General features: G+C 34.7%; 1 long non-coding RNA gene across 1 annotated transcript; it reads right to left on the reverse strand.

The window, feature by feature from the left end:
- Window positions 1-12781: 12781 nt before the first annotated feature.
- LOC112661208 (uncharacterized) lies at window positions 12782-38887 on the reverse strand. Its single transcript, XR_003137511.3, has 3 exons — window positions 38536-38887; window positions 17372-17422; window positions 12782-13273 (listed from the first exon to the last, which is right to left on the reverse strand). It is a non-coding gene; the product is annotated as an uncharacterized LOC112661208 (long non-coding RNA).
- Between the last annotated feature and the right edge of the window lie 33202 nt (window positions 38888-72089).

A 72089-nucleotide genomic window follows, 5' to 3' on the forward strand; every position in this document is an offset into this window, starting at 1 on the left:
ACAGAAGGGTCCATCAAAAGCTAATCTCTATGCCTGAGGTTATTTAAAGGCTCCTAAACAAAAGTTACAATCTGTATAAACTGAAATCTCAACCTGCAAACATAAGAAATGCTGATATTTTAAAGACTTCCTTTGAAAGGAATCCTTCACTAAAAATTATTGCCTTGGCAGGTATAGTCTACCCCCTAGAAAAACATCATCCAAAAAACTAGAGAGCCATCAAAACAGTATTTTCATTCATAAGTCTTCAACATACCTCTCATTCCTTTGTTCTTTTAAATTGATTCATTTCCAATAAATGAATTTAGAGTGAGCTATATACCCAAGGATATAAAGAGGAATTGGACTTGTCCATAGATATGCACATTTCAGTAGATATGTCAACAAATGACTAGAAAACTATATAATACATGCTTTAATGGGACTATGAACCAAATACCAAGGAAACGCAGAGAGTGGCTGACTGCCTACAAGAAAGCATCAGAGCAGAAATAGAATTTGAGTTGCTCCTAAGCTAGGTGTGAGCCTGGCCAGACTCCACACCTGCCATGCTACTAATTAGCAGGATTGATTTATTTGATTATCTATGGTTTAGCACTGTCTCCTTACTTTCATACATCTCCCCTCTGGAAGGTAAAAGCTTTGCCAGAGAATAACTTTCTCAAATAATGATAAATTTATACTTGTGTTTTTATATTAGAACCTACAGATATGCTGTGAATATCCACTTACAAGGAGTACCAAATGATTCCTTAGGCAAAGATGAGGCAGTAAGTCACTCTAGGCAAAGGGCAATATATATATTTCTCTAAAAATACACATAAAGGCATTAAAAGAGGTAGAAGTTTCAGAAATAGATAAAATAATTCCACTGGATTTATTAATAGAGACACTGCCACTGCTCATTATAGAAGTTAAGGGTGGAGGAGAGGAGTTGTGAGCTGTCTAGAAAAATAGGTTGTGAGGTCCTTCTGTGTGTAGAGATAATAGAGACAAACATAAAAAAAGATTTTGTTCAAGAAAGATATATAGCCAAGTTTGAGTTTTAGAAAGATAATCATCTAGACGATAAGGGAACATTGAAGATGGACTAAAATGAGAAGGAATGATAACAGGAAGATCAGGTAGGACAGTCTCACAATGAGAAAGGTGGGAGGAAGAATTATTGATCAGATAAGAGCACTTGACCTACAAAGGCAACTGGATTTGAGATTCTATGATTGGACAACAAATGATTTGGGACTGATTCCCTGATATGGGGAGATGAAGGGAGAGTGTTTCATGAACAACTTGGAGGATAGTGGTTCCATAATCCAGGATAGGGAGCAAAAGATGGAGAGCAGATTGCGATGGATGGTGGAGAAGAAATTGTTGGATATGGTAAATGTTAAGTTCCAGGGGCCAGAGTGAGACTTTGATGGTGCATAGTAGGCAACTAAAAATGTGAGTCTGGAGCTTTATGCAAAATTTGGAACTAAAAATCCAAACATAAATAGTTGCCAGTATAAATAGAGTAGTTACAGTCATGACTAAGAGAAAACAGAATTTGGAGTGAAATGCATAGTAGCCTAGGATGAATCTGGAGAACAATATTTAACTGGTGGCAGAGAAAGAAAACTCAAAGGAGGAAATTGGAGATATCTAGTTAGAGATGAAAGAAAACAAAATTCAAAATGAGTTTTCATTCATTAAGTCATTCTATAACATTTATTATATGCTTGCTACATGCCTGGTACCTCTAGAGTTGGAAATGAAAACATACACAAGGGAAACATATTTCCTGCTTGCATAGAGTTTACGTAAGAATGAAGAGATAAAAGTCATGAAATATTATAGAATTGAAAATAGTGAGATTTGCTAGTATGAAGGTCGTTGGTAACTTTAACTTTAGAGAGAATATCTATAATAAAGAGGAGGCCAAAATGCAGATTATATTGAGAGAGAGAAAAAAAGAAATGTGGCAATTGGATACAAGCACTTATTTCTATACCTTTCTGAAATGACATAACAAAAGTATAAACCCACTGGGACTGGAAGAAAAATGGGAGAATGATAGCAGTAGCATTTTTGTGGCTGAAAAGCATCCAAATGAGTAATTATGATTGAGATTGCTGAAGAGAACTGAAATCAAAGCTGATGGCTGCAGAGAGGCCAGTTACCTAGCCTCTAGATTCGACCAGATTTATAAGTTGCTCTAAATATATTGTAAAAGTCTTATCACTGGAAAAAATATAAAATAGTAAAAAGTATAGTTTCACTTGTTTATTCATATAATATTTACCAAGGACTAGGCAATATGCTTGGTAGGAAGAATACATAAAAGATACAATTTATGACAAAACATACAATCCAGAGAAATGTTTTCTTTTTTTTATAATAAATTTATTTTTTATTGGTGTTCAATTTACCAACATACAGAATAACACCCAGTGCTCATCCCGTCAAGTGCCCCCCTCAGTGCCCGTCACCCATTCACCCCCACCCCCTGCCCTCCTCCCCTTCCACCACCCCTAGTTCGTTTCCCAGAGTTAGGAGTCTTTATGTTCTGTCTCCCTTTCTGATATTTCCCACACATTTCTTCTCCCTTCCCTTATATTCCCTTTCACTATTATTTATATTCCCCAAATGAATGAGACCCTATAATATTTGTCCTTCTCCGATTGACTTACTTCACTCAGCATAATACCCTCCAGTTTCATCCACGTTGAAGCAAATGGTGGGTATTTGTCTAATGGCTGAGAAATGTTTTCTTTTTAAAATTATTATAATTAAGATGGGTCAGCCCAGGTGGCTCAGCGGTTTAGTGCCGCTTTCAGCTCAGGGCCTGATCTTGGAGACCCGGGATCAAGTCCCACATTCGGCTCCCTGCATGGAGCCTGCTTCTCCCTCTGCCTGTGTCTCTGCCTCTCTCTCTCTCTCTCTCTCTCTCTCTCTGTGTGTGTGTGTCTCTCTCATGAATAAATAAATAAAATCTTAAAAAAAGAATTCACTTTAAAAAAATTATTATAATTAAGAAATATAAGAAATCACTGAGAGTTAAACATTAAGAGATGTCACTGTAGCACATATAACTGTCTTATTCAATACAGTAGCCACTAGCCACATGTGGCCTTTGAATATTTGAATGTGGCTAGCAAATCTAAGAATGTAACTTTTAATTTAATTTAAATTTATTTATATTTAAAAACTTAATTGGCATAGAATATTTTTTGTTATACTACCTTATTATTTTGGTAGAGCTACATTTCATTTTAACTGTTGGATCATATAAGATATTACTGTTATATTATAATGCATATTTTGGAAACACTCATTAATTCTAGGATTATACATAAGTCTATCATCAATTTAGTTTGTATCTTGATTAAATCAATTTGAATATTTTTATGTATCAATGTAACACTGTAACGTATTTATTTTAATTTGAATATTTTATGAAGACAGCAAAAGTTGCAATGGTACCTGTGTAAACTGTAATTGACAATTAAGTTGAAATATTTGTTATTTTAATTATAACATAATTAAATTATTTTTAATTACAAAATACATATGGCTATTAAAATTAACTGCAGCAGAGCAAAATCTAAAGGTTGCTTCATTTGCAAAAACATTCTTAAGGATAATAAAGAGAGAACAGTGTTAAGTGGACATAATAAATTTGAAAAAAAATTTTATCTCAGTAGCCAAAAAAGAATTGAAGAAATTAGTCATTTAAAATAAAAATTAAGGTGCCCGAGAGACTCACAGTCAATTAAGCATCCAACTCTTGATTTTGGCTCAGTCACAATCTCAGGGTTATGAGATCAAGCCCCACATTGGGCTCCACACTGGGCATGGAGCCTGCTTAAAATTCTCTCTCCCTCTCTCTCATCCCTCCCCACTCTAAAAAACTGATAAAATAAAAATTAAATACTAAAAAAATTATAAATTATTTTTAACAGGTCTAAGATTATAACATTGACCGGCCATAAAACAACTTGGGTTCTTGTACACACACACACACACAAAGCTATTTTTAGATCAAGAGATGGTAAAATAAATTATTTCAGTTTTGAAAATTTACTGAGTCATGAGGAAAAGATTTTTATTTTTCAAACTTGAGAGATCTTTAGTGAAGCTACCAAACAATGGCCCATAGTACACTTTTCCAAGAACGTCAAAGATTGGTTGATTCAAAATTTGAAAAATTGCAATATCCTGTTTTTTTTGTTTGTTTTTTTGTTTTTGTTTTTTTGCTTTAGATAAGTCATGCAAAACAAAACACTATCCAATTAAATATTTGGGCTCACATACTATCCAATTAAGTATTTGGGCTCAATGGACTTTCAAATTTATAAAGCAACATTGTCAATTTGCGATCTAAAATATCCACCTTAGGGCATCTTTACCTTTGAATATTTTGCATCTTTCAAAGAAGGATTTCAGCTGAATATAAAAAATAATTTTTTTAATCACAATGAACAGTACCCTATATTAGGTCAAAAACACGGATTTATTGAGATTTTTTTTTAAATTTTAAACCACATTTTGATTTTTTTAAAGATTTTATTTACTTATTCATGAGAAACGTAGAGATAAAGGCAGAGACATAGAGGTAGAAGTAGGCTCCTTGCAAGGAGCCATAAGTGGGACTCCATCCACAGACTAAGGATCATGCCCTGAGCTGAAGGCAGATTTTTAACCAACTGAGCCACCCAGGTGCCCCAATTTATTGAGATTTTAAAACATGACATTGATATTTCCCTTATTGCTTTATCCCACTATATAACACATGTTAAAAATATTTATGCTTTGGCTTTTGAAGTAGATGATCAAAAGTGTCATAAATACATGAACCATAGCCAATTTTTGGAAAATTTAAAGATATACAGACGATACATTTAATAATCTTTAGTGCTTTGTCAATGCTCATTGGTTAAGGCATGGAAGAGATTTAAAAATTTACTGCATTATAAAATCAAAATCAGAAGTTTCTGAAAACAAGAGAAATCCTTGATATTCAAGAATCAAAGATATATATAGCAATATGAATTAGTATTTATTTCACTGCCTATGAACAAATTAATGTATTAAATGTATTAGTATATTAATATTAATACACTATTAATATTAATTATGCATGTTTAGTTTTACTTTGTTAATGTAATATTAGAAAATGTTAAAATAAATAAGTGGCTCACATATTTCTATCAGATAGTTCAGATTCAAGAACCGCATATAATTAGAACACAAATAGCAAAATGATAATCATACTAATATTTAATATCTGATACCAAAAATTAGTTAAACACCATCTATGCCTAAAAGAATATTTTCATATGAGCAGAACTAAGAGAAAATTTTTTTAAAGTAGAAGAAAGACAAGTTGTTTCAAATAGAAAATAAACAGGAATTTTGAGGAAGGCTAGAGAGCAGAAAAGAGAAAGGAGAGGGGAGGCTCAAGACTATGTTGGCAGAAACTTTGAGACACTTTACGAAACAACCAAACTAATAATGAATATTTTGTTGTCTTCAATATGAACACTAAACATGAACACACACATGCCCAACATTACAAAAAATCTTCAGTGTTGTCTTTGGGAGAAATATTTTTGTGAGTGGTGTCTTTGGGAGAAATCAAATTTAACAATTTCACATCTAGACTTCAGCAAAGCATAGTGGGAAAGAAGATAATTCTTTCTCTATTCCAGTGGATACCACAGATCAGAGCAATAATTAGCTAGGAAAAACATAAACTACTCAGGATGCATAAAGAAAACAAAAAGGATATGGAGCCTCCATTACATGTAGTCACACAATTTTGTTTGCATCAAGAAAATCTTAATAACTCAGCTGACTTCTGTTACTCATTTCCAATTTATAATACTTTTCCATGTAAGAATTTCCACTTATTCACATGTTGACCTTCGTTACCATTATTTTTACTTACAATTGGCATATTTAACCAAAAGCAGAAGGTATTCGAGAAAAATATTTTCCCTGGAAACCAACTCCAGAAAACAATTTGAGTAAGAAGTTTGTAAAAAGTGAATGAGATTAGATTTATTTACTATAATAGAGATTGTTAGTTTTCACTGTAGAATATGCTTTTGTCTTCCATAGTAATAGCAGCCCTAATTTTATACAGGTATATGGCCTTCATGATAATGAGTGTATTTCTCAACCTCCCTTAGAGTCAGCTATGGTTGCCACTAGTTCTGACCAATGGGATCTGAGCCAATGTGATGTGTGCTCTTTTGAGAGCACACTCTCTCCTTCCCTTTGTGCCCTTCCCACGGGATGGCAAGTAGTACTGAATTAGAGAAGAACCCTGGAGATCGAAGGGCAGGGGTGAGATCTGGGTGAAAGATCTAATCTAGCTCCGAACCATTTATGCACATATTGTTACCTTTTTAAAAAATTGTTTTGTTGATTAAACCATTATTATTTTCACTCTTTGTTAGAAGAGCTCATCATAATCCTGCCATCCTACATTTCAGAAACAAGTGTAAAAGTTTGTTTTCTCATATATATTTCCACAATCTTTTCAGAAATTTCATATAATCAAATTTGTACATTTCTGTTAAGAATACAAATTGGGGGGTGGGAATAATCAGAGATAAGGCACTTATTTTAATATGGCTGGCAAAATAAGTACACAAGTGACTGATGTTTTTATAAGATAGTCTGCAAGGCTCTATCTAGGAGAATTTAATCAACTTGCCTAGTGTTTCCTCTCTAAACAGAAATTTTCTGTTGTGTAATTTACTTTATTAATATTTGCTTTTATTTATACTTATAATTCTGATAACTACCGCAATCAGCACTTGGTGTCTTCCATGAAAACACTCTATGACCACCCTAATTTCACCATATATACTTTCTCTCACCTAAAACCTCTCAGAGGCTTTCCTCAGGACTTTTAGTTTCCTGATATCATGGCTTCATATCAGCATACTACACGAAGAGATGAAAGCATGCACAGGCTTATTGTTTTATGTAACATATGAACATTACAGAATTAATTACTGATTAACTTGCCATTATACTTGCTAAGAGGAGGGAAATAATTCTTTATCACTCCTGAAAAAATGTCACCATAGTTATGATGCTCAAAATGTAACTCTCATATAGTTTAGAAGACTTTCATCAATATGCTATAAGGAGAAAGAAGAGAGAAGAAGGACAAAATCAGAGAGGTGTCAACTAGAATTTAATCTTCAGTCACTCATCCATCCATCCATTTTATCATCATCCATCCATCCATCCATCCATCCATCCATTCATTCATAAATATTGGTGAACACCTAAAATGTGCAAAGAATTATTATATGGCCTCAATATTTGTATTCCTCCAAAATTCATACATTGAAACTCTAATTCCCAGTGTAATGTTGCTTGGAGATGGGATGTATGGAAGATACTTAGGTAATGAGGATGGAGCCCTTAAAAATGGGATTAGTGTTCTTTTAGAAGAGAGCTCACTTAGCCACCTCTATCATGTGAGGATACAGTTAGAAGTTGGTAGTTTGCAACCTGGAAAGGGACTTGGAAAGGGCCTCCACCAGAAAACAACCATGCTGGAACATGATCTTGGACTTCTGGCCTTAGAAACTGTGAGAAATAAATTTCTGTTGTATACAAGCTATCCATTCTGTCCTGTTCTGTTATAGCAGCCCAAATGGACTAATACAAACTGTTTAAGTGCTTGAGAAACAGCAGTGAAAAAAATAGTCTCTTCCCATATATAACTGATATTTTATCAGGGAGATATACATTTTTTAAAAAAGGACTATAAAAAGAAATGCATGATTTTATGAGAGCTTAACCATGACACTGACCAGATCTGGAGAGTTCTAAAACATTATCTAGAAAGATCAGTGTTTGAGCAGAGCTCTGAAGAAGGCAGTAAATTAGGAAAAAAATAGAAAAGGAGAGCATTTCAGGCAGAAGGAAGGTATGTATGAATGTCTGAAAATAGAAAGGACATAAAGTTTTTAAGGAACTTGAGTTGACTTTTATGACTGAAATTAGGAGAGCTAGGGAGAAGTTAGCACTAGATAAAGTTGGTAATGTAGGCAAAGGCCAGATCATACCTGGTCTTGGAGGCCATATTAATGATTTAGTATTTATTCTAAAGACAATAAAAAATATTTAAATCTTTGAGCACAGTGATGGTGGTATGTGTGTATTCACAGTGACAGAATTATATTTTGCTGTTTCAGCTTGGCTGTAGTGGGAAGAATGGATAAAAGAGAGGAGAGAAGATTTTAAGAATCAGTTAAGGACATCTGCCAGCTGAGAAATGATAGAAGTGTGAGCATGGATGTTGACAGTATAGGTGGAATAAAATGAAGAGATCCCATTTACTCAGAAGTGACAGAATTTTAGATATGGTAGAAAGGAGTGTTATAGATAACTCTGAAGTTCTTCGTTTGCATAATCACATATAAAATATGGTCATTCACTAGAAAAGAACACATTAGAAGAGGTGTGGCCTTAGTAGGAAGATAATGAATCATACTTTGAATAAATTGAGTATGAAATTCCAGTAGGACACTGATGATGTAGTTATGAAGACAGAAATATATAGAGGTCTGAACTATTCAAAGAGGTCTAAGTAGAAGGAAAGAAAGAGATAAAGAGAGAGAACACTCCATGTGTAAATGGTAAACAGAGCCATTAATTTATCCATTTCACAAATATGTACTGAGGATCTATTATGTCTCAGGAACTATTCTACACACTGAGAATACATCAGTAAACAAAACTGACAAAAATTCCTGGGCTTATTAGCTCACATTCTATTATTAGCAGACATGTACATAATTGGTAAGTGTATTATATAATATGCTAAAGGCAGTATATACAATGGAGAAAAAATGCATGGAAGCTAAGCTTCAGAGTTCTGAGAGTGGGCACTACAATATTAAGTTGTCAGGGTGGAGATAACTGAGAAGATAGCATTTGAGCAATGACTTAAAATAAATGAGGTGCATATGTATTTAGAGAGTATTACAGAGGGAGCAACCAACACAAGATCTTAAGAGAAGACAGTTCAAGGAATAAAAGTCATTGTGGCTATTGCAAAATAATGAGTAGCAGAGTTGTAGCAAAGTCAGAACAGAGAAAGCAGTGGGTCTAAGCCATTGTAAGGATATTAGCATTTATTCTGAGTGAAGTAGGGAGTCACTGAAGGATCTGAATAGAAGATTCACTTGTATTTTTAAAAGACAACTCTGGGCATGATCTGGAGAATAAATGCTAAGGTGACCATTTGTCCCAGCTTCCTGCGACTGAGGGGTGTCCTGGGACATAAGACTTACCTTAAACCCAGCTAAGTCCCAGGAAAACCAGGGTGGTTGCTCAACTTAATAGTAGATGAGAAGATGAAGAATAGAAATGGGACAATGAGTTTTAAGGCTATTGCAGTAATATCAAGCAATTGTAGTGCTTAGAACCACAACGGTAGTCATAAAGATGACAAGATATGATTATTTCATACATTTATTCTGAAATTACTGTCAACTGGATTTGCTGACAGATTGAATAGCACGATATGAGAGGAGAAAAGTCAAGGATTACTCCAACTGAATAGAATGATGCTAGAAGGAGCAGTGACATGGGTGTGAGCATGGTGGTATAAGATGTTCCTCCTTTTGTCCCTATTTATTTTTTTAACACTGAATTAGATACCCACCTATTAACAAAAGCACCTTTGTGGGTGTTATGGCCATCTAGTGCCAGATGCCAAGGGACCTGGAAGGAGTCTTACCCATCTGTGTATCCAATAATAACCAGATAGACCTCCATAAAGGCTGCAGTATCAGCAGAGCCAGCAAACACGCCACAGCTCCTCACACAGTAGTACTGAAAAAACTTGGAGAGTGCCACCTGGGCAAATTATCATGGACAAAAGAAAATTTACAGAAATAACAGTTTTCCCCAAAAAATTTCAGCACACCATTGGAGCAGTAAAACAAATGGATAAGAAAACCAAAATCAAACCAAAACAAAACAAAACAAAACAAAACCCAAAGATAAGTTTAGTCACAGTGGTAAGAGGAACTTTCCCAGGGTCACCCCACCCTCACAAGGCAACATAGCATAGAGGTGAATTGTATTATGACAGCATTTTTCTATGTATTTATTGGCCGTTTGGATGTCTTCATTGAAAAAATATCTATTTTGTTCCTCTAGCCACTTTAAAATTAGGTTGCTTTTATTTTGGTCATTGCATTGTATGAATTCTTTATAAATTTTAGATATTAACCTCTTATCTAATATATAGTTTGCTTATATTTGCTCCCATTCCATATAGATTGCCTTTTAAAAAAAAAAATTTTTTTTTTTTTTTTGGTGCAGAAGCTTTTTATTTTGATGTAGTTTTACTTACTGATTTTTGTTTTTGTTGCTTGAACTTTTGATGCCACATCCAATAAAAAAAAATAATTGCCCAGACCAGTTTCAGCTTATCCCCAGGTTTCTCCTAGGAGTTTTATGTTATCAGGTCTTCAATGCCAGATTTCAGGTTGTACTACAAAGCTGTGGTCATCAAGACAGTGTGGTACTGGCACAAAAACAGACACATAGATCAATGGAACAGAATAGAGAACCCAGAAGTAGACCCTGAACTTTATGGTCAACTAATATTCGATAAAGGAGGACAGACTATCCACTGGAAGAAAGACAGTCTCTTCAATAAATGGTGCTGGGAAAATTGGACATCCACATGCAGAAGAATGAAACTTGACTTCTTTAATCTATGTTGTATTAATTTTTATGAGTGGTACAAAACAAGGGTCTAATTTCATTTTTCTGTGTGTGGTTATCCAGTTTTCCCAATCCCATTTGTTGAAGTAACTGTCTTTTCCTTATTGAGTGTGAATCTAAAAAAGCTGAACTTGTTAAAAACATTGAGTAGAATGGTGTTTATCAGAGGGTGAGGAGTGGGTAAATTAGAGAAATGCCTAAGGGTACAAACTTGGAAATAATAGATAGATAAGTCTTGGTGATCTAATGCATGCTATAATGATTATAAACATCAATAGTGTGCTATAAACTTCAAAGTTGCTAAAAGACTAGATCTTAAGTGTTCCCACAACAAAAAAAGAAATGCTAATTAAGTGACATGATGGAGGTGTGTGTTAATGCTATGGTCCTAATCATACTATAATATATAATATATCAAATCAACATGTGCACCTTAAACATACATAATTTTATGTGTCGATTATATCTCAGTAAAAATAAAATGTGAAAAACAATGATTGAATTGCCATTAACTGAGATGAGCAAGGCTATCAACAGAAGTGAATATTTAGAGGGAAGTATTTATTTGGGCCATGTTGAGCTTGAAATGTGCATTGGACACCACATGAAGATATTAATTAGGTAGTCAGATATATAAATATGAAGTAGAGGGGTAAGGTCTCAGCTAGAAATCTACTTTGGGGACGTAGAAGCAAGAAAACCGTGTTTAAAGTCATAAGATTAGCTGAAATCTTATAGTTAAAGAAAATAAGGACTACCAGAGATCACTGGATTTATCGACATGGTGATTATTGGTAACTTTGCAAAGTCCTTTCAGTTCAGTGCTAAGTGAATCAGACTACAGTAGCTAGAGTAGGGAGTGGGATTTAATGAAACTAGAGACGGTGATGAATCAATACTTTTCAGTAAACTTTTCATTCATTCATTCATTCATTCATTCATTCACTTAAAGTAGGCTCCACACCCAGCATGGAGCCCAACATGGGATTTGAACTCACAATCCCGAGATCAAGATCTGGATGCTTAACCAATAAAACCTTTTATTTTAGAATGTTTTTAGATTTACAGCAAAATTGCAAGATAGCAGAGTTCCAGAGTATTCCACACCTAATTTTTCTTATTGTTAACATTCTACATTAGAGAACACTGATCTCAGGCATCTCATTCTAAACAAAGAGACAATGGGTAGCCAGGCTTACATAGCTAGAGGGGAAACTGAGGTCAAAGGGTTTAGCTTTTTGAATCAATCGCTGATTCCTTTCACTGGTTTTGTCTCTCTGTCAGTTTGTTAAAGATGAAATGGACCTGATATATAAATGATTAGAATAATCCTGAAGACAGAGGATGACAAATGCTTTGAGATGTGACTTCTTAGAGTATAATTGACATTTTGATGGTTTTAGACAAACTGTTAAAAGCTATTTGGCTTAATGCACACCACATTGTCAAGATATTCTAGGGAAGTTCTAATGTGCCTTTCCTATTCTAAAAAATAAACACTGGCCTTATAACTGAAGTTATTATTACCAGCTTATGTCCACTATAATGGTACTTCTATGTACCAGGCTATACAGAGAAATTCAGTTTAAATCTTTTATCCCATATCTAAATGCTATATATTGACTGATAATCTCTTACGGCTTCCCACCAAAAGGTGACAGAACTTAAGGTGGAGGACTTCACAACTTTCTCTGATGACTTCACTTCAGCTCATCTTACTGTAGCACATTAAGAAGAGAGAAAAGTGAAATTCAGTATTTACTATAGTGACTAGAACATTTTGGCTCCTTCCAATGATGGAGAACATATCATTCAGTAACATTTGTGATTGCAAATATATGAAATGAATTAATATGTTAAAGAATTCAATTTGAATCAATATGATGTTTTAAGAAGTTTTCTCAAAGAGATTTGGAGCCAAAAAGTAAAGATTTTAAGAAAACTACCTGGGAGGAGAAATAAAAATGCACTAAAGTGCATTAGAAAAAGTTCAAACAAAAAAAAAAAAAAAAAGAAAAAGTTCAAACAAATCTAGGAGGGCAGTTCATGGTCTGAGCTTTTGAGAGCAGTTGTCAAGGACAAAAGCAGAGTGCAAAGCAGAACTTGCTCTTGCTTCCTGCCTTACTCCATTTTTTTTCACATCAGGGAGCTGGGAGCATTCTCTCCTTCAAACTAATGCATAATTTCATTTTCTTTCTCTAAAACCAAGGCTGATGTACAACACAGCCAGGTTTCCCCCAGATAGAAGAACCATAGTGTAAGAAAAGGCACACTTAGGTAGATCAGGAGACTTCACATTGTTGTAATAAACAGCTTGTAAGGTACATGAAATCGGGGCCAAGCAACCTGGCAATGTCCTTATTTTCTGCTTCACTGCTCTTCTTTGATCGAACCCTTTTCCACATGTCTTGCCTCTTCTTTTATTCACCTTGTACCTGTATTACTGAATGCTGATGAGGTCTGACTTGGGTCAGCTCCAGCCTCTCATTTTCAGGTAATTTGCTTGGGCACTAAATACTGGCTGAAATTGCAAGAAAATTTGTAGGTTAAACATCACCCCCATGGATAGAGGAAAAAGATGCTACCCATGGGTGTAGAGTAGCTCTGCAAACCCTCTCAGTTGGAAAGAGCATACCTGGAATATCCAGAGGTTAGGAATGTAATGTGAGACTGACAAACACTCAAGTCAGATGTCACAGCTTTTGTCTTTCACTAACAGAACAAACTAAATTTAGAGAATAGCATGTACACTGTAGAAAAAAGCTCATGTCAACAAAAGGCTAAAAAATAAACAAACAGGCCTGCATGTTGCCTAGAATCTTGCTAAGTTTGCTCCATGTGATTCCACTTCAGGAGCATGAGTCATTTTATCTAGAAGAGGGGAGAATATTTCAGGACACAACATGGCAATATTACTCTTTGTTATTTCATGCAATTCCAAACACTTTAAGGACACCTGCACACTGGGGATATTTTTTCGATTTGCATTTTAGTTTATTTGCATGTTATCCTCTCTGCAGCCTCAGAGCATAGTCCCATCATTGACCTGTCCCATTGTAGCAGTGTCGGGCAATAGAGAGAGCCCTGGAGCAGGAGTCTACAGACTCCTGAGCAGGACACAGATGTTCCACTTAGCAGACACATACATCTGTGCAAGGCACACAATCATAGCTTGTAAACTGGGGATGAAACATTGGAAACATAACATTTCTTATGTTATTAGAAATCACCTGTTATTTTCACTTCCATTTTGTTGAAAAGGAAGCTTCCTATAGAGATTATAATTTGTTGAAGGCTACACAAGGATGGAATGATTGGAAGAGTCTCAAAATCTGTTCCTTTTTCTTTAAAATGGGAATGATACCAGCTTCACTGGCTTCAAAAAATGTCACAGAGGAGGGATATAGGTGATAATATCTGTGAAGTATAAAACATGATACAAAAATAAGGAGGCGTTACATGTAGAGACCTGAGTGATTTTGAAAGAGGAAATGTCTCCACCAAGAAAAAGCACAAAACCTATCATTTACCCAGCTTCTCTACCCCAGGCCCCACCCCAAACTGTTCTGTCCTAGAGAGAGTTGCCTCTGTGAAGGTTAAAGCCTTCTTAGAGGCTTCCCACAACCAATGATTGATTGGTCAGTGTAGTGTATAAAGGTCTGACTCTCATCCCCAGCATGTAGAAAAAGTGAATAGCTATCTCAGTCATTTTCATCCATTAGGATGGTTAAAAATTTAATTGAGACTGCATCACAGCCCAAGCTTTCCTTATGCCCCATCTTTCCTCCTCCCCTTTCTGATCTAGGAGTATTGCTCTCAAGAGCATTCCCTAATAAATTTGCCATGCACTAACCTCTCTTCAAGTGACTGCCTGGGGAACCTGACCTGTAACACCAACATCTTTACCCAAAGACAAGGAGTATGTTTTATAAACATTGTTGCATTGGTTAAGGTGCATTTTTGTTCTGTGAATAAAACTAATTTTTATGATCCCACCATTGCAATTGGTATCTATAAAGGAGCTATGCACTCAAGGATGGTGACTAAATAGCTAAGTAGGCGAGCACCCCCTGATAAAATGTAGTTTGGAGAATGTGGCTCACTCCAGATGGTGTCAGTGTCCTTCTGCCTCCCATGTCTAAGGTCACCAGTCTAAGGTCACTGTTTCTAAGGACCTCTTGTGTCCTTCTGCCTCCCAAGTCTAAGGTCACCAGTCTAAGGTCACTGTGAAGTACACTTAAGTCTGGATTACAGGCTGGTCATAGGCTCAGGGTGCAATTCCAAATCCATTGCACTTTAATACTGTAAAAGTATCCAGATGAAACAGGACTTATTGTCCTCTCTCCCTATAATGGCCATTTTAAGAAAGAAGAAACTAAAACTTAAAAGAATTAAATAACACAAGGGCCTCCCCTTTTATTAAATAGCAGAGGTGGAACATGACTAAAGCTGTGTCTAAAATTCTTGGTGGAATATGAGTGAAATCATATGGTATTTGTCTTTCTCTGACTGATTTATTTTGTTTAGTATGGTACCCTCTAGTTCCATTCATGTTGCTGCAAATGGCAAGATTTCATTCTTTTTGATGGCTGATTAGTATTCCATTGTGTCTATATCCCAGATGTTGTATTATTGCCCAATATTTTTTTTTTACTTTGCTTTTTGTGTTTTTGTGGTCCTGAATTGTTTTTAATGTCAAACATTGTTGTATATTTTTAATAATAAATTCTGATTCTATTGCATTAAAAAAATTCTTGGTGGATATTTCAATAAATATTCATGGGAAGACTTGTGTTTGGGGGCAGGGGCCTCATGTAGATGCAAGAAAGTGACCCCTCATGGTACAATGTGAGTGACATCATAACACCTATTGAGTGAGGACAACAGCTTTGAAAAAAAGAAGATTCTGGAGGAAACAGGTATATCCTGGACTATTCCAAAAAAAAAGAAAAGGAGCATAGCTATCTTAAAAAAAAAAAAAAAAAAAAAAAAAAAAGGTTCCACTCCACCACTATCCCACCCCAGTGACCTCCTAGGTACCAGAGTAGAAAGAATTGAAGGAGGAACCGAAAAGTTTATTCAGGAAAAAAGAAAAGAAGCCCCTGTATCTTGCTGAAGTTGAGGTGAAAGGACTCAGAAATAGCAAAATAAATGGTATCCCCAGAACTGTGTTTTTCTTCAAATTGAGTGTGGGGTGGAAAAAGCTAGCTTTCTAGCTGATACCAATTGCTCTCACAATATCTTAGTCACATTTATCCATGCATCTTCAGTGAGCTGTGCCACATCAATATGCAGTCAAAAGCCCAGGACAAGGTCGGCTATGATAATAAATTGTTCTGCATAATGATGTTCCATGTCCATGCCCCCACTGACAGGACATCATATCACTGCTTTGTTAATCTGATTGCGAAGATTTTGTCAGGCTCTGCCAGGTGTGGAGAGCTGCTTCCTGAGCCTTGAGCCCTGATTAATCATATCCTGCACTGTCAGGTCTGGATCCTGAGCAGAGGAAAGACATGAATCTCTCCTTATAGGTTACAAACCCAAATGCCCAGCCTATTGTTGTTATACGGTAACACTGGCCCAGAGGCTCCAAATCTTTCAGTTTTTCAAGGAAATCCATATTGTCTGTAACCTATGGGTTGGATGCCATATGTTGGCCAAACAAAATAGATCTGCATATGGCACATAATCCTCAGATTACCTTATAATATATATAGTGCTCAGTTGTTATCAAACACTTCATTACTGTTGGTATCAGTAGAATCTTGGAAGGTAGGTAAGATAAATACCATTCCTATTTTATATGTGAGGAAAATGCGATTTATAGGAGTGAAGGGGCTTGCTTATAATTATATACCCAGGAAGAGGAAAGACTAAATGCTGGTTTGAGCCTGGACTCACGGTCTTTTCAGCAACCTGCCTTCTATATTAAATACACTGTTTCTCTATTAATGTCTTCTCCCTAGTAACTGCTTTCATTCTCTTGATCCCAGTCCCACTGATGCACTGCTTTGCTCAAATTAGTGGCTTCAATCTGTTAACATGGTGCTAGACTTACTGTTTGGCTTAACCTTCGGCTTCATTCTTGAAATCACAAGTCTTCTGGGTTTTGTCCTCTGGCCCTGTTCACTACTGCTCAAGCCTAGCCTAGCTGATGCCCAACTAAAAGTAATAGTTGATTACTGATTCTTGGTTTCAGCTCAGGTCATGATCTTGGGGTCCTGGGATTAAGCCCTGTGTGGGGCTCAGTGCAGAGTCTTCTTGTCCCTCTCCCTCTTCTCCTCCCTCTTGATTTCTCTCTCTCTAAAAATAAATAAAATCTTATTTTAAAAAGTAATATAGTGTGACACATGGCTTATTACATTGCTCATTATTTAAGTCAATGCCAGTGGAATACAGAAAAGTGAAATTTAAATGTGGGTTGACAATTCACTATTAGACAATTAAGGCTGGAATAGGGGATCAAAATTTATATATACTTTGACTCTTTACATGTTTATTTTCCTTTCCAGTTCTGATAAGCAGCCAAGTCTCACAAAGTAAATGCTAATTCTACCACTTCTGAGATGAGAAACGCTGAGCACTGCTATCAGAGAAAAATAATTTAAATGCCTACCTTGCACTTCACCTCTGTTGAAGAACCTTTATAGAAGTTTTCATGGGGTGCCTAAAGCAACAGAAGTACTATCATTAGAAATATACAAAAACCAGAAATGATATAGAAATGATTCATAATTTGTCCATCACCTATGCTTTGAAAATTGGAAGCTGAAAACTCAAAACATTCTAGTAAGTGTCAAAGCTTAACCATAAGAGGTAGATGTTGACAAACAGCTGTGGTAATAACAAAAATATCTGCCATTTTCCTGAGCTTCTACATTGTGCAAGACTCTCTACTCAGAACTATGAAGATGATACCAACAATACTTATAACAGCCCTCCAAGTTAGGTTTTAGAATTTCAACATACTATGTTTGATAGAATTGTGATCTAGAGAGACCACACAATTAGAATGTAATGAATCCAGGATTTAAGCAAGGCCAACCGAGAAGGACCACATATAGCATAGAGGCTCTAAAGATGGTAACACTCATAAAAGCCACACGTGTTAAAAAAAAAAAAAAAAAAAAAAAAAAAAAGGACTCTGCAAGGGGCTTATTGATAGCCCAAGGCAAACACAGTTTTGAGATAAGTACAGACGTTTAAAGTAAATACAAATAAAGTAAGGGCTGTATTGTATGCCTCTGAAGCCAATCTATGGCTGCACTGAGCACCATGAATCTCTCTCCACAGTCTCCCTTTCCTCCATGTTTCACATTTTCTCTATTCTTTCAGGCAAGTGATTAATTTAATTTAGTTTTTTTTTTATTTCTCATCTTTTCTTTTCCTTAACACATTCCTTTTAGAAAACAAGTTTATTTGGCCAAATTTAGTAGGGATATGTCCCCATTCTACCCAGGGAGAGTAATGAACGCAATCAGGCAGAATGGAGACAGCATCAGTTCCAGAAGGAGAGCTGATGGCCCATAGGAAGATAGACACTGAAAAGACAAAATGAGAGACAGCTATGATTAGTTAAGAACTTCCTTCTGCAATTTTATTCTCTCCTTCATTTATTGTCCTTATAAAATCCCAAAGTTTCACTCAAATGTATACTCAAGAAATATCCACCTAACCTCTCAAATTGCTTAGATTTAGGAATTCAGAGGAAAGGGAAGAACTGTGTCATCTTTCTGTTACTATACTTTGAAGAGGTCCCACTTTATGTTTTTTTATGTATCCAAAAAATGTGCAGAGAAAGAACAAGCCTTCAATAAATTGTTATTTATTCCTAAAAGACAATTCTGATTTTACCCTATCTTAAATCAAGGTAGCCTACTACTTTGAAAATCAAATGGAACACATATACCCATAGGAACTTAAGAGCAACAAAACACAGAGATTGAGCCCCAGGCTCTCCACTCCTCAGAAACTAACACTTTCAAGCATGGGGAGGGGGGTGATCAGCATTTGTGTCAGGCTGGCTCTCTGTTATACCAATGTGTATAGAAAAACATGTGGCTTTACTTCAGCAGTTTTCTTGGCCAGAGAATTATTGCTTCCTTCACTTTGTAAATTTGCTGAGTCCTCAGGAAGGACAGCTTAAAAAAAAATCAATGCCAGGTGGTTCTAGAAGAAATGCTTACAAGGATTCTGATGTCATTTTACTTTGGGAGAGAGTGCAGGGGATGTAATATCATCACTGTTTATCAACAGAAATGAAACATCCTAATATCTACTCTTCTCCTTGAGATGACAATGAGAGGTTCCAGACAGAAATTAACACATCCCCCCCCCATTAGTAGTAACTTTTGTCATGAGAAGAACTTCCCTCAGTGGCTTCCCCAAATTACTCACACAAAGCAGACAACTCTGTTGTGAAGTACAGGTTGGCAAAATGAAATATACAATATAGGGACCCTAGTCTTTTTGTTATATATAAATTTATTTTTTATTGGTGTTCAATTTGCCAACATATAGAATAACACCCAGTGCTCATCCCCTCAAGTGCCCCCCTCAGTGCCCGTCACCCAGTCACCCCCACCCCCTGCCCACCTCCCCTTCCACCAACCCTAGGTTCGTTTCCCAGAGTTAAGAGTCTCTCATGTTATGTCTCCCTTTCTGATATTTCCCACTCATTTTTTCTCCTTTCCCCTTTATTCCCTTTCACTATTTTTATATTCCCCAAATGAATGAGACCCTATAATGTTTGTCCTTCTCCAATTGACTTATTTCACTCAGCATAATACCCTCCAGTTCCATCCACGTCGAAGCAAATGGTGGGTATTTGACATTTCTAATGGCTGAGGAATATTTCATTGTATACATAAACCACATCTTCTTTATCCATTCATCTTTCGATGGACACCAAGGCTCCTTCCACAGTTTGGCTATTGTGGACATTGCTGCTATAAACATTGGGTGCAGGTGTCCTGGAGTTTCATTGCATCTGTATCTTTGGGGTAAATCCTCAGCAGTGTAATTGCTGGGTTGTAGGGCAGGTCTATTTTTAACTCTTTGAGGAACCTCCACACAGTTTTCCAGAGTGGCTGCACTCACATTCCCACCAACAGTGCAGGAGGGTTTAGGGACTCTAGTCTTGAGATGCTCCTTAATTCATCTATTACTTTATTAGACAAATATTGGGGGGGGCAATTAATATGTAATAAGCACTGTGCTACATATTGGGATTCAAGTGATCATAACAATATAAATAATGACAACTTATTTATTAAATGCTTCATAACATTCAGTAAGCCATGAACCATGCCTTAAATTCACATTCATTTTCTTATTAACTGTCTCCAAAAAAAAGTACTGAGATACAAATATTACTTTATTGCATAGATTTAAAAACCTAAAGCTTAGAATAGGTAAACATCTTGCCAAAGGTCCCAAAGATAGAACTCGATGGTATCAGGATTCAAATCCATGACCTCATCTGGAGGTTTTCAAGAGATGTGGCATATCAGTAGATTCTGAATATTGTATTTTGTTAAAAAGGGAGAGTTGATCGGGCAGTTATCTTTAAAATAAACATATTAGTAAAGGTGATCACACATTAATTCAATTTATCTTTAGTTTTACTATAAGTAAAGGGAGTTGGGATCACTCACTTATCAAGAATACTCAGTGTGGCTATTAACCTAGTACTAGAAGTCCTAGCCTCAGCAATCAGGCAACAAAAAGAAATAAAAGGCATTCAAATTGGCAAAGAAGAAGTCAAATTCTCCTTCTTCGCAGATGACATGATACTGTACATAGAAAACCCAAAGACTCCACTCCAAGTTTTCTAGAACTCATACAGCAATTCAGCAGTGTGGCAGGACACAAAATCAATGCCCAGAAATCAGTAGTATTTCTATACATTAACAATGAGACTGAAGAAAGAGAAATTAAGGAGTCAATCCCATTTACAATTGCACCCAAAACCATAATATTCCTAGGAAGAAACCTAATCAGAGTGGTAAAGGATCTATACTCTAAAAACTACAGAACACTTCTGAAAGAAATTGAGGAAGACACAAAGAGACGGAAAGATATTCCATGCTCATGGATTGGAAGAATTAATATTGTGAAAATGTCAATGCTACCCAGGGCAATTTACACATTTCATGCAATCCCTATTAAAATATCATAGACTTTCTTCAGAGAGTTGGAACAAATCATCTTAAGATTTGTGTGGAATCAGAAAAGACCCCGAATAGCCAGGGGAATATTGAAAAAGAAAACCAGATTTGGGGGCATCACAATGCCGAATTTCAGGTTGTACTACAAAGTTGTGATCATCAAGACAGTGTGGTACTGGCACAAAAACAGATACATAGATCAATGGAACAGAAGAGAGAACCCAGAAGAAGGCCCTCAACTCTATGGTCAACTAATATTCGACAAAGCAGGAAAGACTATCCACTGGAAAAAGGACAGTCTCTTCAATAAATGGTGCTGGGAAAATTGGACAGCCACATGCAGAAGAATGAAACTGGACCATTCTCTTACACCATACCCAAAGAGAAACTCAAAATGGATGAAAGATCTAAATAGGAGACAAGAATCCATCAAAATCCTAGAGGAGAACACAGGCAACACCCTTTTTGAACTTGGCCACAGCAACTTCTCACAAGATACATCTATGAAGGCAAGGGAAACAAAAGCAAAAATGAACTATTGGGACTTAAGATAAAAAGCTTCTACACAGCCAAAGAAACAGTCAACAAAACTAAAAGACGACCTACAGAATGGGAGAAGATATTTGCAAATGACATATCAGATAAAGGGCTAGTATCCAAGATCTATAAAGAACTTATTAAACTCAACAGCAAAGAAACAAACAATCCAATCATTAAATGGGCAAAATACATGAACAGAAATTTCACAGAGGAAGACATACACATGGCCAACAAGCACATGAGAAAATGCTCCGTATCACTTGCCATCAGGGAAATACAAATCAAAACCACAATGAGATACCACCTCACACCAGTGAGAATGGTGAAAATTAGCAAGACAGAAAACAACACATATTGGAGAGGATGTGAGAAAGGGGAACCCTCTTGCACTGTTGGTGGGAATGTGAACTGGTACAGCCACTCTGGAAAACTGTGTGGAGGTTCCTCAAAGAGTTAAAAAGGGAACTGCCCTACGACCCAGCAATTGCACTGGTGGGTATTACCCCAAAGATACAGATGCAGTGAAACACTGGAACACCTGCACTGCAATGTTTATAGCAGCAATGTCCACAATAGCCAAACTGTGGAAGGAGCTTCAGTATCCATCAAAAGGTGAATGGATAAAGATGTGGTCTATATATACAATGGAATATTACTCAGCCATTAGAAATGACAAATACCACCATTTGCTTCGATGTGGATGGAACTGGAGGCTATTATGGTGAGTGAAGTCAGTCAACCGGAAAAGGACAAACATTATAGGGTCTCATTCATTTGGGGAATATAAAAAATAGTGAGAGAATAAAGGGGAAAGGAGTGAAAATGAGAGGCAAATATCAGAGAGGGTGATAGAACATGAAAGACTCCTAACTCTGGGAAACGAATAAGGGATAGTGGAAAGGGAGGTGGGCGGGGGGATGGGATGACTGGGCGATGGGCACTGAGGTAGGCACTTGATGGGATGAGCTCTGGGTGTTATGCTGTATGTTGGCATATTGAACTCCAATAAAAATATATATATACAAAAAAAAGAATACTCAGTGGGAATTGCTGGTTATAGAAAAGATAGAGATTCAAAGAATAACTGATATGGAGCAGACTTAGAAATCTTCATGTCACTAGTATAGAAGTTATTATTTTTAATATAGAACAAATATATTTATTTAAATTTAGTATAGCATAAAAATGTATTTATTTCAAATAAAAATTTGATTATAAATACATGTTTTAAAAAAGCTTACAGTGAAATAATTTTCAGGTATAAAAAGAAATGAAATATGGATACATGTTACAACATGTGAAAACATTAAGCTAAATGAAAGAAGCCAATCACAAAAGACTAACAATTATGTGATTCCATTCATAAGAAATTTCCATAAAAGAAAAATCTGTAGAGAAAGAAAGTAGTTTAGTGGTTCTCTAAAACTGGGGTGACAAGTGAGGTGTTAGAGTACTAGGTAGAGAATTCAGAGTTTCTTCTAAGATGAAAATATTATAAAATTGACTGTGGTAATAGTTGCACATATCTGTGAATATGCTAAAAATCATGAAATTGTATGCTTTAAATAAATGAGTGACTTGTATATAAATTATATCTCAATAAAGCTATTTTTTTAAAAAAAAGGCCAGTGTTGAAGCATAGAGCCCCATTCCTATCCTTTCCTTCTACAATGAGACCTCTGAGTCAATTCTACAGAGCTTTATGTTAAAAACAAAACAAAACCCAAAAAATTCACAACACTATTTTAAGCAATTTTATGAAAGACAGAACAGAAACCACTTCTCAAAATTTGTGAGGTAGAGCAGGAAAAACCTTATTTCTCTTCCTTATTCACTCTAGACCTAAAGAAGATTATTGATGAGTTAGTCATGCCATTAAATTAAATATACAATGGAATATTACTCAGTCATTAGAAATGACAACATGTAAACCATGTTGCTAAAGTTTGGAGCTTTCCCACTCATGATGGAAGGCATTAAAGTTCAGAGCTGATATGGAATATTCTCTTTATCCACTGTTCCCTTCAGTCATTTGAAGAGCAAAACGGGCTTGGAATTGTTTCCACGTAGGAGGTAATCCTTTTCTAGAAAGACTTAAAACAGCTCAATTTAACTCAAAGGCCTAAGAAAAAGTATTCTCTCCCCTCCTTTTCTTGGCTTGGTGTTTCATGGAATTATTTTTTTTACCTTTAAAGTAGTATGATATCATGTTATCTCCTTTTCACTTCTCAAAGATTTTAAAGATGGGGCTATGCCAATCTCTTTCAGTAGCCTGTTTCAATGTTATGTGTAAGACAAGCAAGGAAGTCTCTACAATGGTTAGTCAAGTCATCCCTACTGTGCTTATGCCAAATTGTTCTTTTTGTCATCCCCCAAAATAGAGAAATACATCTTACCTGCTCTAAGAGATCTTTATTTTCTACATTTCATATTAGAATGAAAGTGAAAAATAGAATCTTGCTAATGGGCCATGAAGCTTCCAACCTCCAATTTTATTCTGATGAAGCATAAGTAAAAGTAAAAACTCTTGGTACACTGAAAAACAAAACTACCATATAACCAAACGTCAGACTCTTGGCTGCATCACCATTAATTTAACACTAATTAATCACTGGGGTGTTAGGAAGGTTGCTTCATGTCAAATGAAGATTTCATCTCTTGATACAATTACTGTTTTACAAAAGAGAGGTGGTAATAAGATACTTTTTGCTTCACTACTGTCCATACCTGAGCCAAATCTGCATCAATAAGAATATTAAGTAGTTGTTCCTCATCTCCGGTGATGCTGATTTTGGAAAAAGAAAAACCCACTTTAAGATGAAGGAAGCTACTGAACTTCCAGGGAGATGTGTATATCCAGTCCTTCCAGATGGAAGAATGGGGTTACACTCTCTTAGGCAGCTGACTGCCACAAAACCAGATGAGCTCTTGGATCCTATCCAGAACATACTGTCCATTGCCCACATTCTGCAACATGTATTCAAGCCTTCTGCCCACTTTTAAGTTGGTCTTTTGGGGATAGTGATGTCTGCAAATGGTGGTAAAAGAATTTTAGTGGACATTCCCTCCCAAAATAATCAATTTGAACAATTATCTGCATGAAAATGCCATTACAAAGGCTAAGAATTCCCATGAGAGATTACAACACCTAAATCAAGTACAGAAATAAGAAGACACAAAGAGGAAAGTAGGAAAAATGGATTTACAGTACTCCCATCACACTTCCACTAAGCCTGAGCAGACCTACACGTGGAGACATTCTCCCTATGGGAGAAAGAGTGAAATGAGTACCTAATTTCATCATAGACCTCCTCCCCCATGAATGCTCCAGCACCAGGCCAACTCCTGTGGTTCTAGGTAGTTCCCAGTGGATTTAGGCCTCTGGATTACCCAGTAATCTGCTGGCTCCATTGGTCCTAGGTGGCTTCCATGGCCCGAGATGACTTCTATGACACCAGGTTCCTAGTTGGTCACCATGAACTCAGGCCCTTGGCCTACCTTGGCATCATCCCTGGGTGGTTCCTGGGGCAACAAGCTCAAAATCAGCCCCTGTGGATCCAGATCCCAGCTAGGCTCACTACCATAGGCCTTTGGCCCAACCTGGCAAGTTAACAGCCTAAAATTCAGTTACATGTATGGGGTTTTTTATATAAGAATCATGGTAACCAGAATACAAAAACCTAAAATAGATACAGAAAAAATAAAGAGAAGAGAATCAAAGAATACCACTATATGAAAAGGATCAATACGTAAAGAAAAACAGCAAAAAGGAAGAAAGGAACAATGGAACTACAAAACAGCCAAAAAAATTAAGATGGCATTAGTAAGTCCTTACCTATTAATAATTACTTTAGATGTAAATGGAATACATTCTCCTATCAAAAGGCATGAAGTGGCTGAATGGATTAAACAACAAGACCCAATCATATGCCAATATGATCAACAACAATGCCAATCAACAAAAGACTTCAACTACAGGGACACACACAAATTGAAAGTGAAGAGATGGTAAAAAATATTCTGTGCAAATGGAAACTAATAGAACGCAGGGATAGCTATATGTTCAGGCAAACAGAAGACAAAAACTGTAACAAGAGACAAATAAGGTCATTATATAATGAAAATTGGGTCAATTCATCAAGAATATATAACAATTGTAAATAAATATGCATTGATTATTGGAACATCTAAAAAATATAAGAAAATACTCAAAGATCTGGAGGGAAATATAGACAACAACACAACAGTAGTTGGAAAGCTTTCAATATCTCAATTCCAGCAATGCAGAGATTAGCAAAAAATCAATAAACAAACATTGAATTTGAAGTATACTTTATGCAAAATTGATCTAGCAAATATAGAACATTTCATCTCCAAAGTATCTGAATACAATTTTTTTTTCAAGTAGACATGAAACATCCTCCAGGATATGGAGATTAAACAATATGTTATTGAATAACCAATAGATTAAAAAAAAAACAAAATTTATTTATTTATTTATTTATTTATTTATTTATTTATTTATTTAAATTTGAAAACAGTTATGTGCTTTATTTTTTTTTAATTTTTTATTGGAGTTCAATTTTCCAACATATAGCATAACAGCCAGTGCTCATCCCTCCAAGTGCCCCCCTCAGTGCCCATCACCCAGTCACCCCAACCCCCCACCCACCTCCTCTTCCACTACCCCTTGTTCATTTCCCAGAGTTAGGTGTCTCTCATGTTTTATCACCCTCACTAATATTTTCATTCATTTTCTCTCCTTTCCCTTAATTCCCTTTCACTCAAAAAATTTTTTAATCTTGAGATAAAAATGAAAACAAAGCATATAAAACATAAAAGATGCAGCAAAAGCAGTTCTAAGAGGGAATTTTTATAGTGATAAACTTCTACCTTAAGAAAATGATGAAGATCTCAAATAAGCAACCGAACATTATGCCTAAATTTAGTAACTAAACCCAAATTTAGCAGAAGGAAGGAAATAAACAAAGAGCAAAAGTAAATGAAACAGAGACCAGAAAAGTAATGGAAAAGTTCAGTGAAAATAGAGATGGTTTTGTGAAAAGATTGTTGACAAACCTTTAACTAGACTAAAAATAAAAAAGACTCAAAATCAGAAATGAAAGAGAAGACATTATAATTGACACCACAAAATCAGAGGATCATAAGAAACTGTTATTGATTATAACACAACAAATTGGATAATGGAAGGAATGGATAAATCCTTAAAAAATACCATCTACCAAGGCTGAATCATGAAAATGATCAGGCTAGTTACTAAAATGGAGATTAAATCAGTAATCAAAAATTCCCCAGGGGGAAAAAAAAATCCCAGAAGCAGATGGTTTCACTGGTAAATCTTGCTAAATATTTGAAGAAGAATTAACAGCAATCCTCCTGAAACTAACGTTTGAAGAAATGAAATTGAAAAAAAAAATTGAAGATGAAGCAATACTCCTAAACTTATTTTATGAGACCAATGTTATCCTGATGCCAAAACCAGACTAGGACACTATAAGAAAACTAAAGGCCAATATCGCTGATGATTATGCAAAAATTCTCGACAAAATACCAGCAAACCAAATTCAATAGCACATTAAAAGATCACACACCATGGTCAAGTGTGATTTATCCCTGGGTTGTAGGGATGGTTCCACATAAGCAAATCATTAAATGTGATTAAATTTAATTAATAGATTGTAAGAGAAAAATGATATGATCATCTCAATAGATGCAGAAAAAAGCAGTTGAAAAAAATTCAATATCATTTTATTATAAAAACTCAAGAATTTTGATGTAGACGAAGCACACTTAAGAATACAGTCCATGCATAACAAATCTATAGCTAACATGATACTCAACGGTGAAAGTTTGAAAGCTTTTCCTGTAATACCAGCAATAAGACAAGGATGCCACTTTCACCACTCTTATTCAATGTAGTACTCAAAGTCCTAGCTGGTATAGTCAAGATAAAGAAATAAAAGGCATCCAAATTGGAAGGGAATAATTAAAATTGTCTGTTTTCAGATGATATTATCTTTTATATAGGAAAGCCCACATACATACGTTAGTAGTAATAAATAAATTCAACAAAATTACAGGATATAAAATCAATATACAAAAATTGGTTCTGTACACTAACAATGAGCTGAGAAAAATAAAAAGACCAATTCATTTATGATAATATCACAAATAATAATATACTTAGGAATATTTTTTTTAAATATTTATTTATTTATTTTTTATGATAGTCACAGAGAGAGAGAGAGGCAGAGACACACGCAGAGGGAGAAGCAGGCTCCATGCACCGGGAGCCTGATGTGGGATTCGATCCCGGGTCTCCAGGATCACGCCCTGGGTCAAAGGCAGGCGCCAAACCGCTGCGCCACCCAGGGATCCCACTTAGGAATAAATTTAACCAAAGAAGTAAAATATCTGTATACTAAAAATAACAAGATATTGATGAAAGGAATTGAAGGAGACACAGATAATTAGAAAGATATCTCATGTTCCTAGATCAGAATAATCAGTATTATTAAAATGTCCATACCACCCAAGGTAATCTACATATTCAGTGCAATCCCTATCAAAATTCGAATGGTATTTTCACAGAAATAGAAAAAAAAACAATCCTGAAGTTTGTATAGAACCACAAAAAACCTGAATAGCCAAAGGAGTCATAAGAAGGAAGAACAAAGTTACAAGCATCTCAATTCCTTATTTCAAATTTATTGCAAAGTTATAGTGATCAAAACAGTATGGCACTGGTATAAAACCTGACATAGATCTATTAAATGGAATTCAGAGTCCAGAAGTAAACTCACAGATAAATGGTCAACAAATAAATATTTGATGAAGGTGCCAAGAATACTGAATGGGGAAAGGATAGTCTTTTCAAATAAATGGTGGTGAGAAAACTGGATATTAACATGCAAAAAAGTGAAATTAGACCTCTATCTAATACCACTCAGACAACTCAAAATTAAAGTCTTAAATGAAAAAAAAAAAAGTCTTAAATGTAAGATCCCAAACTATAACAGTATTAGATGAAAACATAGGTTAAAAAAAGCTCCTTGATAGTGGTCTTGGCAATTATTATTTGGATATGCCCCAAAACATAAGCAACATTAGTAAAAAAAAACAAAAAAAAACAAAAAACAAGTAGAACTTCATCAAATTAAAAAGCTTCAGCAAAGCAAAAGGAACAATCAGCAAAATGAAAAGGCAACCCATGAATGTAGGAAATACTGGCAAAGCATATATCTGATAAATAGTTAATATCCAACATATATAAGGAGCTCATAAAACTCAATAGCAAAACAAGAGCAACAACAACAAAACCCAATCTGATTAAAAAATAGAGGACTTGAATAGATATTTTCCCGAAGACATCTAAATGGTCACTAGGTACATGAAATATACCCAAAGTTAAATGAAATTACTATCTGGAAAAGATATCTTCACTCCCATGTTCATTGTCACATTATTCACAATAGTCAAAACATGGGAACCACCTACATGTCCACCAAAGGATGAATGTGTAAAGAAACCAGGGCATGAAACACACAGAGGATTATTACTCAGCCATTTAAATAAAGAAGGAAATCCTGCCTTTTGTAACAACATAGATGTATCTTAAGGGCATTATGGTAAGAGAAACAGTTTATATATAAACTTTATGCATACATAAAGGCCGAATTCATAGAAAAAACAGAGTAGAATGGGGGTTGTCAAGGAATAGAGGATGGGGGAAATAGAGAAATGCTGGTCAAAGAGTACAAACTTCCTATATAAGATAAATAAGTTCTGGAGATTTAATGTACAGTATAATGACTATGATTAACAATAAGTAATTATATACTTGAAAGTTGTCCGAAAGATCTTACATGCTTTTTCCACAAAAGCAATTTTAATTATGTGAACAGATGGAGGTGTTAACTAACTTTGTTGTAGTAATCGTTTTTGTAGTATATACACGTGTCTAATTATCACATTGTACACCTTAAAGTCACATTTCATATGTCAAATAGTATCTCAATAAAGCTGGAAAAATAAACATATAAGTAAAATGTCTTTTTTTTTCCTATTGATTTATAGAAGTTCTTAAATATCTAGATGCTTGGTACTTGCTTGATTTATACTTTTTCATTATTTTACTTTCAACCTTCCCATGTGTTTGTTTTATAAATGTCCCTTTTTTAAAGCATAAAGCTTGACTTTTTGTCCTCCCTTAATGTCCAGCCTATCAGCAATTCCTGTAAATTCCCCTTCATTAATATTCTTTGACTTGATCCCATTGTCTACACTCAGTGCTACAATACTTGCTCAATTTACTGTCTTGTCACTTGGACCACTATTTTTTATTTTTATTTATTTATTTATTTTTTAATTTATGACAGTCACACACACAGAGAGAGAGGCAGAGACACAGGCAGAGGGAGAAGCAGGCTCCATGCACCAGGAGCCCGACGTGGGACTCGATCCCCGGTGTCCAGGATCGCGCCCTGGGCCAAAGGCAGGCGCCAAACCGCTGCGCCACCCAGGGATCCCGGACCACTATTTTTTAATAGATCTTTTTTATTTGATATATTCTCCTTCAACCCAGTCTCCATTTTCAAGCACATCTGAGATTCTTGAAATGTAAAGCTGATTACATCACTCTTGAAGTTAAGAACTCTTTAATTATTGCTAATATAATCTCCAAATCCCAGCATGGATTACAACACCCCTCAGGATCTTAATTCTGCTAATCTCACCATCCTTACCCTATGTCATTCTTTTCATTGATCTCTATGCTGTAGCCATACATTTATTCTGTTCCTCAAATATGCCTTCTGACCTGTGAGCTTTCACATATCCTGCTTCCTGCATCTCTGATATTTTATCTAACAGATGTTAATCTTTCACATCCTAATTTAAAATTCATTTATTTAAGGAAACCTCAACTGCTCCCATCCACAAACATACATATTTCAGATAAAGTTAGCTATAACAAGCTCCAAAAATTTACTAATAACGTCTGCTTTTAATACTTTTATTTTGGTGCTTTATGAAATGTATAATATTTATAAAAAATATATACATAAATAATAATAAATAATGCATAGCCACATTTTCAATATTAAAAAGTAAACCAATCTGTACCAGTTCATACTCTGTACAAATATACAGAGTAAAAATGCAAAAATTTCTCACATAATTGCTCTATTTGTCCTTCTCCAAGAACATTATTTCTTGTCCCAGAGATAAGTATTGCTATTGATTTGATATATAGCCAATGGACCTTCATTTATATGCACTTAAGTATAGAAAGGTTTTTTATTTCATTTTCATAAAAAAGTATCGTATCTATTATTTGATGATTTTTCCCACTGGATGATATGTCTTGGAATCCTTATTTTTAAATTAAATATGTCATCATTTACCTGTTCACCTATTGAAAAACATTTGAGTGATTTCTAAATGTGAATTATTAGAAACAACGCTTCAGTAAGTTCCTCTATACAAATGTCATTTTGCGAAAGTGCTAACATTTCTATAAAATATATATCATAGAAATAGTATTGCTAAGTTATAAAATATGCACGTTTTTGTTGCTATTTTCTTTTTTTTTCAAAATATTCTTAAGTATTCTTACACTTTCCCCCTTCCATTGAACTTTACAATTTGTCAGTTCTATTAAGAAACTATGCACACAAAAGAATCCATTAAAAATGATATGCTAGAAGAATGACATTGAAAGGCATTTAGAATATATATTATTACATTTTAAAAAGTAGATAATAAAACTTTTTAAAGTGTGGTCCCATTGGAAGAGAAATAAATCTATTTATCTAGACAGTCCAAAAAATAAATAAACTAAAACATTACTAGTGATTATCACTGGTGGATAGGAACACTGATTTTTATTTTCTTATATTTTTAACTGACTCTTACATTTTACATAATGAACATTATGACATATAATATAAAACAGTATTTCTTCTCAAAACACAAAATGAAAGTCTGCTAACATGGGTATCTCTAGAAGAAGCAATGTATCTGAAAAACTCTTCAACTGAAACAAAGAAATTAGTTTAAGTACAGTCTATTTGCTTCCAGAAGGAAGAGTGGATGTGGGCTGCCTAATTTTATCGTCGAATTTTCATGTAAATAAAATCCTTTCCTCATTGCCTGAAGATATTATGTTGGGTGGCAGTAAACAAGAAAAGATGAAGTGGAAATTCAATAAAAAATTTTTATTTCGACAGAAAACCCTAATATTGTAGTACACATAAATGTGCTAGCTGGTCTCACTTTAAATTTATGACCACAAACTTCAAGTAGGCCCTCAGGGCTGCCTAGCAATCCTCCTCCATTTCCCCACCCAATTTGCTCTCCCTTCTTTGGAGCTCTTGCTACTCATTTCACAGAGAAAAAAATGCAATCAGAAAATAACTGCCATATTTTCATGCTTTTTCCAAGTTTACCAATTTGCCTCTATTGACATATATTCCACCTTCCATTTAACAGAAGGAACAGATTAATTTGTATAATCCTGAACTCATTTACCCACCTGTGTCCTGGAGCCTACATACAGCCTTTACAGTTACACCTTCTCTTCTCTCTCTCTCTATTGCATAAATACAATGAGCATAAACAACTTCTAAATAGGAAAAAAATTATAGTTATATTTAGGTTTTATTCTACATACTTTTTTCTGCATGTTCATTATGACAACAGAAAACAGAATTAACACTTGTCTTCTTAGGATCAATGAATTGTCAACATACAAGGAAGCAATATCCTCATTTTTCTCAGCCCTTGGATCTCGTCTATTAACAGGACCTCAAAGTCAAGCATCCCACTGTCTTACCTCTCACAGTTCCAACTTACTCTTTCCAGTAACATGTATCCAATGAATTTTAAGCTGACAAGAACTTTTAATCTGTGAGCTATATACATTTTTACTGCCTGTCACCCCTGTCAATCCCTTGTTCCCTTGCCTGACAGCCCTTCTTGATTGCATTATTCCCAACAGCCTTCAAACATGATGTGCTATCTCATACATTAAAAAATTATTTATTCATCACTATCCAATCACTGTCCCATTTCTCTAATCTTTTCTTTAGGCTATCTAAAAATAATTTTTTTTGCATCTTTTTCCAATATCTGTCTTCTAACTCGCTCTTGAATACTCTCTGAGAAGGCTTTCATTCCTACCTCTCTACTAAAACCATTTTGGTTCAAGTCACCAAGGACCTCACCACCAAAGTCCACATTACCCAGTTCAACAGTCACTTATCAGTCCTTTTTTTTTTTTTATCAGTCCTTTTTAAATCCAGTTTCTTAGTGGCATTTGACAAAGGTAATCATGCTTGCTTTTGAAATACTCTTTACCTGTTCCTTGAGATCCCATACTCACCTAGCTTTTCCTTCTACTTAGTTTACTATTAGGATCTTTCTTTACTTCCAAACATCTAAATATTGCAGTACCCCAGGGCTAATATCTAGGTGTGAACTTGACCAGATCTGTGGTTTTAAATATCTACATACAAATTTCTCCAAAAATATGTGAAGTTTCAACTTTTCTGAAATAAACACTCACAAATCCTACTGTCTACTGAATAGCTTCTCTTAAGTTTCAAGTAAACATCTCAAGTTTAATTTGTCCAAAATTAAAATTTTACATCCTTCCCCATTTTTTTCCCCATTTGTGTTCTCTAGCTCAATAAATTATATCACCGCTTAGGTACTAAGGCCAAAAAACTTGGAATCACCCGACTCATTGACCCTTTTATTCTTTTATACTCTGCATCCAATCTATTAGAAAATAAATTGTCTTCATCTTCAAAATAGATCCAATCTCCAAACTTGATCCATCACATCTACAACAACCAAACCCTACGATTTCTCACCTCAGCTACTGCAATGCTGTCTGAACTGTCTCTTCTCTCAGTTATACTCACTATGGTCCATTCTCTACAGTGCCATTGGAATGGAAATATAGTATATAAATTACAGCATGGTAGTGCTCTGCCTCAAACCTTCCAATGCATTCCCTCCTCAATGAGAATAAAATTCAAGGTTCTTATCCTGGCCTTGGAGCCAACAGCTTCCTCTACAACATGATCTTCTGACGCTACTCCTTACTAAGCATGCTCCATCCCTACTAGCTTGGTTGCTATTCCATAAACCTGCCAAGCATGTGGTAGCTCCAGGCTTTGGGGCACACTAAGTCTTCCAGCTACTTTTTTTTTCCAGCCGGGCCTCTAACTTTATTTAGGCTTCTTCTCAAATGTTACCTCCCCAGAAAGGACTTCCCTGACATTTGTATATAAAAACTGCAAACTCTCTACCACCCTCTCCAAAATAAATAAAATAAAAATAAAAATAGCAAACTCTCTGAATACTGCCTATTCTCATTTCCTAAGCTGATTTTCTGATTCTCCATTATATTTGTTAATACTAATTTTATATAATACATTTTCTTATTTTCTCACCAGACTGAAATGTCCATTAACAGAGGACTTTGTTTTGTGGCTATATTCTTAATGTCTAGATCAGTGCTTGATAGGTAGTTGCCACTCAATAAATATTTGTTGGATAAGTGAATGAAATAAATCATGATTTATATGCCACCTACATTTTTAATCAGCAGTTTTAAATTCACTAACCTCATTGCTAGGGCATGACTTCAAGCTTAGACATTTTATCCAAGAATTACAAAGCCATGTTAACAAGGTGTCTGGAAACTTAAGGACATTTTTAATATAAAAATCATCATAAGGATTGAGATAATATACTAATGTGTAAGAAATAAATGGCTCCTCAGGAGCCCACCCTGCTCAGTGCTTTTGGGTAGCAATGTAAAACCTCCGGTCTTTTCAGAGGAATGTCTTTCCCCAAGGCTCCTAGTCCATTGGCAGGCTGTGGTTATAATTTTGTTTGAAAAAAATCCCAGGACTTGGAATGCTGAATTCTATTCCCAGCTCTGCTAATTACTAACTGTGTGACTTTAGCCATGTGGCTCCACCTTCTCTGGGTTTCAGATTTCTCACCTGTAAAACTAAGACAATTATACTGACATTGCTTCCCAGGGATGTTATGAGGAACAGTTAATGATAATAATCATTAAAGAATTATTTCCATCTCCATTGGCTATTAATTAAGTTCCACTATGTGCAGGACTCTATTAACTCTTTAACAGGCAGAGTGGATGTGTAACATAAAACAATTCAGACATCTTTTTCTGCCTAAAGAAATATCTGCTAGAAAATATAAGAAAGCAATAGCATTATGCTGAAAAAAATAACTGCTCTCTTTATGGCCATAATTTCCTGTCATGTTTCCTCTTTACCCCAAACTTCACTCTCTCAGCTGTTAATTGGTAGGAGGATATTATGACATCATTTCACAGAATTTCAGAGCCTTGAAGACCCCAGCAGTTCTCTGCCTCTAGCTATACACTTTAACTTAGAGATAAAGTAATTGACAACTAGAGAGATTTGAGAGTTTTCCAAACTCACCAGGCTGGGTCTCTAATCTCTGATCCCCAATTCATTGTGCTTATTGATATATTAGGCTGCACTTTATTGTCCCAAACAATAACATGGTGGACAGATAATATTTCAGGCAGCATGAATGGCCAGCTCTTTTTTGATGAGAAGCCCAGTAATTTAAGGCTATTGGCTTACAGTTAGTTTTGGCCCTAAGGATGAATTCTAATAGAAAATAATGAATAAAAATTCACATTTTTTGAACTCCATAATGTTTTGTATTGAAAAATTCTACTAGCTCTTTATATCTACTATTTCAGTTCACCCTCATGATAACCATACAAGAGAGGTATTGTCATACTTAATTAACAAAGAATAATGTTTGTATATTTATTCAGTAACTGAAATTCCAGAAGTTTAAAAGAATGCATTCATTAAGCAATAGGGTTAAGATTTGAATCCAGATTTATCTAGTTCCCAAATTCTTATTTTACCATTACACAATATAGAGGAAAATTTGTTTTTTAATGGAAACTTAGACATTATCAATAGCAAGGGTCAGCATACGTTTCCTTAAAGGACCTAACAGTAAACATTTTAGTTAGGCTAGAGACCATTAGGTTGCATCTATTCAATTATGCCATTTAGCATCATAAGCAGTACATAAACAAATAGGCATGGTTGTATTCCAATAAAACTTTATTTACTAAACAGATGGTTGGCCCTCAGCTATACTTTGCCAACTCTTACTCTAGAGCTTACTTTTGAGTTATGGGACTGACTCTGTGGGAGCTATCTCACAACTAGCACTGTTACTTATAGATAACTGATAGCAGTGCTAAATAATTCATGTCTATAGACATGTACACTTTGTTTCTCAGAGGTTCATTTGACTTTCTTTTCCCACTGTAGAAGCCAATTTTTCCTTCCATTTTTACATTCATTCCAATAAGCTTCATTTACACATATGCCTGTTCTTTTGATTTGCCTTTGAACTGGCTTGATACATGCTGATCCCCTTATTTTATTAATGAATTAAATAAAATCTTTAATACACATTCAATTTATACCTGTCTGAGAGTCATTATATTGCCTTTTTTGAAAGTGATCCTTTAACAACAGTACAGTAAAAAGCATTAGCACACTCCCTCTACTACATCCTATCTTGTAAAAGTGTATCCATGTTTAAAATGACTTCATCTTTTTTTCCTCTTCTTCTTCTTAGCTTGAGGAGAAATGAGAACACAAATGTTTCTGGACCCCCGCAGAGATTTAGAGAGCTTCTCTGTGCCAGACACCCTCCATTGGCTGCAAGGTGCCATTATTTTCCTCCTCCTATGCAATATGAAGGTTGCTTCATATCAATCATGTCAGTACAAGTCATAACAGAGAACATCAACTCAATTTACTTGTCTTTTACAATCCAAAGTTGATAAGAAGGAAAAAAGTTGCCAATGTGATAAAGCAGTTTCCTCCACAGATTTGACAGAAGTATTCTCCATTTTATGCTTAGCTGGTGCACTGAAAACAAAGCACATTGATTCTGGAAATAAACATATTTCTTCACATTTACCATCTACCTCTCCCTCTCTCAGCTCCTTCTTGAAATGCACTGTTCAGTAATGGATTCACCAGGGCTAGCAAATGACAGCTATTTATTAGCAAACCTTAGAATCTCAGAGTTGGGAAGAAACCTTAAGGGTCATCTCTTTCATGACAACAACTAAAACAATAGTAATATCACAACAATAATAAGATCTAAAATCTCTTTATCATTTGTGTCAGGTAATTTCTTAAATGTTTTCTTTATAAAATTCCTATGGTAGAACACCTGTTATCTTGAAAAAATTATTTATAATCCTCTCTTCACTCTGAAAAGTAACTCAGTTTTGAAGATAAATTATATGATTACTCATTTATGTATAATATCTTATTTGACCTTCACATAATTTTATGAAGTAGGTATGATGGTGATAAATACAGAAAAGTAATATGTCTAATGTGCCTGAGTGGCTCAGTTGGTTAAGGGTCTGACTTGGAATTTCAGCTCAGGTCATGATCTCACCAGTCATGAGATTGAGCTCTGCATGGGGCACCACACTCAGTGAGTGTCTGCCTCAGATTCTCACCTTCTGCCCTTCCCCCAACTTGCGTTTGCTCTCTCGCTCTCTCCCTCTCCTTCAGATAAATAAATAAATCTTTAACAAAAGTAATGTGCCTAAGTGCATGAAACTAGTGAGTAAAATTGTGATTTGAACCTTGGAAGTCTGAGCATTCATTAACTACTATGTTTTTTTCCATTTATATACCCATCACATCTGGAACAGTATACCCAAGTGGTTGTTCACGGAGAGTGAAATCATTATCTGTGATAAGAACCAGTTCTATCTTTGGATAATGCTGTTGAAGTTCACTTGCTTATTAGGCTGAAATCTATTCTCTCATAGTTTCAGAAACCTGGGCAAAAAAAAAATTAGAACCAAATCATAAAAGGTCTTATTCCATGTGAAGAACATTATATTGTATTTGAACCTGAAAGCAAGAAGAGGCAAGAAAGTTGCATTTTCTTTTTTAAAGAATGTTAAGGTCAGAGGCATTGATTATGAATTATACAGGAGGAGAAAGAGAGTTTCACTAATCCTGAGGACAATCATTAGCATTTTTTGCTCTTTCACAGCAATTTAGAGCTTTATATTTGCTTTTACACTTAGAGCCAAAGTTCATAAAAAAATGTGGATGAACAGCTATGTTGTAGAATGATGGATGTTAAGGGCTGTTGAGATCTTTATCTTCACTAATACATAGACACAATTTAGTAGATACTAGATAGATTGCAATGATCTCCTGAACTTGACCAGCAAGTAGAAGCTCTAATATCATTAAGATAATGAAAACATACACACAAAATGTGTTTTCTCTCCCTTTTCAGAGGTTTATGTGGCAGACCTGTCAAATTCATCCTATAAAACATTATGTCTTGGAGATAGTTTTGTTTTAGAGAGGTTTAGCCAACTGCATAAAACCATGAAGTTGAGATTCAACCAATGGAGGATACACAAACATATGAACATGTGTGGGAAATGGGAAAATTCATTGGCCAATAGGGGAAAATTTTCAAAATATCTTGAATAGCTGTAGCTTTGTGTGATGAAGCTAAAGGAAATATGTGTGAAGAGAGCCAAGTCCTCATTTTGAAAAAACATTTCCCAGATGCATTTTCCTTTTTCTTCCTGGGTTTTGTGATCAGATTATCCAGCTCTAAAGTAGCCAAAACATCCACTTGAGTATATTTACTACTTTTAAGAGCATTACATTAAATTCACTGTTTTTCATTTAAGAATGGGAGAAGTTTGATTGCCAACTTTAGAACCCTCTCAAAAACAACAGCTTTGGAGTTCAGCGTAGCACGGAAGCTTTTTAACTTCACGTTCCATTTGCCTGTGGCAACATCTGACCTCTTTCCTCAAGCCTGCCATTTAAATTTCTTCTTTATTCCCCTCGCAGCCTTGGAAACAAGTCAACAATTACTTTTAAACAGGAATCTTTATAGTTTAAATATCACACGCTCTTACTTGGTTATGAAAACATTTTACCTTTAATTAAGCTTTTTTCAAAAATCCATGTTTTCAATCAAAGAGAAAATGTGCTGTGAAGTTCAAAAATGATTCACCATTGGAAAAGGTGATGTGTTTTAGAATGTTTCCGAGGGATTTTGTGGAACTTGGAACAATAATTTGTTCCATTTAAGGGGAGCTATCTCAGTCCATTCAGCTTCTCTAATGCAATACCACAGACTAGGTGGCTTATAAACAACTGTTTCACAGTTCTGGAAGTCCAAGATCAAGTTGTTGGCAGATTTGGTGTCTGATAAGGAATTTTCTCCTGGTTCACAGATGGCCATCTTCTCATTGTGTCTTCACAGAGTGAAAGGGAGAACTTTGGGCAGTAACTCCATTCATAATGGCTCTACCACCACATTGGGGGTCAGGGTTTCAAGGTATGAATCTGAGGACACAAAGATCCAGTCTACTGCAAGAGCTATTTGTTTCTATACATTCTAAATATCAGTGCCACCACTTTGCACAATCTAAGGAGCATCATTCTCATCAGATTCATTACACAATGTCATGTGGCCTCCTGGACTTAGTAACTCCATGTAACAATTTTGATGACATGGGCTATGATCACAATTGCCAAGGTTGTCAGATAAAAGGAACATGATAAAATTATTAAAGGGATCAACTGTAAGGAAGTGTGCATCTCAAGTTAGAAGACAATGATTAACTTCAGGATGCATAAGTGGTATGGAAGTGGAAATCAAATTTTCTGTGTTCTTGGATCTTCAAGTTGAATCATCTTGGCAAAAAAAAAAATATTTGTAATGGTGTAAAACTGAACAAAATTCTTGCTATTAAAGAACCAAAGTGCTTCTGATACCTAAGGAAAAACATACCTTTGTTTATACTTTTGTTTACAAACATTTTTTACCTTTGTTTATAAACTTAATAAATTATGGCACTAGCTTCTCCATTTCCTAGAATTTAAATTGTTAATTTAACCTATCCACTTGTCCTAGTAGAACTGAGTTCATATTCAGTACAGATTATTACACGATTTCAGTTTATTGCCAAATAAGTTAACTTTTCTTTTTAAATTCTCTGAAGTTCCATGATTACAGAGGTCTTAAAATGACCATCATTTATAGCCTAGTGACAAGGTTGTCTATTAGAAACACCTGGCAGACATATCTGAAGTTTGGATGGGATGACCACTCAAAAGCAGGTGTTTACCAGAACAGGGCAATAAGTGGTATTGCAATTAGGGATGTCAAGGGTATATTTAAAACCCAGTGCATGGCTAGTGCCAATTAAAATACACCGACCTAACCAAAAGCCCATAACGAATTGATCTCACAATGTTCAAATAAATAAATTTGACAGAACTTGGCCATGAAATAAATGTCTATTTTAGCCCAGGAGTATGCTCACAACCACCTCGGGGCTGGTAGGGATTGAGAGAAATGTTATTAAGGAACAGAACTCCAGATGGTCCCACAGACAGAGTTTGTTTTGTTATAATAAACACAATGGAAGGCTGACAAGCTCTATGAATGACAGATAAATACAACAGGCAATAAATGAGATGCTAACACTGATGCCTTACAGAAAGAAGCTGAGCAGCTTCAAGTAAATATGGCATATAAAAAGGAAAGAAATTTGCTGGAGAATGAGGAATAAAAATATTCCCAGTGAAGGCCCAGGAAGAAAGAGGAGACAGCCTATTTCCATGTATGTCATTTGTGCATACTGCTGTCCCCAGGATCAGCATACACTTATTATTATTTTAAGTTTTAATTATGAAATACTTCAAGCATATACAAAACTAGACAGAATGATAAAATGAACTCTCTTGTACCACCAATGAGCTGTTCTCAATTCATGGTTGAACTTGTTTTATTCTGATTCCCACCCACTTTCCACATCTCTTATTTTTTTAAATCAAATATTAAACATCATATAATTTCATGTGTTATGTACTTGTTATGTTTGTAAAATATGAGGTTTTTCTAACATCTAAAAATTTTCAGAATATCTAAAAATGTAACAACAGTTTCTTAGTATCATCAAACATGCAGACAATTCAAATTTTCAGTTACATCTCTCTCCTTCTCCTTGGGATTTATCTACTCAGGAAATGTGGTCCTATAGAATAGCCACGATTTCGATTTTGCTGACTGAATCTTCATGTTTTTTTAACATGGTCCTCTATGTTCTACATGTCCTATAATTTGATAGCTGGATTTAGAAGCTTAATCAAATTTAGTATTGCTTTGGTTTTGGTATTGTTACCTCAGAGATAATATTGAGTTCTTTCATTAGGAGCATAAATGTCTAGTTGCTTCTCATTTTGTGATATTAGCAGCTGCTGATCTTTAGGGCAGAAAGCCATTAAGTGTTTAAAGGTTGTAAAATGACATATAAAGTGCATATACATTGAAATATACAAATGAGATGGCATATCACTGCAAAATTACAATATCATATTTCTATTTTTTTTCATTTACTAGCAGAATATTTCTTTAAAAAGACACTTATCCTCAATGTGTTTCCCCATGACACAGTTAATATTAAAGGGGAAGAATAAATGATTCTTTTAAGTCTTAAAAATAGGGTTTTGAGTTGATTGGAGCACCTGGGTGGCTCAGCAGTTGAGTATCTGCCTTTGGCTCAGGTTGTTATCCTGGGGTCCTCAGATCGAGTCCCTCATTGGGCTCCCCATAGGGAGCCTGCTTCTACCTCTGCCTGTGTCTCTGACTCTCTCTCTGTGTCTCTCATGAATAAATAAATGTTTTTTTAAAAAATAGTGAGTTGATTAATTATCATTCTTTGCTGGTGATCAATCTTTTTAAAAATGATTTTTAAATCATTGATTCAATGTACTTGAAGTTCTAAATCTTACTTGTAATTGTTACTTTGATTGATTTAAAAATTATCTTAATTTTGGCCATGAGAGCCATTTCAAATTCGTCTTTTTAATTATTTTGACCCAACTCTAGGGCCCAAAGATAACTTCCTTGCCATCAGATCTGTAAAGTTGTTACAGACTTACACACCTATTGTCCTAGATCTGAAATCAGCAATTTCTCCAAATGCCCTGGTTATTTATGATGTGGCCACAATATAGAAACTAAGGATACTCATGTCTTCTAATTTGTTTTTAGTCCTCTTCATTGGATAAATCAAGACATATTTTTGTGATATAATAAGTAACAAAATCATGAAGATACTTTAAAGTCAAAGTCCGTATTACAAGATTTTTATATAACTTCTTCTGTCTTACATTTTCATCTACTCTCTTTAATGTTGAAAAAGTCTAGATGTCAAGAAAAGTGGAGATGCTAATATTAAAATATCATGTGATTACCCATTAATTTTATTCCACTTACACATAGTGAAACAAAATTATAATACTGATAACTACACTAAAAATATTACCATAAATTGTATAAATTTTTATTTTGTAGTTCTTGCAATTCAATATAATTTTTAGTATTATCAGATTAATGTGTTCCAAATGACTTAAACTAATCTTTTTCTGTGTCACCAGGGACATGCCTTGGTTTGGCCACTTAGTGAATCATTTGAAATTTTAGAAGCTTAAAAAATATTTAACATTTCATTTTTACAGTAGATATTTACATAGTTCCATATTAAATCTACCAAGTAAGTCACATTTTAAAAAGCATAAACTCTATCCCTGTTTCTCTCTTTCCTCCCTCTCTTACAGGTTAATTAATTAGTTATTTGATAGTTTATCCTTCCATCATTTTTTAGGAAGAACAAATATCTATAAAGTACCACCTTTTATGTAGAGGGTAGCATATCATATTTTAACATATGTTTCTTTTAGAAAAGTTTGCATTTTGTTCCCATGTTTACTTTCATATTAACACTATCTTATGATATATTTTCAAGAATTATTTTCAATTAGTACTTTACTAAGAAAAAACTGAAAGTAGCTAATGAACTTTTCTTCTTTTACTTCAACATCATTAGGCTTCAACTATAGCATATAATTTGAAGTAGTATCATTTTATCTACAGGTAATAACTGGTATAGTATATTTTAATGTGCTCTTCTTATTGTCCTCTTTTTTTTATTTTTTGGGAAGATTTTATTTTTAAGTAATCTCTACAACCCACTTGAGGCTTGAACTTACAATCACAAAATCAAGAGTTGTATGCTCCACTGACTGAGCCCACCAAGCACCAGTGTCCTTTACTTTTTTTAAATAATTGAACTGTATCTTCGTCAAAGCATATACATAATATACTATACTTTCTCCCTTTTAATCATAATTTATTCTTAGTTCCAAATACACTATTTTTATATATTTAGTCTTTTTATATCTATCTTCCTAATAATTTTCGTAAAGTTCATTCTATAGCAAATGCCTTAGAAGTCTCAAGGGAATAAAATTCTCTGGGTTTTTTTTAAGATTTTATTTATTTATTCATGAGAGAGAGAGAGACAGATAGAGAGAGAGAGAGGCAGGGACATAGGTAGAGGGAGAAGCAGGCTCCATGCAGGAAGCCTGATGTGGGACTCGATCCCAGGTCTCCAGGATCATGTCCTGAGCTGAAGGTGGCGCTAAACTGCTGAGCCACACTGATTGGAGAAGCCTCCCAATCCTTCTCTGGGATTTTGCTAACTTTAGTTCTACTTTTATTTTGAAAATGAGTTTTTAGGGATGCCTGGGTGGCTCAGCAGTTGAGAGTCTGCCTTTCTCTCAGGGGTGGTCCTGGGGTTCAGGATCCAGTCTGCATTGGGATCTCTGAGGGCTAAAATAGACTAAGGAAAATAATAAAGACTATGCTTCTCCCTCTGCCTATGTCTCTCACTCTCTGTGTCTCTCATAAATAAATCTTTTTTAAAAAATAGTTTGTAAAAATATAATATACTTGATTCATATATTCTTTCCCTGAATATCTTTCCTTTAGTAAGCATTGTCATCTGAAAACAAAGGTTGCTATTAAAAAATTCTGATGACATGATCATTCTTTAATAAATGACTTGCTCTTTTTGTTTAGATTGCTAAAGAGTATTTTTAAGGTTTATTGTATTTTTACCAGACTAAGTCTTAGTGTTTATCATTCTAATGAATTTTCAATTTCTTTAATTTCTATTATTAGTATGTGGGTTCTTTGAATTTTCTTCTTTGGGAATTATACAAATATTGTATCCTCTTGGCATATCTTCTACATTTACCATTTCCCCCTCTTCATCTTTTATTTATCTTGAAGAATTATCTGTTGTTTTAATTACCATTTATGCTTTTTTTAGTTTAATATTAATTTCTGAAATATTTTTCTTTTATTTCAATTCTGTCTTGATTTCTATAATTTCACTTCTGATTTTTCATAATTGTAGTTTGCATTTTTATTTCATAGTCTTTGTTATTTTCCTTAGTCTATTTTAGCTCATTTTGAAATATTGGGTTATAGTTTCATCAGTTTGGCATGCTATTTTTACTTTTTGGTCTCTAGGTATGTTATGTGGTTCTTCCCCCAACCCCCCTGCCTTTTTTCTTATAATACCATTGTATGGGATTCAAACACAGTATTTTCCTATTCCTAATTTTTCTGTAATTTTAATTTTCCTAAATTTTAAGGAGGAGGTTTGGATCAAAGAAATCATTTCAGCTTCACAGTGTATAGCACCAGTTTCTCTTGCTTTTGTAAAGTGGCTAAAAATATGGTGTCATACTTGCAAAGATCTCCAGGCACTGATTCTCTTGCCCATATCTATCTGCTCTTCTCTTTCCTTCACCCTGTCTTCAATATAGATCCACATCTCAATATTCTCTCCTTAGTGTTTGGTCTTGTTGGAGAAGGTAATTTTGTCTTGTTGGTTTTCAGACTTCATAGGGAAAGCACAGACTCTTCTGCTCCTTCAGATCTTACCATGAACGACTTCTAGTGTGCAATAGTCTTTTATTTTCAACTACTATGTTCAAATTGCCTCCAGATCTTTGCAGTATCTGTTAGCTATTTGGGTTCTATTATTCTTAGTTCTTCCAGATGTTCTATTCATTATTTTTATTTTACACTTTACAGAGACTGATAGTACTTGTTTAGCTGTTACTGGTTTGTCTCCAATCATTCATATTTAGAAGTTCATTAAGATGTATTTTACCCCAATTTTGTTCTACATGTTTTATGTTGGCTTCTCCACCATTTTTCTAGGGATTTTAAGTACACCACCATCATCCATCCAGCAGTCCCAATGACTATACTTTCAAAATAAACTAGAAAACACCTAAACCTGAAAAGTATTTTTTAAATACTTTTACATGGATCTCATATTAGGCTTTTTTGATTATAGCTCATAAGTCATCAAAATGTATTTTATATATGTAAATCTTTAAAAATAATCATTTCACTCTAAAACATGGTTTTCTTAATTAGATCTATGCTTCCAGATAGGAAGTTAAATCTCATTAGTAGTTCCCTGGACAATGTTTTGTTGTCGAAAGAAAAACAAAACCAAAAATGTACAATTATTTTGCTTCGTCTGAGTGAAATTGATAAAAATTGATAAAACCGAATTTTTTACATAATGACTGGGGTCTTTTTACATAATAAAAGAGGCATATCAAGGATCAGGAGTCATTGCTTTGCAGAACATTTAATCTTATCAGGTAGGCATCAAAGTCTTTATTTGTAAGTAAATAAATTACAGTAAAAGTATTTGACAGGTTTCAATACCTATTTATGACTGCAGTCATCACAAAACAAGAATGGAAAAATCTTTTTGTTCCATAAATTCCTTATAACTAAAATTACCACATGGAGGTATTTGCTCTAGCAAAATCAAAACTATATTTTATAAAGTTTTAGGAATTAAGGGAGTATAAAGGATGAGAAATATTGGTACAAATTAAAAAAAAATAGTCTATTGAAATAAAACCAAAGCCCAGAAAGAGAACCAAATAGACACAAAGACTGAAGTATAGGGGCACCTGGGTAGCTCAGTGGTTGAGTGTCTGCCTTTGGCTCAGGTCATGATCCAAGGGTCCTGGGGTAGAGTCCTGCATCAGGCTCCCCACAGGGAACCTGCTTCTCCCTCTGCCTGTGTCGTCTGCCTCTCTATCTCTGTGTGTGTATCTCATGAATAAATAAATAAAATCTTAAAAAAAAAGACTAAAATATTTGAGATGCATTTGCATAGAAGTCAATGAAGAATGGACTAATCAATAAATGTGACAATTGGTTAACTACATGGAAAATAAATAAGCACAACTGGAGCCTTACCAAATATCATAAAGAAAAGCCAATTTCAATTTCAGGTAGACTCAAAGCTTATATGTATAAAACAAGTTTTAATAAAATATAAAAGTAAAATTAGTATTCTTAAAGATGATACAATCACAAAGACATGGACTATTAGAAACTTTGTATATTAAAATATATAACCTTTTATAAGTTGAAGAATGCACAGACAAGGCACACACTGGAAAAAGTATATAAAACACTTAAAAATGATACAGGGTTATTATCTAGAACAGGTAAAGAGCTATTTTGTATCAACACATAAAAGAAGGAAAGAAAAATTTATGTAAGAACAGATTAATGAGTTTTCTGTCAATATAAGAAAAAAGCTCAACCTTAAAGTAATCAGAAAAATAAAAATTAAAATAATGTGTTATCATTTTTCAACAATTAGATTGGCAAAATAGGCCAGGCAATTTAAAAGATGCAGTAAAAAAGGCATATGCTACAAAACATCAAGGTGTATTTATAAAGACGTAGCAATTAAGAGGTATGGTATGAACTCGAGGATATACAAACTAACCAATAAAATAGAATAGAGAGCATATAAAAGGGCCTATGCATATAGTGTCATCTGATTTTTGACAACAGCAAAACTAATTTTGTGAGTATAATTTTTTGAATGAAAATAGTCATGTGAAAATATGACTCTTACCCCATACCTTCAACAAAATAATCAGTTCTGGATGATCAAATATTAATTGTGACATGTAAAACAATAAACTCTTTGGAGAAAAACAGAAAATCTTTATTCCCTGAGTGTAGTTAGAGATTTCTTAACAGGGTCCCCAAAATGCTATGTATATGTATTTTTAAAAAGGCAAATGGCTATATTTTAAGAATTCATAATTACCTGGACACCTGGGTGCTCAGTCAGTTACACAGCTGACTCTTGACTTTGGCTCAAGTCATGATCTCAGAATCCTGGGATCCAGCCCTGTGTCAGGCTCCATGCTCAGCAGAGTTTGTTTCAGGATTTTCTCATCTGTCCCTCCTGCTGCTTGCTTGCTCTCTCTGTCTATCTAAAATAAATAAACATTAAAAGTATTTATATTTATCAAGATACTGCCACCAGCTAGCCCCCAAGACCTGGTCTTCACTGCCTACCTGCTTATACTCTCTAACCTTTGTCTTACTTTTTCCTTACATTCTTCTTTCTAGCTTTCCTCTTAACTCAGGGAAATGAAACCCAAAGCAACACCCTAGTTGATGGCAACTGCCCTGAGAAGACCCCTGGCCAGCCCAGACCAACCCAGGCCATTTGAACCAAGCCTGACTTGTGTCTCCACAGACCTTTAGAATGACCTACAATCATCTTTATCTCATTATAGCACTAAAATCTTCACCCAAGGAGGAGCCTCAGTCTCATTTACATAATATACAATATGTGTCTAGGCATGTTTCTTTAAGGCACATGCACGACTTTAGGCTCCCCTCACTATGACAGGGCTTCCCTATCTAAATATTCATCTTAACCATAAACAAAGGGAACCACATTCACCCTCTCTCGGAAGGGTTGGGGGCCACAGGGGGTCACAGCTTTGGAAGCTATTCCTTATGAGCTTCGTATCTGCTGCAAATAAAAGTTTTCTTTGTGCAACAACTCGAATTGGAACAGTTTCCAACTCACCAATGAGTCAATGGACCTTCTGGTTATAACATGATTAGTAGAATGAAAAAGCAACACATAAAATGGGAGAATATATTCACTCTTCTTGTATATTTTTTAAAGATTTTATTCATTTGTTTGAGAGAAAGAGAGAGAACACAAGCTGGAGGGAAAGGGAGAGAGAATCTGCAGCAGACTCTGCACTGAGCCCTAAGCCTCACATGAGATCATAAAACCAAGAGCTGGCCACTCAACCGACTGAGCCACCCAGGCACCCAGCACTCTTCATACATTTAACATTCTTAACGTTTTATTCTGAGTATGGATCCATACTCAGAATAAAAAAACTCTTGCATCAATAAGAAAACTCTGACAACACAGTAGATAATGGGTTAAGGACTGACCAGACACACCACAAAAAAGAATCTAAACATAGGAATTGGTGTTAAACTTTCCAAGAAATGCAAATTAAGTCCTCAATGAGAACCACTACACACCTGCCAGAATAGCTAAAGTAAAAAGTCAGAAAATAACCACTATTTTGAGCACAGCAGAATAACCAAAACTCTAATGCAATGCTGAGAATGTAAACTGGCACAGCCACTCTGCATCATTGTTCGGTGGCACCTACTGAAGCTGAAGACATGCAAACCCCAGGACTTTCTACACGTGTTCACCAGAGGGCTAACACTGAACTATTTACTGCAGTACTACTAGAAAGAGCTTCCACCTGGAAATATTCCAACTGCCCATCAACAGTAGAATGGATATATAAATATTAGTATATTCACAAGTAGAATTCTATACAATAATAATGAATATTGGTAACAACCTATAATGTCACGGTTTAACCTCAGAGCATAATGTTCAACCAAAGAAGCCATATGCAAAGAAATACATAGCATGTTCCATTAAAAAAGATAATTAAGACACGTGAAATGTTGGTATGCTGTAAGGAAGCATGATCGTTAACCATTATGAGATAATAACTAGAGGAGAGAACAACGTTAACTTCCTGAGTGATGGTATTTCATTCTTGATCTGGGAGCTGAGCACATGAGAAGGTGTAACTTATGAACACCTACTAAGACGGACATTTATTATATGTTTACTTCTTTGTATATGTATGTACTCAGGAAACAAATATTTAAGCAAAAATGACAGAACTAGGAAAAGAAATAGTCAAATTCAAAATTACAGTTGGAAATCTACCATACTTCTCTCAATAATTAATGGACAAAACTATGTTCAAAACAAACAAAACCTCTGTGTGAATGTAGAAGCTTTGAACAATGTGACTGGGAAACATAACTTAATTGAAGAATATAAAGCACAGCAAGAAAATTACAGAATAAACTGTTATTTGCCAAGTATATATCAAACATTAAACAAAAATGATATGGGCTGAGTCAAAAAGCCAGACTCGACAAACTTTAAAGGTTTGAAGTCATTCAGAAACTATTTTCTGCCACATTAATGTTAAGCTAAAAATCAATAATAATAAAATAATTTTAAAAGTCTCCAAATAATTGGAAATTAAGCAATATACTTTAAAATACCCCACGTGTCAAGGAAAATTAGAATGAATTTTAAACGGAATGAATGAGAAAAAAGATATGCCAAAACATTGGATACAACTAAACCTCTGCTTAAGACGGAACTTGTATTAGAAAAGAAGAAAAACTGAAAATCAGAAATCTAAATATATATCTTTAGAAGTTAAGAAAGAACAGCAAATTAATTCTCCTTCCTCCAGTGTAGATGGTAGAAAATAATAAAGACTAAAGATTCATCAAAATGTATACAGATATGCAACAAAGAAATTTTTTCTTAAAAAATGGTTTTTGAAAAGACTAACAAAATACACAAATCTGTAGTAAGAGAGGCCAAAAAAAGAGAAAGACAAAAATATTAGTATTTAGACAGGAAAGGGGGGTAAAAATAAAGATCCTACAAATAATAAAATATTAGTAAACTACTACCCAAAATTTATGCCAACAAACTTGAAAAAGGATATTAAATATTCAAATTCCAAGTGGAATATAACTTTTCAAAACCAGCATAAAAATAAGTAGAAAGTTTGTATTGACCAAGATCTCTTAAATAATTAAAATCTGTAGTAAGTACCTACATATTCAATACATACCTACATATTCAAAATATCTCTAGAGTTTTTAGGGTTTCAGAGCTGATTTCTTCCACATGTATAATAAAGAAATAATACTAATTTTATATCACATCTTCCAGATAGTAAAAAAATAGTATATAATCCCCAACTCATTTTATGATGATGGCAGAACTTTGATACCAAAAGCAAGTAACATTATTGACCAGAATACATCACTGTACAAGTACAGAATCACCTGATTTATAACCAAAGTGACACTATAATACATTGGGTTAAATAAAGCCTTTTCAGGAAACAGTGCTAAATCAAAGGGAGTATTTGATCCCTAACCTTACAGTAAACAAAACAATCAATTCTAGATTGATAATAGGTATCAGTGTGACAGATAAACCAGTAATATATTTAGAAGCAAATACTTTTTAAAAAAGAATTCATTGATTTATTTGAGAGAGCATGTGTACTGTATGAATAGAGGGAATAGCAGAGGGAGAGAGAGAAGCAGACTCCTCCTCATCATGCAAAGAGCCCAACTTGGGGTGATCTCAGGGACCCTAAGATCATGACCTGAGCCAAAGGCAGACACTTTACCATATAAGCCCCTAGGCGCCCCAGAGGTAAACACTTTAAACTGGATCTTGAATCCTTTTCTTTAGAGGAAAAACTAAGTCTGACTACATTAAAGTAGTAGTATCATCCATCAACTTGTCATTACAGAACGTGAAAAATCAAGCTACAGTGTTAGAGATAATATTTGTTATACATTTGTTCAAAAAAGCAATTCATATTTATAATATACAAATAACTACTACAAATTAGTAAGGAGGGGCAAACAATCAAATTTTAAAAAGGGCAGAATACTTGAAGAATTACTTCACAAGATATCCAGATCCCCAGTAACATATAGGAAGTGTTCAGCTTTATTAGTCATCATGGGAATGGCAATTAGAAGAACAATTAGATACCTTTACACATCTACCAGAATGGAAAAATGGAAAAGTGAGACAAAGTTGTCGACAAGAATGTGGAGCAACTAAGACTCTTATACACTAATTCTGAGAATAGAAATTATATAACCATTTTGATAATATCTGTGAAAGATAAACAAACTCACTCAATATGACTCATCAATTCTGATAACCAGATTTGGACCCATTAAAAATGCATATATATGTTCAGCAAAGGTCATCTACCAGTATTTCTATCATAGCACAATTTATTTTTTTCAGTTGTAGTGTTCGATAAATTTATCAGTTGTGTATAACAGCCAGTGCTCATCATATCACATGTCCTCCTTAATGCTCATCACCCAATTACCCCATCCCCCTACCTACACCCTCTCCAGTAACCCTCAGTTAGTTTTCCACAGTTAAGAGTCTCTCAAGGTTTTTCTCCCTCTCTGATGACTTCACATTCAGTTTTCTCTATTTTACCTATGATCATCTGTGTTGTTCCTTATATTCCACATATGAGTAAAACCATATGATAATTGCCTTTTTCTGCTTGACTTATTTAGCTCAGCATAATACCCTCCAGTTGCATCCACATCAATGTAAATAATAAGTATTCGTCCCTTCTGATGGCTAATACTCCGTTGTATATGTGTATCACATTTTCCTTATCTATTCACCTGTTGAGGAACATCTTGGCTCTTTCCACATTGTAGCTATTTTAGACATTGCTGCTATGAATATTGGGGTGCAGGTATCTCTTCGGTTCACTACATTTGTATCTTTGGGATAAAAATGTAGTAGATCATAGCATAATTCATAATATGTTAAAGAAACAAATGTACATCTATAGTAAAATAAATAAATTACACTATAAATTTGTAGGAGTTTAATACCACAGATAAGTTATTTCAGGCAACAGGAACAACAGTTCATGTGAGTTAACAGTACCTGATGTGGAGGCTGAACTACACGGAATGAATACACATGCTGGCAGGGTCTGAACTAACCCGCCAATGAATTTGAACTTTTAAATGAAAGCAGTTTGTCTAAGAGCCCCATTTCAGGGGCTGCATATCTAGGGGCTAATAGAGAAAGGAATTGGGAAACACAGGAGCTCACAGAAGCAACAGCTGCTGCTTATTGTGTGTTCACCATGTTTTAGAAACACAAACCCTATGAGAATGAACAACTACATAAATCTGTGCAAAAATCTCCATGGGTGAAAGAAGCCAAGTGACAAACAAAAATATACTATGTGATTTCATTTAGATTACATAAAAACTGGTTCATAGAGGTAGAAATCTGAATAATTACTACACTTGGAGGAGATAATAACCTAAAGGGGGAGGTTGTGGAGGCTTGTGTTTTGGGGGAGTTGGCTGCACAAGTATGTTTAATTTGTGGTAATTGAGCTTATGACCTGTACCATGCTCTGTATATGTGTTACACTGAAATGAAGAGTATTAAAACATGTATTAAAAACCAGATGGTATCTATGACATTGACAAAAAAATTATAAAATCAAATAACAGGAAGTGTTTGCAATTGGTTGTAATATTCTACCCAATAATTTTTTTCCTGAATATATATATACTCCAGAAATCTTCCATGCTGATTACCAAGGCATATGCATGAGGTTGTTTGTAATAGCTTTGTTGGCAGTAGAAAGTGTTGGCAACTACACTGTAAACAGGGAAATGGATAAGTAAAATACAGTGGATATACAAGAAGGAACACCAGATAGCATTTAGAAGTAATTCACTAAATTAACACACAATAAAATATAGAGTTCTTAAATATAGGTTAAGTGAAAGAGAAAGAAAACAAAGGGCAACTATTTCACAGAATTGTCCCTCAAGTATATCCACATGATAATCCCTGGAATCTGTAAATACATTATGTTACATTGCAAAAGAAACTTTGCAAAGATGATTAAGTTATGAGCTTTGAGACTGGGATATTTAAGTTATGAACTTTGAGACTGGGATATTATCCTGAATTATCTGGATAGGCAAAATATAATCTTACAAGTCCTTAAAAGTAGAACAAGAAAACAGAAGTCACAGTGTTGCTATATGAGGACTCCACTCACCCTTGCTGGCTTTGAAGATGGATAAAGAGGGTCATGAGCCAAGGGGATGCAGACAGTCTCTAGAACCTGAGAAAGGTGAGGAACAAAATCTTTTCTTGCTACTGGTGCTTCCAGAATCAAATATAGACTTGAAAACACCTTTATTTTAGCTCAGTGAGACCTGTATCAGACTTCTAACCTACAAAAATAAGATAATAAATTTGTGCTATTTTAACACACTGTTTGTGGTGCTCTGTTTAAGCAACAATAAAGAACTATTATAAACGTCAAAGATCATGAGGATATAGGCTAAATGGGAAAAAATAAGAAACCAAATTAAACAAAAGATGAAACCTGCATAGATGTTTAGTAAATTTGATTTTTTAAGGGATTACATTACTACTAACCTAATTAATTATTTATAAGATTAGAATAGAGAAAGCTCTGTCACCTAAAAATTCAGAAGTTCATTTTTCTTAATGTTATATAGAAAAGGGTTCTTCCTCAAAGCATGAAGCTAAAAGGAAATACATTAATCACATTTTATACCTTTTGAATAGAAATCATATTTCATAAAACAAATGTCAAGAAATATTCAGACAGGCATTGAAGGGAGTATCACAGCTCTTGCACAATGTGAGAATTCCAGGAAGTCAGGCAAGGTACAGCCGACTGGCAGTCATTTCTACTTTATATGTGACCAAAGGGGCTCTTGTTCTCACTACTGTTTCTCCATTATATGAGAAAACCTAAAATGTGGTTCTACATTTTTATTCTCCCTTCCAGTAAAAAGGGGCTCCTCTCTCATCTACTTGCCCTGATCTGGATTTTTCTTTTTTTTTTTTTTTACCTGTCATCACTTTCTTAGAAAACAACATGAAAAGCAAATTTATTTTAATCAGGTATTGCTCTGACCTAGAGCTTTGCTTCTGTTTTTTTTTATTATTATTTATTTAATCCTTTCAAAAATCTAATAGGCTTAAAAAAAAAATCTTCCCTTTGTTGATTGCTAACTCTAACCCTTCTTTAATGCCCATCACACTTTACTTAGTCAAGTAAAGTAACATACTCAAATCATACAGTTATTAAGTAATGGAGCCCGGTTATGTTTGTTCTGATTCTAGAGCTGATTCTAAAGCTCTTTTCATTGCATAAAATTACATTGATTTTAATTTGTATAGGGCAACATATCTTTGCTACCAAGGCACTGAATGAAATAACTATTGATTATCAAGATTGCTTTGCAAACATACAACAATGATATACAAATACTCTGAATTACTTTAAACAAGAATAGGGCTGAAATAAAAAATTTAAGATCAAATAAAAAAAAAAATCCCAACCTCTTGTTCATTGTTTCCCTCAAATTCTAAGAAGTATTAATAGATAAAAACTGTTTCAGAGTGTTTCAGAGTAAAACTAAATAAAAAAAATTGGTTGTCCCATGGTATTATAATTAAACTATTGCTCATGCTGTCTATTGAACAAAGAAGCTAGTTCAAATTGGGATTCCATTTTTGAATGTAAAATTCATAGAAACATTATATAAGAAGTGGACCTAGCAACTTTGTTAATATGATTGTTCTGTATTTTAAGGGAAATTTCTATTGATTCACTCTGCTCAATAACACAGAAACCCCCATTTATAGAACCTTGGTCTCAATGAAGCAAAATCAGACACATGAAATCAATAAAACCCTCTTAAATGTTATACAAATTAGTGTAAAACGAAGTTCCATATCATCTCACCACATTACCCATGGTCTCTTAGAAATCTATGCCTAGACTAAGCTATTTTTTTCTACCTGGCTCTTATAGTTCATAAATGGTTTGAGTTTGCTTAGAGAGCTTTCAACTCTCTAAGATGGTTAGAGAATTGTTAGAAGAATTGTTTATTCGAGTAATAAATCTCCGTGTGTTCTGACATCATCTCAGGGGTAGTTTGGGTGACTAGTTGTGTATTGACTAGGTGGTCACTCACAGTAACATGGAACGTTTCCTGATGTCTTCTATCAAGCTCTTCTAATAAATTTCTGTGTTGAAACTACATTGCCAAACCAGAGCCTTTTTCCTTTTTTAAAAAATTTTTGTATTTAAATTCAATATAATTAACAAATACTGTATTATTAGTTTCAGAGGTAGAGATCAGTGGTTCATCAGTTGCATACAACACCCAGTACTCATTACTTCAAGTGCCTTTCTTAATGCCCATCACACAGTTCATCCCCTAACTTACCTCCTCTCCAGGAACCCTCAGTTTGTTTCCTATAGTTAAGTCTCTTATGGTTTGCCTCCCTCTTTGTTTTCATCTTATTTTATTTTTTCTTTGCTTCCCTTATGTTCATCTGTTTTGTTTCTTGAATTCCACATATGAGTGAAATCATGTGGTATTTTTCTTTCTCTGACTGACTTGTTTTACTTACCATAATACCCTTTAATTCCATCCATGTCATTGCAAATGGCAAGATTTCATTCTTTTCGATGACTGAGTAATATTCCATTGTAGGCATCAGGGAAATACAAATCAAAACCATAGTGAGATACCACCTTGCACCAGTCAGAATGGCTAAAATTACCTATCCAGGAAATGACAGATGTTAGTGAGCATGTGGAGAAATGGGAATCCTCTTACATTGTTGGTAGTAATGTAAGCTGGTGTAACTACTCTGGAAAACAGTATGGAAGTTCCTCAAAAAGTTAAAAATAGAGCTATCCTATGATCCAACAATTACACCATAGGCATCTACCTCAAAGATACAAATGTAGTGATCTGAAGGGCCACCTGCACCCCAATGTTTATAGCAGCAATGTCCATATAGCCAAACTCTCGGAAAGAACCGAGATGCCCACTGAAAGAGGAATGGATAAAGAACTGGTATAAAAAAAAAAAAATTAAAAATTAAAAAAAAAAAAAAGAAGTGGTATATATATATAATGGAATACTACTCAGCCATCAAAAAAATGAAATCTTTCCATTTGCAATAACATGGATGGAACTAGAGGATATTATGCTAAGTGAAATAAGTCAATCAGAGAAAGACAATTATTTTTTTAAATATTTTACTTAAGTTCAATTTGCCAACATATAGTATAAAACCCAGTGCTCATCTCATCATGTGCCCTCCTTAGTGCCTGTCACCCAGTTACTCCATCCTCCCCACTCCCCTCCCCTTGTCTAATCCTTTGTATGATTCCCAGAGTTAAGAGTCTCTCATGGTTTCTCTTCCTCTCTAATTTTTTCCCACTTAGTTTCCCTCCTTTCCTTTATAGTCCCTTTCACTATTTCTTATATTCCATATATGAGTGAAACCATATGATAATTGAGAGACAATTATGATATGATCTTACTCATATGTGGAATTTAAGAAACAAAACAAGATTATAGAGGAAGAGAGGAAAAAATAAAACAAGCAAAGTCAGTGAGGGAGACAAACTATAACAGACTCTTAATCACAGGAAATAGACATTAAGGAGGGTATGTGATATAATGAGCACTGGGTATCATATTAAGACCGATGAATCACTGACCTTTACCTCTGAAACCAATAAAACATATGTTAATTAATTGGATTTAAATTAAAAAAATAAAGAGGACCTACAAGATTTTTAAAAATGCTATGAGCATACAAGGCAAAGTACAGAAAAAAAATCGCTCTTTGGGAACAAAGAAGTGGATGGACACTGGGAAATGGTTTCATAGAAAAGAAAGACTTATAATGAATACTACCTGGGCTATACAGACTATACCTAACCCTGGGAAATATTCTACTGCCAAGAGATATTAAATCCAGAGAAATAGCCTTCTAATAAGTTTGTCCTAATTAGATTTGTGTCTATGAGTGCTATATACCTTACATTCCTCTAAACGACATCTCATACTGCTCATAATTTAATTACATAACTGTTCTGTGAGCTAGATAGGGTAAAAATTGCATTATTTTATAAATAAAGACTCTGAGGCCCAGAGAGACTAATGACTTGCCCAGGGTAAACAGCTACTTAGTGGTGTCTCTAATTTTGACTATTGATTTTAAAAAAAAGAGAGAGAAAGTATGAGAGAATAAGATGTAATCATGTTTCAGGGTAAAGAGCCTGGGAAACAAGAAAATGCATCAGACATTTTGATCCTAAGTATTGAAAATGAAATGGACTAATTTAAGTGGAGACACAATTTACTGAAAGGCTATTGGGTGGGAAGCTTACAAATTCCTAGAAAGAGTTAAATGTAAGATCTCAGCAAGAACAGAATTAAAAACCACAAAGACTAACTGGGGCATATAATGGGGAGTTTCCTCAGGGTACCACAAGGCCTGAGCTTCAACTGTTTGCAACCTTGTATTGCCCTCTTAAGAGTTCCATTTTCAGGTGTCTTTTCCCTACCTGGTTGGCCTCACTTGCTTCATGTGCCAGAGGATTGCAAATCCTGCAGGGACCTCATGAAACAAAGAATGTGTGGTCCTGAAAAAAAAGAAGAAAGAAATATGTTATTACTAAAAAAAGAGGAAGTAATACTAGGTAAACAAACACTCATCCTCATCCCCAAAGAAACCTCCACAGGACTGTACAGTTTTTGCACATGACTCCAACAACTGGTTCTGCGGTTGATGTCTGTCTCTCTTCTAATTTCAACACTATTCCATTTTGTTACTTTGCAATCTACAAGTGACATGAAAAAATGTAACTACCACCCAAAGACTGGGATAGGATAGTAGTCAAATGTAAAAAAAAAAAAAAAAAAAAAAAAAAAAAAGAAACGTAACATTACGGCAAGCAGGAATACACTAGTATAACTTGATCTTTGTTTGATCAACCTCTTTTTGGTCAACTGCTCACAAGGTTGCAGTGAATTTTTTTTTTTACCTTTTTTTTTCTTTGCAACATATTTTATATGTATCTATCCTTTAGTCAGTCCTTTAGTTATTCAGGTGTTTTTGCATATAGGTCTGACCCAAATATTCATCATGCCTCAGGGATGGTGCTTGTGATACTACCCACATGAAGTTGTAGTAGAATCCCCTGGGATTCAAAGTACAAGGAGAAGCATAAAGAATATCTGGGTTCCAACCATATTCTCTTAACCTTTGTATCTGGAAGCAATTATGTTTTCTCTTTACAGTAAATCACCACTCCCAATGCCTTAGCCCTCTTTTGTGCACAATGACCAAATAGTAGCCTCAGCTTCCAATCCTGTGGTCACAAGAATATAGCACCTGGTAGAACCATTCAACCTCCACTACTAAGACCTCTGACCCAACAGACACCAAATTCATGAAGACAGGATTAAATGTTTAAAATGTGGGTCATTTTGTATAAATCTGAAAGCACCAACCATCTCTAATCAATGATTACTAGATCTATATATTTTGGCTAGGGGAAATATAGCAACAAATTTCATTTTGCTGTTTCAGGTATATATGACCTTCCTTACTTGACAAAATAACATCTCCCAGCTGGTACTGGAATTAAGCTTTCATTGAGCCATTTTATGAGGTCAGCTATCTGTGGGTGATGATGTACATGAGTACTGAAACTCACAAAGATCTTCTATCTACTGTACATCTTTCAGTTTGCTAGGTATTTTCTGGAAGACACTGATTTCATCATTGTAATGCAGTAAGTGCTAAGTCCAGAAAAATGGGAGATGAACAAAAAAAAGACCTAACAGAAAAATAGAAAACCTATTACTCTAGAAAAAAAAAGAATCTAAGAAAAAAAAATCTATACTGTCCTTCCTGTGACAATAGAGGTTCAGTTTAATCAACCTGCCACTGGGGTGTAAGCTGGTTCCTTTCAGGTATTTGCACCATTCCACAACTTCAGGGTTGACTGCTTCTGCTGACAATTTAGGAACTTAATAGTTGCATTCACCAGGCCAGCATTGATAAGTAAAAATTTGGTTTTGGATCATTGTACTTTTTTATTACGGCCACACTAAATGAAGTTTTCATGAGGGCACTAAGCAGGTAGTGGGGTGACTATAGAAATGGAGATCTTGTCCATTGGATTGCTAGTCTCAACTAGACATTAGAGATATTTGGTTAAGCATTCACATGGGGTACAGATACTTTTCAGGCCTTTAGTTCATTTTGAAAGGTTTATAACTTTTCCCAAAAATAGTCCTTTTCACCAATTCACCATTATTTCTCTTTCCAGACTGCAGTTTAACAGAAATGTTTATAAATCCTGACTTCAGCTATCACACTTTCTAGCGTAAATGATTAGAATGTAATCATCTAGATAAAAGTCCATATTTTCTTTTTAGAAATTCTAAAAAGAATTTTTATAGTATTAAATAACATGGGTTCTGGAATCTATCTTAAACTGGATTCAAGTCCGAGTTGTACCAGATATCAGGGAGATGATACTGGGCAAATCATTTTTCCTTATCTGGACTATGGGAAAAATAACAATGCCAATGCCATGAGAGATGTTTTGGTGATTATATACATTGTTACTTGGATAAGAAACTTGAGAAAAGGTTTGGGAAACTGCAAGCCCTCATTAAATATTAGATATTATTGGGTATTATTATACTCCACATATTTATTCAACAAACATTTACTGAGCAACTTCTATATGCCAGCACTTTGTTGAACTGGTGTACAGAGTAAATGTGAACAACGCCAATGAGATCAGAGTGCTATACCTCCTGACTATGTATTATGAAATCTATGTCTTCTTGGTATCTGTAGCTGTTTTGACCCAGATTATTCCATCATGTATTGTTCCCAGGATGCCCAGCAGTGGAAAGCCCACTTTAGACAAACTATAGGTAAAGTTTTCTGGGCCAGTTGCAGTTCATACTGGATGGACAGAAATAAAATATTTTACTATTGATTATGCTATTACATATTTCTGGCTCTCAAAGGTCATTTGGGATAGGCTAATGCTGGATACAGGTTGGCATTACCCATCTTAACAAACAAGTTTATAACAGTAGTTAATCCATATTCAAGCATTGAGTGCAGACTTTGGCCAACTTTTTCTTCAATAAATCCACTTGTGGACAATTTGTTCTAATGGTATAACAACCTCAACATTAAATCCCAAAATAAAACCTGTTTTTTTAAGTTTTTCTTTTGAAATAACTATACTTTTTATGGGTTAAAAATATTAAAAATTATGTCCCAACAGTTTATATGTTGAAACCCTAACTAGTAGTACTTGAGAATGTGACTATATTTGAAGATCAGGCCTTTGAAGAGATGATATAGTTAAAATGAGACATCTGAATGGGCCTTATTTAATTTAAATGGTATCCTCATAAAAGGGGGAAATTAAGAACAACCATAATAAACAATAACAAACATAAAGGCCTACCAAAAAGCTAAAAATAGAACTACCTTATGATCCTGCAATTATACTACTAGGTATTTACCCAGAGATTCAAAAATACTAATTCAAAGGGATGCATACACCCTGTTTATAGCAGCATTACCTACAATAGCCAAATTATGGAAATAGCCCAAGTGTCTCTTAATTGATAAATGGATAAAGAAGATGTGGTATATACCTATAATGGAGTATTACTTAGCCACAAAAAAGAATGAAATCTTGCCATTTGCAATGCTGTGGATGGAGCTAGGGAGTATGATGCTAAGCAAAAAAGTCAGAGAAAGATAAATTCCATATGATTTCACTCACATGTGAAATTTAATAAACAAAAAAATGAGCAAAGTATAAAAAAAGAGAGAAGGGGCAGACTCTTAATCATAGAGAACAATCTGATGGTTACCAGAGGGAGGTGGGGGGAGCTGTTAAAATAAGTGATGGGGGATTAAGGAGTACACTTGTGACGAGCACCAGGTGATGTATGGAAGTACTGCGTCAATATATTGTACACCTACAAATAATATTACACTGTATGTTGACTATAATTTAAATAAAAACTTTATTTTTTAAAAGATTATTTATTTATTTATAATAAACACGGAAATAGAGGCAGAGACATAGGCAGAGGGAGAAGCAGGTTCCCCGCAGAAAGCCCAATGCAGGACTCAATTCCTGGACCAGGGGTCACAACCTAAGCCAAAGGCCGATGCCCAACTGCTGAGCCACACAGGTATCTGTAAATAAAAAATTTTGAAAAGAGAGAAGGAAATGTGGACATGGAAAAACACTAAGAATACACACAAAGGAAAGACCCTGTGAAGACACAAAGAAAGTAGCCATCTATAAGCCAAGGAGAGAAGCCCCAAAAGAAATCCAGCTTGCCAACAAATCTAATCTTGGACTTGCAGCCTCCAGAATTTTGAGAAATACATTTTTGTTGTTTAAGCCACTCAGCCTGTGGCATTTTGTTATGACAGTCTGAGCAGACTAATACGGTTTTACAGAGACTTCCTATATACCCTCCAATCCAGCTTCATCTAATGCTACTATCTTATATAACCCTGTCCAATTCTCATAACCATTACTAGATTTCTAACTTCTAATCTAGGATTTTTTTCCCTAAATCATTCCCATCAAATTATCTCCTAGTAGCATGTACCTGGCATCCTAGAGCTACAGGCAAGATCTCAGATGATGACAGACCATAACACAATTAGCTGATAGTGAAGTGTGTACTGTAGGATGCTAATTTACTTCCTTAAGAATGAATGAAAGTCTTAATGTCTTTCATTTTATCTCTGCCCAAAAAAACATCGCACATGTCTCTGAGGATCTGTTTCCTGCAGTCAACTCATATAAAATTTTATCAGAATATTTTCCTCTCCGAGAGACTACAATAAATTTTGACTTCTATAGGCTAAGAAAAAAAGGGAAATTTAGTGGAAGGACAGTGGGTAGTTCATAGATTAAAGATAATTTATACAAACAGGGCTTAAAAGGACAGGAACAAGGCCCTCTCCAAAATTCTTCAACAACTTTCAATTCTTTCACCAATTTGTTCAAGATTCAAATTCCCAGGAGATAATTTCATTATCCTAGATTTGGTCTGAGACAGTGTTCAAGCCCTACGTGAAGTAGGCTGGGCTGGAGTGAAAGGGAGATATATCTATTAATTACCATTATTATAGCATATGGAGAAAGAGTATTCCACCAAAAGAAAAGGTGGCAGAAATGTGCTTGGGAAGAAAAAGACAGCAGCTATCCAGATAATGCATGAAAAGAATCTAGAAGAAAGTGAATATAAGTCTGAGGTAAAGGTATTTTAAGAGTTCCAGACTCTTGTGGTAAAATGCTAGCATTGCCTGATTTTATCCTTTTCCATATCCCTACAAACTTACTCATAAAAATCCCCAAATAAATTAAAAATTTAAACAGGACCAGACTTTAGAAATATTAGTCAATAACCTTCCAGATCACAGATGGAATTGCTTTTCATTAAGCAAAGTTAGAATAAGGCCCTTCGGCAGGATAGGGGAACAATACAGAGGATAACACTGGAAAATTCCTACCACCCAAAATCAACCAATGCTCATAACAAATTTTCCATATAGGAGTGGCTTTTTTTTTTGTATATTTTTATTGGAGTTCGATTTGTCAACATATAGCATATCACCCAGTGCTCATCCTGTCAAGTGCTCCCCTCAGTGCCCATCACCCAGTCTCCCCATCCCCCCACCCACCTCCCTTTCCACTTCCCCTTGTTTGTTTCCCAGAGTTAGGAGTCTCTCATGTTCTGTCACCCTCTCTGATTTTTCCCACTCACTTTCTCTCCTTTCCCTTTATTCCCTTTCACTATTTTTTATATTCCCTGTATGAGTGAAACCATATAATGTTTGTCCTTCTCTGATTGACTTACTTCACTCAGCATAATAACCTCCAGTTCCATCCATGTCGAAGCAAATGGTGGGTATTTGTCGTTTCTAATGGCTGACTAATATTCCATTGTATATATGTGTGTGTGTAGATATATATATGTATATATACCACATCTTCTTTATCCATTCACGTTTAGATGCACAACAAGGCTCCTTCCACAGTTTGGCTATTGTGGACATTGCTGCTATGTACATTGGGGTGCAGGTGTCTCAGTTTTTCACTGCATCTGTATCTTTGGGGTAAATCCTGAGTAGTGCAATTGCTAGGTCGTAGGGTAACTCTATTTTTAACTCTTTGAGGAACCTACACAGAGTTTTCCACAATGGCTGTACCAGTTCACATTTCCACCAACAGTACAAGAGGGTTCCCCTTTCTAGGAGTGGCTTTTAATGAGACCAAGGCAGTATCATTCTCACCTGTTGCAGAGTGAGGGAAAACTCAAATTAATCCACTCCATTAGTATCTGTTTTGCCTTCAGTACTTCAGAAGGTATCTTTTGACTCAATATTTCTATGTTTATTTGAAGGAAATAATCACTGATGTAAGTGTTTTTATAGAAAAATATACGACTATATTGGACAGCCCTGTTGGCTCACAGTTTAGTGCTGCCTTTGGCCTAGGGTGCCATCCTGAAGACCTGGGATCGAATCCCATGTCAGGCTTACTGCATAGAGCCTGCTCTCCCTCTGCCTGTGTCTGTGCCTCTCTCTGTGTCTCTAAATAAATAAAATCTTTTTAAAAAAAGAAAAGAAAGAAAAATATACAACTATAGAATGAAAGGGTTAGTGGAATGCTGCACTAAACAGATTTTTAAAGGCCATTCTTGGACACTATACAGTTTAAAAGAAAAATCAAATACAAAGACAAAATACCATAAATGTTGGTGAAGTAATAATGTAATACCTATCACAGAACCAAAAAAAAAAAATTAGCAATAATGCAGTATAAAGAAGACCATGAAGTAACATATTCAGGGTGATGCAATAAAACAAATTGAAAAACAACTTTAGATTCAGAAAAGTAGTCATGTAATAATGAAAGTCAAATAATGTTATATTCAGTCATACAAACTTTTAGAAATTACATCACATAATCATGCTCCTTGAAAGTATTATTAGAAATATCCTGGAAAGGAGAGAAACAAGTATAGGAGGGTACCCTGAAATATGAGAACGTGTCATGCTTACTATTGTCTAAACAAATAAGACCAAAAATGTATACCAGCTATAATACATACCTGAAATTCTAGATGAGAGTAATACAATGTCAGTCGTGGCATAGAAGGTAAGTAGGTAGAAAGACCAGAAGGAAAAAATGACTTACTACAGTAACTCTCAACTTTTGGATGAAAATATAAATATTAGTAAATTTAACAAATTGATAGGTAAAAATAAAACAAATATGAGCCACAATTACTTAGGGTAACTGCCCAAAAAAGTAGACAGAATAGATTCAAACTTTCAAAAGATTTATAAAATATTGTTCCAACTATTGAGAGTAAAGGAGAAAAAAATCAGTGGAAATTATAAAATATTATAGTAGAAAAAATTCTGATAAAATACTATATTGAGACTTCTGATTCTGGCCAACACGGAATAAATAGGAATTACCTTTGTCACTTAAGCATCAAAAAAGACAAAGTATAGAAAATAATGATTTTCAGACATCAGACAGCAAGCACTACAAGACTGATCCTTGAAAGAAGAGAAACAACAAGGTGGGCCCATGATTATACCAGATTACTGCCCGAAGGCAGTTTCTAAGCCAGAACAGAGTGAGGGAGAACTCAAATGAGGAGACAGAGACTGGAACTTGGGAGGCCAAGTTAGCTAGAACTTATAGAGCAAAGTATTAGAGAAGAAGGAGTTGTACACAAGAGAGAGATAGAGAAGGAGATGATCTCTCTCTCTCTCTCTCTCTCTCTCTCTCCATCAATCAATTTCTATATCTAGAGAGAGAGAGTGCTGAGACTCTGAAGAAGGACCTTTGCAGAATTAAATGAATGTATATCTGTGTAGTGGGGGGGGGGGGTGGTTATTCAACACTAGATAAACAGGAGTAGGAAGATATAGGAGTAGATATAACAACTCTTTGAGCTCACATTGGTTTAGGAATAATTTGCATGCCTACCAGCCAGAGTTGAAAGACCTTATAATACATGGAGGCATAGTATAGAAATTATAGAAGATTATCACCTTAGTACTTTTCTTCATAAGGACATTACTTTCAGGAGCAGGAGTTATAATTGGCTTTTTTAACACAGAGAAGCAGTCAGAGACTTAAAGAAAATGAAGAGACAGAGTAATTTATCCCAAATGAAAGAATAAGGGATCCCTGGGTGGCACAGTGGTTTAGCGCCTGCCTTTGGCCCAGGGCGCGATCCTGGAGACCCAGGATCGAATCCCACGTCAGGCTCCCGGTGCATGGAGCCTGCTTCTCCCTCTGCCTGTGTCTCTGCCTCTCTCTCTCTCTCTCTCTGTGACTATCATAAATAAATAAAAATTAAAAAAAAAAATTCCAAATGAAAGAATAAGATAAGGCCACGGCCAGAGAGCTACGCAAAACAGATATAAGTAACATTCTGATGGAGAATTTAAAGTAATTATTATGTGGATACTCTGGACTTGAGTAAATAATAGAAGACAGCAGTGAGACCTCTACCTCAGAGATGACGGAGTTAAAAAAAAATCAATCAGAAATGAAGAGTGCAATAAATGAGATTAGGAATAAGCTTGATGCAATGAACACCAGGCTGGAAGAAGCAGAGGAATTAATTAATGACCTAGAAGACAAAGTAATGGTAAGCAATGAAGCTGAACAAAAGAGAGAAAGAACTATGCAAAATGAGAATAGATTTAGAGAATTCAGTGACTCTATCAACAGTAATAACATTCATGTTATTAAAGTTTCAGCAGAAGAGGAGAGAGAAAAGGAAGCAGAAAATTTATTTGAATTAATAGCTGACAACTTTCTTAATCTGGGGAAAGAAACAGACTTCCAAATCCAGGAGGCACAGAGAACTCCCATCAACATTAAAAAAAGCAGGCTAACACCAATACATATTATGATTAAATTTGTAAATATAGTGATAAAGAAAAAAATTCTAAAAGCAGAAAGACAAAACAAGTAATAAACTTACAAGGGAAATCCCATAAAGCTAGCAGAAGATTTTTCAACAGAAACTTTGCAAGCCAAAAGAAAATGGCATGATATTTTCAAAGTGCTGAAATAGAAAAATCTACAGCCAAGAATATTCTATCCAGCAAGGCTATCATTCAGAATAGAAGGAGAGAAAAGAGCTTCCTAGATAAACAAAATTTAAAGGAGTTCATGATTACTAAATAATCCTGAAAGAAATATTAAAAGGAACCTATTGAGTGGAAAGGAGAGACCAAAAGTGACAATATAAAGGTAGGAAACACAAAAGCAAATAAAAATGAATATTTCTGTGAAAACTCAGTCAAGTGACTCACACACACACACACACACACACAAAGGATATAAAATATAATAACATATACCTAATTGTGTAGAAGAGAAGAGAAAAGAATGGGTTCAAATTTAAATGACTGTCACTTAACAGTCTTTTTCTACTACTTGATATAGATTGCTATGTACAGGTCATATGCAAACCTAATGGTAACCATATGTAAAAATCACTAATAAATATGTAAAGAAAAAAGAGAAAGAGATCCAAATATATCACTAAAGAAAATCAGCAAACTGTGAAAGAAGGAAAGACAATAAAGGATCAGAGAAAATCTCTAGAAACAAACACAAAACAAGTAATAAAATGGCAACAAATAGATATCTATCAATAACTACTTTGAATGTAAATAGACTAAACAATCCACCCAAAAGACATAAGCTGTCAGGTTGGATAAAAAACAAAACCCACCTATATGCTGACTACAAAAGACTCATTTTAGACCTAAAGGTACCTGCCTATTGAAAGTGAAATGATGGAGAAACATTTATCATGCAAATGGATATCTAAAGAAAGCCCAAGTAGTAATACTTCTATAGGACACACTAGCCTTTAAAACAAAGTTGGTGACAAGAAACAAACAAGGGTACTATATAGTCATAAAGGGAACAATAGATCAAGAAGATATAATAATTGTAAATACTTATGCACTCACTATGGGAGCATCCAAACACATAAACAATTAATAATAAGTAGAAATGCATATTAATAATAATATAATAATGCTAGAGGACTTTAACACCCTACTTATATTGACGGACAGATCATCAAAACAGAAAATCAATAAGGAAACAATGGTTTTGAATGAAACACTGGACCAGATGGACTTAACAAATATATTCGGAACATTCCATCCTAAATACCAGAATACACATTCTTTTCAAGTGCACATGGAATATTTTCCATAATAAAACACGTTAGGCCACAAAATAGACGTCAACAAATTCAAGAAGATTGAAGTCATGCCATGTACCTTTTCTGACCAAATGCTATGATACTAGAAGTCAACAACCAGAAAAAATCTGGAAAGACCTCAAATACATGGAAGCTAAACAACATGCTACAAAACAATGAATGAGTCAACCAGTAAATCAAAGAAGAAATTTTTTAAAATTACATGGAAACAAATGAAAACATGATGGTCCAAAACTTTTGGGATGCTGCAAAAGTGGTCCTAGGAAGGAAGTATATGACAATACAGGCTTACCTCAAGTAGCAATAAAAATCTCAAACACACAAACTAACCTCATACCCAAAGAAGCTAGAAAAAAATTTTAAAAATGAAGCCTAAAGTCATCAGAAGGAAGGAAATAATAAAGATTAGAGCAGAAGTAAATGATATATAAAGAAAAAAACAAAAAACCCAATAGGACAGATCAATGAAATCAGGAGATGATTCTTTGAAAAAATTAATAAAATTGATAAACTTCTAGCCAGACTCATCAAAGAGAAAAGAGAAAGTACCCAAATAAATAAAATCACAAATGAAAGAAAAGAAATAACAATCGTTACCAAAGAAACACAAATAATTATAAGAGAATATTACAAAAACTATTTGCCAACAAATTGGACAAACCTAGAAGAAAAGATAAATTCCTAGAAAAATACAAATTACCAAAACTGAAACAGGAAGACATTTAAAAAGTCAAACGGATTGGTAATAAGCAAAGAAATTGAATCAGTAATCTTAAAACTCTTAACAAACCAAAGTCAAGGACCAGGTGGTTTCACAGGTGAATTCTACCAAACATTTAAAGAAGAGGTAATACCTATTTTCTTTTCAATCTATTCCAAAAAAATAGAAAAGGAAGGAGAACTTCCAAATTCCTTGCCAGCATTATGTTGATACAAAAACCAGATAGACACCACAAAAAAAAAGAGAACTGTAGGCCAATATCTCTGATGAACATAGATGCAAAAATGCTCAACAAAATACTAGCTAACCAAATCCAACAATACCATAAAAAAAAATCATTCACTATGATCAAGTGAGATTTATTCCTAGGTTGCAAGGATGGTTTGGTATTTGCAAATCAAAGTGATACATCATATCAATAAGAGAGCATATAAAAACCATATGATCATTTCAATAGATGCAGAAAAATCATCTGACAAAGTTCAATATCCATTCATGATGAAAATATTCAACAAAGTAGGTTTAGGGGGAACATACCTCAACATAATAAAGGCCATATATGTAAAACTCACAGCTAATGTCATCCTCAATGTGGAAAAACAGAACTTTTCTGCTATGGTCAGAAACAAGGTAAGGATGTTTACTCTCACCACTTTTATTCAACATACTATTGGAAGTCCCAGTCATAGCAATCAACAAAAAAGAAATAAAATTGGTGAGAAAGGAGTAAACTTTTCACTATTTGCAGATGGCATGACACTATATACAGAAAACCTGAAAGAGTCCACTAAAAAACTTCTAAAACTGATAAGTGCATTCAGTAAAGTCACAGGATGCAAAATCAACTTAGAGAAATCTGTTGAATGTCTATATGCCAATAATGAAGCAGTAGAAAGAGAAAGTAAGGAATCAATTTCATTTACAATTGCACCAAAAACACTGAGAAACCTAGGAATAAATCTAACCGACAGAGTAAAAGATCTGTACTCTAAAAATTATGAAACGCTGGTGAAAGAAATTGAAGACAACACAAAGAAATGGAAAGACATTCCACGCTCATGGATTGGAAGAATGAATATTGTTAAAATGTCTATACTATCCAAAGCAAACTACAGATTTAACACAATCCCTACCAAGACACCAACAGCATTTTTCGCTGAGCTAGAATAAACAATCCTAAAATGTGTATGGAACCACTAAAGACTCTAAATAGCTGAAGCAATCTTTAAAACGAAAAGCAAAGCTGAACACATCATAATTCCAGACTTTAAGTTATATTACAAAGGTGTAGTAGCCAAAGCAGTATGGTACTGGCATAAAAACCGATGCATAGGTCAATGAACAGAATAGAAAACCCAGAAGTTAACCTGCAATTATATGGTCAATTATCTTTGACAAAGCAGGAAAGAATATCCAACATGAAAAAGACAATTTCTTCAACAAAAGGTGCTGGGGAAAGTGGACAGTAACATGCAAAAGAAAACAATTGGATCATTTTCTTAAACCATACACAAAAATAATTTCATAATGTGCTAAAGACCTAAATGGCAGCCCAAAAACAATTTAGAAATCCTACAAAGAACACAAGCTATAACTTCTTTGACATTGGCCACAGCAACATCTTTCTAGTTATGTCTCCTGAGGCAAAAGAAGCAAAAGCAAACATAAACTATTGGAACTACATCTAAATAAAAAGCTGCTGCACAGTGAAGGAAACAATAAAACTAAAAGAAAATCTATAGAATGGGAGAATATATTTGCCAATGACATGTCTGATAAAAGGTTAGTATCTAAAATATATAAAAAACCTATAAAACCCCCCTAAAAACAAATAATCCAGTTAAAAATTAGCAGAAGACACAAAGAGACATTTTTCCTAAGAAGACATACAAATGGCCAACAGACACACGAAAAGATGCTCAACATCCATTATCACTAGGGAGATGCAAATCAAAATTACAATGAGGTATCTCACCTCACAGCTATCTGGATGGCTAAAATCAACAATACAAGAAATAACAGGTTTCTGCAAGGATGTCCAAAAAGGAGAACCCTCTTGCACTCTTGGTGGGAATAAAAACTGGTGCATCACTCTGGAAAGCAGTTTAGAGGTTCCTCAAAATGTTAAAAATAGAACTACCCTATGATCCAGTGCTCACACTACAAGGTATTTACCCAAAGAATATGAAAATACTGATTCAAAGGGATACATGCACTCCAATATAGTAGCACTATCTACAGTAGCCAAATTATGAAAACAGCCTAGGGACGCCGGGGTGGCTCAGTGGTTGAACATCTGCCTTCAGCTCAGGGTATGGTCCCAGAGTCCTGGGATTGAGTCCCACATCAGGCTCCCCTCGAGGAGACTGCTTCTCCCTCTGCCTATGTCTCTGCCTCTCTTTCTCTGTCTCTCATGAATAAATAAATCAAATCTGAAAGAAAGAAAGAAAGAAAGAAAGAAAGAAAGAAAGAAAGAAAGAAAGAAAGAAGAAAGAAAGAGAAAGAAAGAGAAAGAAAGAAAAAGAAAGAAAGAAGAAAGAAAGAAAGAAAGAAAGAAAGAAAGAAAGAAAGAAAGAAAATAAAAGAAAAGAAAAAGAAAGAAAGAAACCCAAGTGTCTGTCAAATGATGAAAGGACAAGGAAGGTTTAGCATATACAATGGAATATTATTCAGCCATAAAAAAGAATGAAATCTTGTCATTTTGCAAAGACATATATGGAGCTAGAGAGAATTACACTAAGTGAAATAAGTCAGAGAAAGACAAATACCATATGATTTCACTCATATGTGAAATTTAAGAAACAAAAAAACAAGCAAAGGGGAAAAAAGAGAGAAGCAAATCAAGAAACAGAATCATAACAGTAGAGAACAAACTGCTGATTACCAGAACAGAGGTGGGTTAAGGGATAGGTTAAATAGCTGATGGAGATTAAGGTTTACACTTTTAATAAGCAACCTGTGATGTGTGCAAGTACTGAATCATTGCATTTTACACCTGAAACTATATTACACTGTATGTTAACCAGCTGGAATTTATTTATTTATTTATTTATTTATTTATTTATTTATTTAGGATTTGTTTATTTATTTATGATAGACCTAGAGAAAGAGAGAGAGGCAGAGACACAGGAGGAGGGAGAAGCAGGCTCCATGCAGAGAGCCCGACGTGGGACTCGATCCCGGAACTCCAGGATCACGCCCTGGGCCGAAGGCAGGCGCTAAACCGCTGAGCCACCCAGGGATCCCCGACCAGCTGGAATTTAAATAAAAACTTAAAGAAAGAAAGTCTTTCAAGGAAAATGATATCAAATGGGAATTTGAATCTACACAAATAAATAAAAATTGCAGGAAATCATTAAAGTTTGGAAAGATATAACTCATATATCTTCTTACTTTTAAACTCTTCCAAATATAATTGACTATTTAAAGCAAAAATTGTGATTGTTGGCTTTATAGCATACCTCGAAGTAAACTGTTTAACAATTGCAAAAAGTGATAATAGAAATATACTCTTTTATACATAAAGTGAAATAATATTACATGAAGGTAGCTGGTTTAAAGTTAAAGATACATAGATGAACCCAAGAAAAAACATTAAAAATTAAACAAAGATGTGTAACTACTAAATCAATAGTGTAAATAAATAGAATAAATTTGATCTAATATTCCTATGTGGAACAACATCCTCAGCAACAGCAGACTGCACATTCTTTTTATGCACATGGCACTAGCACCCCAATAAACCATACATGTTCAGGGCTATAAAGAGGTCTTAATCAACTCAAGAGGACTGAAACAATACTAAAATGTATTCTATGACCAAAATAGAATTAAATAAACTAGGAAAAAATTTAAAAGGGTAGCTGGAAAATTGCCAAGTATTTTAAAATTAACCTTAAAACTTTTAAATAACCTATGAAACAAAGACAAAATTACAAAGAAAATTATACAAAAATTGAACTAGATGAAAATAAATCAAAATGTCAGATTTGGCTAAAGCAGTTTTTAGAAAGAAAATGGTACTCATTAAACAATTTTGTTGAAAAGAAGATCTCAGATCAATATAAAATTCTAATATAAGAATCTAGAAAAGGAAGAATAAAAGAAAAAGTTATTAATCCAGATACTACAGATAATAAAAAGATTATAAAACACACAAGGAAAATCCCAGGCCCAGGACTTCTTACACATATTAAAAAAATAATAATAATGCCAACTCCGTACCATTTCTTACAGAAAACAGAAGATAAGTACAATCCACTTAATTTTATGATCCTAGATATGTTCTGACAAATCTTACAAAGATATAGTAAGAAAACTACACGCCGCTATCCCTCATGAACATAGACAAGAAATTCCTTGACAAAATGTTAGACATTGAATCTAGCAATACATAAAAAGGTTAATAGATCAGGAACGCCAGGCTGGCTCAGTGGTTGAGCGTCTACCTTTGGCTTAAGGCATGATCCCAGGATTCCGGTATTGAGTCCCACATCGCGCTCCCTGCACAGAGCTTGCTTCTCCCTCTGCCTGTATCTCTCTCTCTCTCTCTCTCTCTCTCTCATGTTTATCATCAATAAATAAATAAATATTTTTAAAAAGGTTAATAGGGCAGCCCGGGTGGCTCAGCAGTTTAGCGCCGCCTTCAGCCCAGGGCCTGATCCTGG

The sequence above is a fragment of the Canis lupus genome, chromosome 23 (genome assembly GCF_003254725.2).
Source record: "Canis lupus dingo isolate Sandy chromosome 23, ASM325472v2, whole genome shotgun sequence".
Classification (NCBI taxonomy): domain Eukaryota; kingdom Metazoa; phylum Chordata; class Mammalia; order Carnivora; family Canidae; genus Canis; species Canis lupus.